Source organism: Nicotiana sylvestris, chromosome 3 (genome assembly GCF_000393655.2).
Source record: "Nicotiana sylvestris chromosome 3, ASM39365v2, whole genome shotgun sequence".
Taxonomy (NCBI): Eukaryota; Viridiplantae; Streptophyta; class Magnoliopsida; order Solanales; family Solanaceae; genus Nicotiana; species Nicotiana sylvestris.
The window spans coordinates 2,943,482-3,015,570 of record NC_091059.1 but is presented as its reverse complement, the minus strand read 5'-3'; the positions used below and the strand labels follow the sequence as shown (position 1 = coordinate 3,015,570).

Below are 72,089 nucleotides of genomic sequence, written 5' to 3'. Positions count from 1 at the left end.
GCAATTTTGTGATATTTTGAATAATTATTTGTATTTGTCTGTGCGTGTTTATTTGCTAAATTAATAAAAAAAATACAAAAATATGTCGCATTTGCATGTAGGATTTAATTCTATAATTGTTACTAATTAAATTTGTTTACAAAAAATTAAAAATTACAAAAATAGGCATCGTTTGCATTTTTAGCATTTAATGTCCAAATATACAATTTTATGCTTAATTATTACTTAATTGTGCGTTAATTGTTATTGGGAGTTAATTTGCGCTTTTATAACTTAATTTAGTTCTTAATAATAGTTTAAGTATTTTTTATAATTTAGTTTTAGAGAAATAAAAGAAGAAAAGAGAGCGAAAATATAAAGAAAGTCGGAATTGGGCCTCTTCTTCGATTTCAAGCCACCGGCCCAAAAAATGGCCCAATCTTCCCTACGACCCAGTCCATTTCGAACTGGGTCGACCCAGTCCATAATCCAAAAGACCCAAACCCCTTTGTCTTACATTTTACAACACAAAACAAAAGAAAAAAGAAGAAAAAACCCTAAAAAGACTAAGAAGTCATCCGCCCCCCTCCTATCTTCTTCTTCTTCCTCAAGTTTCTCCAAGGTCATCCATGGCTTCCCCCTCAAAGCTCAACCATGGCTGCCCAACGTCACACTCACACACACACACGCACGTCACCCTCACAACCCCGGCTCAACCAAACGACCTCCAAACGTGACCGAACCAACAACCAATCCGTCGAGCTCCACCATGAAAGCTCACGGTTGAGATTTCCGCGACTACTTCTGTCTCCGAGCTGCTGCATCGCGCTCATCATCTTCAACACCAAGCTCCCCGCGACTGCCCGTCACAGCTTCTGCCATCGTCATCCATGGTGGTTGCTTTCATCTTCTCCGTTCTTCGTCAAAGCTCGAGCTTCGACCTCCATCCATGGCTGCCGTAGATGCGTCTTCTTCGCTAATCGAGCTGCTGCTACCTTCTGCTTGTGACGGGCTGCCATTTTTCGTTTTTAAACGATGCCAAACAACCACTTTCTTTGGTCGTCCGTTCATGGTCGTCTTCGGCGTCAAGTTATCTTGGTGCGAGATTCGTTTCCGGACAGATTGTTTCCATCCAAGTTCATCGTCATTCGCTCGATGCTTGGGTCGTCAAAACAGTCCGTACGTATGTCGTTCGATCCGGTTAGTAGATTTTGAGTTTTATGTTTGTCCGTATTTTGTTTTGATATTTTTCGAATCTAAAATCGGCGAATGTTTGTTTTGTTCATGTCTATGCTTAGATATTTGATTTTTGGTTTTGTTCATGTTCATGTTGTTTGTTAAATTAATTTTCAGATTTCAAAATAGAAGTTTAATTAGTTGTTTTCATATTCATTTCATGTTTGTATTATTGTTTAAGTGAATATTTGTTAGTTTGATGTTTGTTAGATTCAAATTGAAATTTAATTAACTATTTCTTCAATTTGTTTCATGTGTTTATGTATTGTTAGAAATTGTTAATATTGTTAAGTTCAAGTTTAAGTTCATAATTGTTTCTTCGTCGATCTTGTTATTTGTCTAAAGAATTTAGTTGTAATAAGGGAAGTATGTTGGTTTTAATCATTTGAATCCATCGTTTTTATTTTTAGATTTAATTCATGTTCATATTATGTTTGTTTGTTCTTGAATCCGAAATTTGTATAGCTTGATTTCTTGTTTACCATTTGTGATTATTTCTTGAATTTATCTCATAAAGTTTAATATAGGAATTGTTGGTTGTAATGTTGTTAGAATTGATTTTAAGTTCAATATGATTGAAGTTAGAAATCTAAATATACTTGTTTGTTGTAGTTGTTGAATCCGAAAATAGGATTGTTTGTTGCTAAAATATTGTTCAATCAAATTTTAGTTGTTCTTTGTTGTTCAATTTGTGTTCATGTGATTTGTTGTTGAAATATTGTTAAAATCGTGTTCATGTGATATTGTTGTTATGATGTTCATCCGTGTTCATATTGTTGTTTGAACATTGTTAGAAATTGATCATATTGTCTATATTTTGGTTAAGTTTGATTAATTGATGTGTTATAGCTGATGGGTAGTTTGGTAAATTTGTAGTACGTTCAGGGGTAGTTTGGTAATTTCAGTAAGGTCGTGAGGGGTAGTTTAGGAATTGTACATTTTGAAATTGTTTATTTGAAGCATGGGGGACAAAATGAAATGGGGTGGGTTGTGATATAGTTGTTTAATATAAAGGGGGGACAAGATTTAATTTAAAGGGGGAATCTTGCATTATTTTAAATGAAGCATGAGGGACAAAATATAATGGGGTGGTGTGATATGTTTATTTAATGTAATGGGGATGAGTGGAAAGATAATGGGTTGGGTAGAGAAAAAGTATTGATTTAATTGATTAAAAGATTTATGGGATGGGATTATATATATATGAAGTCTTGAACACAAGACAAGAACAGAAATAGAAAAGATACGAGAAAAAATACACACACAGATAGAGAGAAAAAACGGACAGAGAATAGAAGAGAGAAAAATTCCGAAAAACATTTAAGCTTTCAAAATAAAAATAAAACTAGAAAAAATCTACTGCTTTCTTTCTTTGTTTGAAATTAGTATTGATGGTTGTTGTTTCATTTAAAGCTTAAGGCTTTTGTTTTTGGGATTACTACTCCACCGGTCTGTTACTGGGTTGTTACTGTTGCTGGGCTATTGTTGCTGTGTTGTACTGATTTTACTGCTGCTGCTGATTCTCATATTCATTTTCTTTTGCTTCCAATATCAGGTACACAACTGAAAAGCTGGTTATTGTAATCCGAAATATGAAGCGTGAATACATATGAAGAATGAAAATTTGAAGTTTTAATTTCGTTTTTTTTCTTTGTTCCTTTTGTTGATTGTATTTAAGCTATTTCATGAATTACTAAATAATGACTGGAATAAGAAAATAATATCATAAGTTAGTCTGTAATAAATCGGTTCGGCAAAATAGGTTAATTCACTAGTTATGAAGGCTTCAAGATTATAGGTTGATCATGAACAAGTAGCTAAATTTAGCTAAGACACGAATTTAAATTAAACATCGTAAATTAGGCATTAAGGCATGACTTGAGCTTAAGCAAGATTAGAAGAACGTTTAAGTCTAATAAACTTTCTAATAAGCTTTAGTAATTATGGTTAAATTTAGTTTCAAATGATTGTGAATAATTAATCTCAATAATATTTTTTTAAAAAAATAACAATGCTGAGTTTTAATCTAGCTATATTTGTTTATTTTGAATATTAGTTGTTGAATTTTTATTTAATTTATAATTTTCGAAATTAAGAATAAAATTCATTTTTCATCAATATTTGTATGAATCAAGCAATTAGCGTGTCATGTTTTCTTAAATAATAATAATAATAAAAAAACGTAATTAATTAGGATTTTCTTTATTCATTTTAGAGACTAATTTTAAATAGCAAAATGTAGTCGCTTTAAGATTTATCCATTTAGGAAAATAAATGAGATGAGCCTCGCTTAATAAAATGTATAGATTGCGGGGCCCTCAATAAATGTACATTTAATTGCTTAGAATTAAGGAGGAGTCGTTTTAGCAAATTTCACGGCCCTACCCCAAAGTAATAAATCGCTAATTGCTTTAGGCGCGATATAATAATAATACATTCTTAAACACGGGTATGCATTTATGCGACCCAAATCCAAATCCCAAAACATTGAATAAAAATACGTTCCGGATCGTGGATGCATTTTATGTGACCCAATCCAAAGACATGTTTTTAAACGATGTTCACATTCTTTAAAAATATAATAATGAAAGCGGTAAAAAGATAAAACTTGCACATGAGTCCATATTTGTATAAAATCAGATAATCAAGCCAAATATAACAGTTGAGCGACCGTGCTAGAACCACGGAACTCGGGAATGCCTAACACCTTCTCCCGGGTTAACAGAATTCCTTATCCGGATTTCTGGTGCGCAGACTGTAATACAGAGTCATTCTTTTCCTCGATTCGGGATTAAAATAGGTGACTTGGGACACCCTAAATCTCCCAAGTGGCGACTCTGAAATAAAGAAATAAATCCCGTTTCGACTGTCCTTTAATTGGAAAAACTCCCTTGCACCCTCGCGGGGGCAGAAAAAGGAGGTGCGACAATATATATATAGATACATAACAATTATGTGGGTAGAAGCATATAACTGGCTCAACAAAGAAACACCTATATCACTTTCAAGACTGAATAAAACTACTATTTTGCTTTACCAACACATGGGGAAAATTTTAGACATCAAATGCAATGCACATAATAGCAAACAACTCTCACACACACATGGCACATAACTCACTCATGGTTGGATTCATCAAGACACTCTAATCAAAATAGTTAAGCAAAGTTAAGATCATACGATTTAAGGTACTTATACAAGAGTCAAAAACTGAGCCTAAGTGTCACAACCAAATTAATCACTATTCTCAAGGCATAACAAAGTCAAGAGATATTGCTTCAATTCAAATCACAACACAATGGCTCATACTCCTAAAAAATAAAACTAGCTACACCCGGTTCAAAGAAAACACTTGGAAAAGAACCGCGACACAAAGAAAAATCGAGGGGGAATTATTACAGTACCTAACAAAAGAAAATCTTTTGTCTTTTTTTTTCTTTCAATTTAAATCCCTCAAGAAACCTGTCGAATGAGATCCATCATTGGGGAACGTCAAATGTTTTCTACTTTTTTTTTTATTTTCTTAGGAGATACTAAAATACTACAACTACAAAAACAAAAATAAGAAGTGTCCCCAGGAAATTCTCCCACCCCACACTTAAAAGAGTGCAGTGTCTCCAATGCACAAATAAATAAAAAATAATAACGAGGGTGGACAAGAAACTCTCTGAAAGGACAAAGGCCGAAGTAATAGCAGCTCACGGGGTACTCAGACTTCTCTCAAGGATGGTCCTTTGTGTGGGCACTTCACACTTAGTTCTTACCATCTGACTCGCTTTTTTACTCATCCAATATCTTTGGCCTTATGCTCAAAATCCTACAAAATAAAATAACACTACGCAAATAATATAATAAAAATAAAAATAAAATAAAATAGTAAAGTTGTGTTGCCTCCCAGCAAGCACCTGATTTAACGTTGCAGTACGACTTGAAAAACTTTTTTCTCCACCTCGAACTTATGAACTCTACCCCTAACATGGCATCCAGTCTGTGGCTATGCTCCAATGGCGGGGTTATAAGTATAACCAGGCTGGGTAATAAATTTTTCACTCTATACTTCTAGGCCTTTAGAAGAGGGATGTAATTTTGTCTCTCCGGCACGACGAATTCAAGAATTTAAGCACCCCATTACTCATCCATTGGTTCCTTCAAGGGCTAAGATGAATCGATTTCCATGTCATCGTCCAAACACAATGTTGAAAAATATATGGAATAAGGACTAGTACTCCCCAACTCTAGAATTGCGTCACTATTTACATCCTCATATGTACATACATTAGAGTCTTCAAATATACTATTATCTACTTCCTCACATGACTCTAGAACACTCTTCTCAACATTGGCATCCTAAAGAAAAACATCGTTTAATGCTTGGTATTCTCATTTTAGCTCCTTAATTTGGTCTAGAAGATTTTTTTCAGTTTCACACAACTCATCATCAAATTGTTGGGCGTTGAACACATCAACCTTTACACTTAAAGTTGCATCCAAGTTGTGCAAAGCCAAGCAAAACTTGTCAATTTCTTGTGCAAGATCAACTCTCTCCTTCGACCAATCATTCACCAACTTTGTTAGAAGATGACTTTGTTCCGCATATTACCTTAATCGTGAATATTTGTCCCAATGTCAACCCTTGCTCCCATATTCAAATTCAGACCTCCTAGAGTTCAGGACATTACAAACCCAAAAAGACGGGCCATAAAAGTCTTTCGTCAACCAAGCGTCTTCACCAATAACCTTACCTCTGGATATTTCATCCCCAGATATCATGTTGAGAGAACTATAAACACCCTAAGAGAGAAATCATATTGTTATAAAAATAAAATATTTACAAAAAGAAAAAATAAACAAAACCTATAAAGATAAGAGTAAAAGTCTAATATAGAAAATAAATAAATAGGAAATTAAAACGTGAATAGAAATCAGTTAAAAGCTTAACTTAGATAAACAATCAATAACTAAGTCCACGTTGGTTCCCCAAGTACACGCAAGCATACGTGGCCGTCAAGTAATAAAGTGGCTCGAAAGTTAGATGTCGAACCCACAGAGACTCAGATTAACCATTACTAAGCAAACTAAAATCAATTTAATATCCAAGATGATTAAAAGTTGATTTTTTTATTAAAACTACTATTGCAAAATTTAAACACATAACCAAGGGAGATATAGATTACAGGGTTGTAGTCGGTTTATCAATCCTATTGAGTTTGTAATTACACCTATTAATCCAAATTAATTATGATTTCTAGTGTCACTTCCCAAACCTAAAGATGCGTGGCCGGCACCCGGTTCCATACTTAGCCCGAGCGTACCACTCTGTAACTGTAAACTCTGGAGGGGTAACCCTCAACTTAGGCCGATGAGGCCATATACTGAATCGTCTAAAAAAACGCATCTCTCATCTATGGGGTAAACATACCCAAAAGCTGATATATATAACTGTACAGGTCGATGAAGTCTCCATGAACATCTACTAATATACAAAGTATACAGGACTCGTCTACAAGCCTCTAGAGATAACTGAACCGTACCATGGTTGGGACAGGGCCTCAACCTACCCATCAAACCTGTATATATATAATGGACTCCAAGGTCTAGACCTGGTAACTCCGAGAAAGTGGAGCTTACCAACCAAGTTGATGTTTGACTCTGTCTGCTGGGAGGGTCTGTCCAACTATCAATCAGGACCTACAAGCATGAAATGTAGCATCCCCGGCAAAAGGGACGTCAGTACGAAATAATGTACCGAGTATGTAAGGAAACATAATAACTGAAAGATGAAACTGAATAGATAATATAATAACTAAAAGTAACTTGGAGTCAAAGATAATCTGAAGATATGCTTACCTACCAAATACTTACTCAACTCTCTCAATATAGTAAGTAAAATAGTTGTACGGCCTTATAAGGCTCGGTATGTGTAACTGCTCTGCCATAGTAGGCTCGCTCATAGGTGTTCGGCCATACTAGGCTCTGTATCTCGGCCAACTAGGCTCGCTCGTAGGCGTTCGACCACAATAGGCTTGGTATATAACTTACCATCTGATCAGAGGTTGCCCAATAGGGGCCTACCCATCGATTATAGCTCGATAGTGGTGAAAATATTGTAATACTGATATATATAGACTCTCGGCTCTTTTGGATGAAACAAGACAAAACCAAATTGAATATGAAGTCCCGATAAGGGAGAATGCTATAACTTTTGAGACTAGGAAAATATACATAAATTCAGGAATATGAACTTCTCTTTATGTCTCGTTATCAAACACATGTAGTTATTGGATCATGCCAAAATGAAGAAAGGTTTAGCCTTAACATACCTGAGCGATTCTCTTGACAATCCTTCTAACACATGCCAATCGCGACGAAACATGTAACGACGAGATCGAAATAGGGAATAATCCGTATGATATTCTTGAGAGAGATTGCACTGTACTCCCTTAGAATCGCAAATCCCATGTTGTTATAGTATTAAATAGTCTTCGTATGAACGTTTGAAGCAATTACGTTGCTATTGCAAATCAATATCTTTGCTGAAGCTTTCTCTCTTAAATTAGTAGAGATGAGCAACTTATTTTGGTGAATTAGAGAAGTTAGTTTTTATCCTCTAGGGGTGGGCCCCACTAGGATAACTCATCTATGCCTAAAAGCCTCTAATTAGGCCACCTTACCAGAATAACTTAGGAGCCATTAGGTTGGGGTGGTTTGCTGCCACGTTTGGGGGAGTTTAGTCTTATTCAAATTAATTATTTAATTAATCTCCCACTAAAAATTCATAATTACCCAATTATTCACATAGTTAAGAATTACCTCAAATTACTTAAAATACTACTCATTTTTAATACATTTTATACACCTTACTATCATGGTCATGTGGTACCTTGTATGATACTAGTCCATAAATATTAGGTATTATAGCTCGGACCATATTTTATCCCAAATTGTCAAACTTTGACGAAACTCATTTTCTTGGATTTGCTTACCCTCACCTTCATGATTTACTTATCACTTGTTTGAAATAGCATAATACTTATAATCCCAAAATAATCTCATTCCTGAACTTACGTCGATTAACTTACGACGAAATTTTATGAAAATACGGAATGTAACATCTCATTTTTGAGCTTTCATCAATTTACTTATGGCATAATTTTACGTATGAAAATATAGGGTGTTACATCATTCCCCCCCTTTGGAACATTCGTCCTCGAATGTTAACTGATGCACTTATCATTTTCATAACCCATAGCTCTTGTGAATACTTTAATACTCTCCTTACCATTTTATGCAACTGTTCTATGAATAAATCCAAAGGCCAGGGCATTCCTCCCTTTAGGCCTCTTTCCCACACCATGACTTGTGGTCGGAATTCTTCCAATCTCGTAACTTTTATTACCTTCTATCATGCAGTCTATACGACTTTTTCCTTATATTTGCGCCTATGCGACTCTTCCCTCTAGCTTTTAGACAATCTCTAGGCCTCACTTTGTGAACATATACAAAATTATGACAAGATGTTCCTATGGGTATCTATAGCTTTACTTCATTTACGTATGTTATACTATACCATAACTCGTACTTTGGTTTATTGTTATTGAGGTCTGCTACCAAACTCCAGGTTACTCTCGTTGTTTATCCTGTATGTATAAATCTAAATCCTTTAATGTTTCTTCATTACTATTCATCTTAAGGATGATGGCCTAATCTCATCTCATACTTTGTAACTTTTATCCATCCATTGTTGATTCACCTCAATATTGATCTATAATCTACCACTGATAACTTGACCTCTTATGTAACACTACCTCCAAGTCTCACATCTCATCGGGGAATATCTGAAATGATTAGACTGATCCACCTAGGGGTGACACTATACTTGCATAACCGTATTTCACAGCATCCCAATGTGATTCAATTAAGTGGGTATTTTAATGTTGTACAATTCTTGAAATCCCTTTTTTCAAATTATTACTCAATCGAAGGCCCAAACACCATCCTTTATCTATCATCGTTACACCCATACTCTATTACCATGGCATCATTCCATCTCTTCTAAATGCTATTATCTTAGACTCATTTGAGTTCATTCAGGCTATACTGAACTTTCTATAACTTAGAGAAACCACCAGCTCTTTTATTTTCCTAGGCTTAATCTTGAGGACTTATCCATTCTCGTCACCTTCTCACTCGCCCTTCCTTATTCTTACTCTGGTCTTCCTAAAACCTTGTTGCTTTACTATACTTTAGCTTGCGACCTACACATCTCTATTTATATTATTCGCAACCTCCCTTCAACTAACTTGCACCAAAGATTTCCTTATATTATTCTGGAACATCAAGTGAGACATCACATGTCTCCAACTCTTCTTTTCTCTCTTGACTAGATCTCTCGATATCTAGAAACCATAGGCTGGAAGGTATGCCACTAGTGACACTGCTATTATTCCTAGATACTGAATCCCAATGCTTCTAGCCCTCTATCTGAAGTATGGATTATTCACAACCTTCTATACCTGAGTATCTCATACATTGTTCACATTTACCTTACTTACCTTAAAATCTGGCATCACGTCTTCTATATCTCTCATGACCTTCCTTCCACGTAGGTATAATTCACATCCACAACTTGAAGCTCTACTATAATACTTGCACCTCTTGTGGTTGTTGTACGATATCTCTTGTACCTCTGATATTAGAGTAATTCTGCAATGTTCTCAATCACGATTTCTATAATTTTTTTGGTCCAATAATCATACTCCTGATTTATTTAGTTGTATAACTCTTTAGTTTCATCTTCCTCCTGATCAGGTTTATGTAGGCTTAAGTTATCTTCCGATCTGTGACCTATGGTATTAGTTATTACTTTAGCCTTTTATGGACGCTATGGAATACCCGTGATACCATCATCTAACAATTCAATCCTTTGTCTATGTTCTGGACTCAATTATTTTCTTTTCTTTTATTGTCAACATATATGGTGCATGGATAATACTCCGAAATCTTAAGTGTATTCATAACGTAACTAATTCTGGATCATTGATTGAAGAATTCCTTTTGTTTCTTCTCAGCTTTCTTTAAACGTAAGCTATTACTTTTCCTGGTCTTTCTGCCCCCTTGTAGCGTGCATACTTAGTTTTACTTAGTTCCTACATATGCCAGAATTTTCGTGCAACTCACATGATCTCGAATCCTACTTTCTTATAGAGTGCATACAATGCTATAGTGAGACTGTTGTTACAAGACCATTTCTTCTTTAGATAATTGTGCTTAGGTTGAAGTCTTCTTCCTTATTTTCTTAGCTAGTTTTTTATTGTAGTACTTTAGGGAGGATCCTCTGACTCTTGTAAAGTTGCAAGCTTATTACATCGTATACTTGACGGTATTTTTTTTTGATGTCCTTCCTCGTTTATAATTATTCATAGTTACTTACCTCCATGCCCTTGTGCTTGTAGGGTTGCTTCTAAAATGATATTTTGACTGTCTTCCCAGTGGCACTCTCTTTTATTTCCGTAATACTCATACGGTATCTTTAACTACCCCAACTCCTATCTGAATATTTCTCAAGGATCACTATGTCATATCTGCGACTAAATTTCCCATGTTGGGGTTCACTATGTTTATCTTGCACGATCTATTGATTTGTCTATATCCTCTTGTCTATCCATAACTAGGCTCTTCCTGAATCAACTACTAACTACTTGTTGGCCCATTATCATATCAATATTCCGCGTAATCTTTCTTGGGTTATTTTCTTTATCTTAACTTACATCTCGCACTAGCTCTTTATCTATCAATAACATCTTGGGCAGGAAGCCTTATTTCCTCTCCTTGACATCGTGTTTGCATAATGTTCTGGAATCGTAACATATCTGTAAGCTTTAAATAAGTGCAATCTCATCCCTTTCTCATTTTTATCGCATTCTTCTTGTACCATTCCATAGTTACTAGAACCACTTAATTCTGACATCACTCCATATCCCCCCCCCCCTCATTTAGGGGAGTACTAAGAGTTGGAGCCACAAGGATTTACCTATAAATGTTTTACCTTTTTATCTTTAGCGTCTTTTCACATTACCGATGACCCTTACTTTCCTTGCGATAATTCTTCTGTACCAAGAATAACAAAATTCCTTACTCGCGAGGGTGACACTTAGTATAACTAGATCATACAATCCCTTAAGCTTAACTTTGCTCACGTTTCTTGCTTTAGGGAAGCGTCTTCCTGAACGGCCATTCTCTGAATTTCTCATGAATCTTCTTCTATTGTCCATTTTATTATCGCCGGACGCAATCTGAAATTCTCATGATGCCGACTATTATCAAATTAACTCAGTCTCTAATCCATATTTATTTTATCTTGTTCACCAGCCCGTACTGATTTTTATTACTCTGGAGGTTTAACTTTTCCTTCTGGTAATCACGTTAGAGTCGCGAACTTATTTCTCGAAATAAGGATATGACTGTATGGCCTATACTCTTTTGTTGTCTTAAGGCCTGTCATTTCTCGTCTATTCCCTCACTTGACTATAGATTCTGTAATACTCTATCGGTGTCATCCATGCATCACATCTTACTCATAATGTTTCACTATCTCTCTTCTTATTTTCCTGCTAATATTTTTGTTTATCACTTTATTCTGAAAACTTTAACAAGAAATTCTCTTGCTTTTAGCTCACCTTGCTATATCTACTGTCTTTTCGGGTTGCCTAACATTCTTTCTCTACTAGGGACGGGAGCCATACTAAGGTAATATTTATCCTTTCAAGGCTTCTAGCTCCTATCTTTGTAGTACTCATATCTAGTTGTACTATTTTAGAGTGCACCATGAGGGTGTGTCACAATAAGATCTATTAGCACATTTGCAATATCCTTTGGAAATGTCAACTAACGCAAACAATCCATCCATCATTTTGGGTTACTCTAACCCCAGTCGGGTCCTGATATCCTGTCCTTCTCTTAAACCATATTTGTTAGCTCTCATAAGGCATAACTGAGATGGGTGTGGCCAATTATACATACCTCTGTAACTATTGAAGGTAACTCACAATGCTTATATTTTTCTGCCTGAGTTGAAAATATCGATAATTTTCATTAACTAAGTACCTCATACCCTTCTCATCTTGCTCCTTTTACTTTTTGAAGCTTGTACCTACCTTCTGAATCTCTCATTGCCTTTAACCATAGGGTGGATAGATATTCTTGCCTTAAGGCTCCTTATCGAGAGGCTTACATGTCTTAGAACACACATGATCTATTGAAGACCTTATATTTACTCATCATAAGTATCATACAAAATCGAGTTCCTCTGACTCATCTCTTCCACAGCCACATGCAATCTCTTACCAATTGTCTTTTGGTTGTAGGTATCGTCTTATTAAGAGTAAAATAGAGTCTAAGAGTTTGAATTCTTACAACTGAGCTCTACCACACGATCTAGAGTAAGAAAAAAGAGTGACAGTCCTAAATGCCCTGTAGCCTTCTACTTATAAGTGTGGTGCACAACACACCCATAAACAAGACTCTACTAGACACGGCTTGTAGACTCCCTAGGACAAAACTGCTCTGATACCAAGTTTGTCATGCCCCAAACCTGAAGAGGAGTGGCTGGCACCCGATGCCATACTCGGACCGAGCGTACCACTCTGTAACTATGAACTCTGGAGTGGTAACCCTCAACTTAGGCCGATGAGGCCATATTCTAAATCGTCTAAAAATAATGCATCTCTCATCTATGGGGTAAACATACCCAAAAGCTGATATATATATATATATATACACTCCAAGGTCTAGACCTGGTAACTCAGAAGAAGTGGAGCTTACCAACCAAACTGATGTTTGACTCTGTCTGCTTGGAGGGTCTGTCCAACTATCAATCAGGACCTACAGGCATGAAATGCAGCGTCCCTAGTAAAAGGGATGTCAGTACGAAATAATGTAACGAGTATGTAAGACAACAGAATAACTGAAAGTAGAAACTAAATTGATAATATAATAATTGAAAGTAACTGGGAGTCAAAGATAATCTAAAGATATGCTTACCTACTGTTACTGACTCAACTCTCTCAATATAGTAAGTAAAATAGTTGTCTGGCCTAATAAGGCTCGGTATGTGTAAGTGCTCTACCGTAGTAGGCTCTCTCATAGGCGCTCGGTCATACTATGCTCTGTATCTCGGCCAACTAGGCTCGCTCATAGGCTCTCGACCATAGTAGGCTCGGTATATAACTTGCCATCTGATCAGAGGTCGCCTAATAGGGGCCTGTCCATTGACTATAGCTCGATGGTGGTGAAAATACTGTAATATTGTATATATAGAGACTCTCCGCTCTCTTAGCTGAAAGAAGACAAAATGATATTGAATATGAAGTCCCGATAAGGGAGAATGTTGTAACTTATGAGACTAGGAAGATGTACATAAATTCAGGAATATGAACTTCTCTTTATGTCTCGTTATCAAACACATGTAGTTATTGGATCATGCCAAAATGAAGAAAGGTTTAGCCTAAATGTAACGATCCAACCGGTCATTTTGAGCTCTAGCACGTCATTCAATAGTTTGAGGCCATGAGTAGCATCACTTCAGGTATTATGACTTGTGCGCATGGTCGGAATTGAATTCCGGTAAGTTCGGAGTTGATTTAGAAAGAGAATTCTTATTTCGGAAGCTTTAAGATGAAAGAATTGACTAAGTTTGAATTTTTGAGTAAACGACCTCGAAATTGGGATTCAAAGGTTCCAACAAGTTCGTATGATGATTTCGGACTTGGGCATATGTCTGGACTGGGTTTTGGAAGACCCGGGAATGTTTCGGCGCCTATTGTGGAAGTTAGCATTTTGGAAGAATCTCAAAAGTTTGGGTTGAAGTGCATTTCAGTGTTATCGATGTTTGCTTGGGATTCCGAGTCTAGGAATAGCTCTGTATGGTGATTCTGGTGTTGGGAGTGCGAACGGAAGTGAATTCAGAGGTCCGGGGGTCATTTTGGAGTCATTTTACTATAGATAGAAATTTGAAGGTTTTTAAGGAGTTTGACTGGAAATGGACTTTTTAATATCGGGGTCGGAATCCAATTCCGGAAGTTGGAGTAGGTCTGGAACGTCGAATGCGACTTGTATGCAAAATTTGAGGTCAATCGAACGTGATCTAATAGGTTTCGACATCGAATGTAGAAGTTTGAAATTCTAAAGTTCATTAAGCTTGAATTAGATTTGAGGCATCGACTAGTTCGTGTCATGTTACGGAACTTATTAGTATACTTGGTTGGGATCCCATGGGGCTCGGATGAGTTTTGGAGGAGTTTTTGGAAGAGTTTGGCGTTTTGAGCATAAGCCTGTAATGATCCAAAGGTCCATTTTTAGTTCTAGAGATCGAAGCTCGATTTCGAGACTTCCAAGATTTTGATAATGAATTATAGGAGTGATCTGGAAAGTTTGATCTAATTTCATCAAGTCGCGATTGAGTTTTTAGCGCAAAACATGAGTTAATTGTTTAAAGAGCGAAATTAGTATCTCATTGAGTAAATGAGCTCCGAATTGAGTTTCGATTGAAGGAATAGGTTTGTATTATTATTTTTGACTCATAGGAACAAGAATCGTAGAATTCCAAGTTCGTATGATGGAGTTAGAGCATCTTTAGTGAAATTAAAAGCTGCTGAAATTTCTGGGCAGCTGTTGTGTTTTTCGCAGGTACGTGAACAGTACCGCACATGCGCGAACAGTAACCGTAGGTGTGTGAACAGTAACTGCAGGTGCAAAAATGCTGGACAGTGCATAAATCAAGCAGTCCCAGATATTTACTCATTTTTGGAGCTATGGAGCCCGGATTAAAGCGATTTTTTAGGCGATTTTCACCATATGGATTGGGGTATGTGTTCTATATCCAAAAGTGATTATATTTAATAATCTCATGGTTATTTCATCAAGTATTAGTGAATCAAATGGAAGAAATTGGAGAAAATGTGTAATATTTTCAAGAATGAAATTCTAGATTTGGAGGTCGATTCGTTATCGGAATTTGATAAAATTGGTATGGTTGAACTCATATCGGAATGAGTTATCGGATTTTGTGAGTTTTTTGAAATTCGGGCACATGGGCCCGAGGGCGATTTTGTCAACTCTTCGAGCAGAGTTAGGAATTTATCTAAATTGAATTGTTGTGAGTATTAGAGCCTATATTTATGGATTTTCTCATTTCTTGGCTAGTTTTGGAGCATTGCGCATTGATTTAAGTCGTCGGAAGGGCTTGTAAGCTGGTTATGGAACCTCAGAGCGAGGTGAGTCTCCTTTCTAACCTTGTAGGAAGGAATTGTCCCCATAGGTGAAATAATTGGTTATGTGCTTCTATTTGTGGGGGCTACGTACGCACGAGGTGACGAGATTCCCTGTGTAGCTACTATTATATATAAGTCCGGGTAGTCTAGGACCCAAAAATATGCTATACTTGGAATATCTGTAATCTTATTGGCAGTTGAATTGCTTAAATCCTATCAAATCGGTAAATGAATTTCAAAAGGGATTAAACTTCATTTTCTTAAATCGCTAAAAGTGAATTGGCTTTTATTTGGATAAACGTTCCCCGATAAATTCTTAATTGGATGTTTGAGCATGTATTTCTATGTATACCTGTGTTGCCTGTATGATTCGCGAACAGGGTGATTGTTCATTTAAATTTGACAGCGTCGCATGTATGATTCGCGAGCGGGGTAATAGATACATCTATGGTTCGCGTTGTTCGACCCTCGACAGTGCACATTTTTCATTTATGTTGGATCAGGTCGTACGACCTCGGCATGATATGCGCATGCTTGTATTGCTTGCTTGAGAGTTTTAAATGTTGATGATTGCCCTTCCTGGCCAGAGATAAATTGATAGAGATAATGAAAAGTAAATCCTTGGAAATCCTTTATTATTTGCGAAGTTGTTTACCTGCTTTCCAGCTTTATGAGTTAAATTTTGCTTTATGAAATCCATGAGTTCCTCACACTTTTACTATATTATCATTGGACCATTAGAAAGTGTTGAAGTCGATCTCTCGTCTCTACTTCTTCGAAATTAGACGGGATACTCATTGGGTACACGTTATTTTCGTACTCATACTGCACTTGCTATGCATTTTTGTTGCACAGGTTCATACGTGGCTAGTGGCTTAGTGACATGGAGGCATGGTTGATACAGAGACTTAGGTGAGCTTCATTTATCGAGACGACCCGCAGCCATCAGAGTCCCTTTCAGAGTATTTTACTATGTTTTTCATTTCTGTCCACTTTGTATTCCGGACAGTTACTGTATTTTATTCCATTCCCTAGTAAATGCTCATGCACTTGTGACACCGGGTTCTGGGATGATTATGGGGTATCTTGTATTAACTTCTTAACATTCAAATTTGATTTGAAACGATTATCTTTTACTGGTAAAATTGAAGGAAAATCATAGTTTTCAAAATTATTAAAACGAGAATTTAATTAAGTATTTTGGTTGGATTGCCTGAAAGCGGTGTCCGGCACCATCATGACCCTTAGTGGAATTTGGGTCGTGACACTAAACATACCTGAGCCGATTCTCTTGACAATCCTTTTAACACACGCCAATCGCGACAAAACACGTAACAGCGAGATCAAAATAGAGAAAAATTGGTATGATATTCTTTAGAAAGATTGCACTATACTTCCTTAGAATCGCAAATCCCACTTTGCTATAGTATTAAATAGTCTTTGTATGAACGTATGAGCAATTACGTTGCTATTTCAAATCAATATCTTTGCTAAAACTTTTTCTCTTAAATTAGTAGAGATGAGGAAGTAGAGATGAGGAATTGTTTTAGTGAATTAGAGAAGTTATTGTTTTCCTTTAGGGGTGGGCCCCACTAGGATGACTCGTCCTTGCGTAAAAGCCCCTAATTAGGCCACCTTACCATAATAACTTAGGAGTCATTAGGTTGGGGTGGTTGGTTTCCACGTTTGGGGCGGGGGGTTTCAGCCTTATCCCAAATATTTTAATTAGCTTAATTACTTAATTAATCTCCTACTAAAAATTCATAATTACCCAACTATCCATATAATTAAAAATTATCTCAAATTACTAAAGATAATACTTATTTTTAATACACTTTATACATCTTACTATCATGATCATGTGGTATATTGTATGATACTAGTCCATAAATACCGGGTATTATAGCTTGGAGCGTATTTTATCCCAAATTGTCAAACTTCGATGAAACTTATTTTCTTCGATTCGCTTACCCTCTCACCTTTACGAATTTAGTTAACACTTATTTGAAATAGCATAATACTTATAATCCAAAAGTAATCTCACTCCCGAACTTACGTCGATTAAATTACAACAAAATTTTAACGTACAAAAATATGGAATGTAATATCTCATTTCCGAGCTTTCATCAATTTATTGATGGCGTACTTTCACGTATGAAAACATGGGGTGTAACAGCTAGTTGACCGGATGGTTTATATAAATAGCATGTTCCCACAATACTATCCATCTATCCATAATATATCAACCTTATATACCTATTCTATCATGAACGAATATAATACGGTATTCAACTATGCAAGATTGTTAGGTATATTCCTATCCTAATCGTGAAATCTTTTCCCAAGCCACAGGTTCAAAAACAGGCTCTCTCTAATTCTACTCTAATCTAAACACGTCTTTCCCAAGCATAGCATAGATAGTAAATAGAACTTAACGGCTGGCCAAACAATTAAGCAATTATGCACAGAATTAGAGAAACAACCAAAGATGATAACTCGAATTAATAGTAATATTATTAATAAACTTCAATATTCATGACAATCACAACCCTAGAACGTGAAGTTTAGCTCCATATAGACACGGTAGCAAAACAATAATTCATCCAAAGAAACGTAAAGATTACTAATTTTGATGGAAGAAAGATGGAATGTGATGAATTCCGGCCTCCACGACGGCTCCTTGCTCTCCCTAGGTCTAAATTATGTCAAAAGTCCTCAAAATAATATTTTTTCATGTATTTATACCAAGTAGGGTTGGGCCTAGACGAAATTTCCTTTTCCTAGCCAAAATAGGTAAACTTGCAAACTTAGTGCTTTCCATGAGTCGCACTGCACGTCGCACTAATGCTTTTTCCTGTCAGACCATAAAAAATCCAGTCTCTGAACTTTGGAAATTTCTGACATAAAATTACACTAATTCCTCGCACAGTGCCTCGCGCTAGTGCATTTCTTCAGCAGTTGCTTCTTACTTGAATTTTGACGTCCAGAATTGATCCTCGGCCCCCGAACACGTTCCCGGCTTAATCCTTTGGGCTTTTACTCAGACTTCAAAGCTCCAAATAGCTCGAATTCGTTCTATAACATCTACATAGCTCATAATCACTCTTACAAGGCTTAAAACACACAATTAGTGCAAAACACTAGCGATTAAAGCTCAAACTCAATTAAAGTGTGGCAAATTAGAGTATAATAAGCGACTAAAATACGTAATTTTATCCTACCATCACTCATAGTTTTATTTTTAATGTATTATTTCAAGCTTGGACTTTTTTGAATGCTACAATAAGTTTTATAGTCCATAAATGTTAGTAACTCAAATAAATCTCAAACCAATACTAATGCTAACAAAAACATTCAATTTAATTGTACTTGGAATGATAATAGTGTTAGATATCTATATTTTAGTTTTTTCATGGTTTAGATAAAATGCATAGCTTATATTTTTTAGTGTTTAGCCATGTACATAATAGTACTTATTAGCTGTACTTATTTAGCAACTTAGTAACTTTGGATTATGTTCATTTTCATTATGACTTATTAATAATATTTATTTTCTGCGATTTTTATTATCATTACTGTTGAATCTTTTAGTACAATACCATGACTCATCTCATATTTTATGTTATGTTCTTGAGAAATACCTTATATAGTTATATCTTAATAGTAGGATTAAAGGAATATTTGGAGCACAAATTTTATGTTTTTTGGTATGAAGATTTATGGGGGGCAGAACCCGAAGAAATCGAAAACCCCGAGAAAATTCCATATTAAAAAATCCTACTTTTATTAATTTGGTTTGGTCTTTAAATTTAATAACCCGACACAATTGGTTTGATTTGGTAATTGAAAAATCCAAACCAACCCGACCTACACCCCTACCTTAATATAAAGAGACTAGGAGTATTTATTGTATTTTCTATGAACAAACTAAGGTTAATATGGTCAATTTTATTATTAATTAATGCTAAAAGATGAATTCCTTAATATGTGTGAAAATAGCCAAAAAATAAATTAAAATGAACTCGGGGAGTACCATTTAGCATTACCATAACAGGAAATAATTTCATAAATAGTGTTGTGGCGTCATACATGCCAAAAATCACATATAAAGCTTTAGAAGTGTATACGGTTAAAATCGGGCCTACCCAATTTTACTCTTTTATCGAGACCAAGGAATTGCATCGAAAGTCAGTCTCGCAGTAGATCAGACTAGAGCACAAAGATAAGGTATCGAGTACGAGAATCGAGGTGCATGTCGAGATCGAGGCAAGCAGCAATAGAGACCAAATATAGCAGACTTCGAGCAAAACGCAATAATGAAAAAGCGAGATATCCGTGACCGGTCGAAGACCTCGCCCGAAATCCCGGAACATATTAAATCAAGGGTGATTGTTTAGGCTAATCAGGGGATTTACTTCTGTAATTAGAATTGTACCATAGATAGGATTCCTCTACTATATAAAGAGAGTTCTAATCATTTTGTAGACATCTTACATTAACGTATATCAAAGGAATATAATATTCTCTCTTTAGTTTACACTTTCTTGTTCATCAGCATGTCATATTTTTAACTATTCTTGCACCAACTAGTTCGAGGGCATCCAAGCTCGAGGGCTGAATTATGTTGTAACACTGGTTTGCTTTATTTTATTTCAATTTCTATTACTAATCCTTACATTTAGCAATTGGTATTAAGTGAAATCACGTGTTTTTAAAACCACATTATAAGTTTAATTGTTATCCAATTTTAAGGGTAAATAGTTTGGCGCCCACCGCGGGGCTAAGAATAATAGTGATTGCCTGGTATTAAATCTCGTAACACATACTACTTTATGCTTGTTTTTGTGAGTGTTTTTGATTTCAGGATCAACACGTCTAACTCGCAAGAAGTACCCACCCACACCAATAACAGCCTTAGTTTCCATGGAGGAAATGATAATGTAGCCGACCCAGGAATCGAAGTGCCTTAGGCTGGCCACGAGGGAGTACCGATCGCAAACCCATCAATGTCAGTTTGCATGTCGCCCTAAATGCAAATCTGCGTGTCGACCATAGAAACAGTGTCGGCAGAGATGCCCGAGCAACCGATCAATATGCACAAAATGGTAAAGAAGGCGGAATTAGCCTTCGAATAATATTCGAAATGTTGCAGATTCAACAAGCTGTGATAGCGCAACTCCAAAATCAGAATCGAGCACCAAGCATAATTGAGCTCGAAACATCACAAGAGGTTGTTCATAGAGTCGAGCCTGTACTAGAGAAATCGAATGCCAATCAATCGGGAATGACCCTGCCATTATGAAGATGCTTGAGGAGCTCACTAAACGGATCGAATTAGGTGAAAAGAAAATCGAGGCTAATGACAAAAAGGTAGAAACATACAACTCACGGGTTGACCAAATACCGAGGGCACCCCCGATCCTAAAGGGTTTGGATTAGAAGAAGTTCGTGCAGAAGCATTTCCCTCTAAGTGCAGCTTCAAAGCCCATTCCTAAGAAATTCCATGTGCCAGAAATTCCCAAATACAATGGGACCACCGATCCTAATGAGCACGTCACTTCTTACACATGCGCAATAAAGGGAAATGACTTAGAAGATGATGAGATTGAATTTGTTCTATTGAAGAAATTTGGAGAAACTTTATCGAAGGGTTCCATGATATGGTATCATAACTTACCACCTCACTCTATTGATTCATTTGGTATGCTCACGGATTCTTTTGTGAAAGCCCACGCTGAAGCCATTAAAGTTGCAACAAGGAAATCGCACCTCTTCAAGGTAAGACAGAAGGATAACGAGATGCTCAGGGAATTTGTACCTCGGTTCCAAACAGAGAGAATGAATTTGCCTCCAGTCACCGATGACTGGGTTGTTCAAGCTTTTACACAAGGTTTCAACACTCGGAGCTCCATAGCTTCACAATAGTTGAAACAAAATTTGATCGAATATCCAGCTATCACTTGGGCCGATGTACACAATCAGTATCAATCAAAGATTAGGGTCGAAGATGATCAACTGGGAACTCCAGTTCATTCAATTTATCCCAACATGTCCATGGACAGAGTTAAAAGAGACGACGATCGGGAACCTTGATCGAATAGAGATGGATGCCAGCCACATAGTGGAGATCGGAAAAATAACGGGCATGGACACAACCCCATACAGAATGATAAAAGGATTGATCGAGGATATAGTTCCTAGGGGATTATAAGCGTAAGTGGTTTCGATAGGGATGTCGGGTCCAAAAAGGCACCTCGATTGTCAGAATACAACTTCAATATCGATGCGTCAGGTATTGTATCAGCCATTGGTCGGATTAAGAATACTAGGTGGCCCAAATCCTTACAGACTGATCCAGCTCAAAGGAACCCTAATCAAATGTGTAAATACCATGGTACCCATGGTCATAGAACCGAAGACTCCAGACAGTTGAGGGATGAGGTAGCTCGTCTATTCAACGAGGGTCACCTTCGAGAAATCTTAAGTGATCAGGCTAAGAACCACTTCAAAAATAGAGATTCGAACAGGCAGAACGAGCAGGAAGAGCCATAGCACGTAATTCACATGATCGTTGGTAGGGTCGATATCCCTCAAGGACTGATATTCAAACGCACCAAAGTGACAATCACAAGGAAGAAGCGAACTCATGACTACTTACCAAAAGAAACCTTGTATTTCAACGACGAGGACGCAGAAGGGATCGAACAACCTCACAACGATGCACTAGTAATATCTATTCTTATGAATAAAATTTAAGTTAAACATGTGTTGATTGATCCAGGTAGCTCGACAAATATTAGTCGATCAAGGGTCGTAGATCAACTCGGCCTCCAAGATCAAATCGTGCCTGCAGCTTGGGTACTTAACGGCTTCAGCATCGCAAGTGAAACCACTAAAGGGGAAATCATTCTGCCAGTAAATATGATCAGGACCATCCAAGAAACAAAGTTCCACGTGATTGAGTGTGACATGAGTTATAACGCACTGCTCGGAAGACCTTGGATTCATAATATGATAGAAGTACCCTCGACGCTTCATCAAGTCTTGAAATTCCCAACATCGGAAGGAATCAAAATGGTGTATGGTGAACAACCTGCCGCCAAAGAAATTTTTGCAATTGATGAGGTAATACCAGTATTGGTGCTATCATCAACAAAGGGATCGGAGTTGAAGGGAAAGCAAGAGGTCATATAGCAACCACAGTCACCGGTCTCGGCCCAATCGGAGGAGCAGGAAACTTTTGAGGATGATGATTATATGATACCTCGAACCTTCATAATCCCTGATGATTGCGGTGCAAAAAATTCAACGGTCGAAGAGCTGGAACAAATCATATTGATCGAGCATCTGCCCGATCGAAATGTATACTTGGGCACGGGCTTAACTCCTAAGCTCAAGAAAAAACTCGTTCAACTCCTTTTAAATAACATGGATTGTTTTTCTTAGTCCCACCTAGATATGACAAGGATCCCATCGGAGATCACTATACATCGATTGAGCTTGGACCCGAAGTTACGGCAGGTGAAACAAAAGAGAAGACCTCAGTCCGAGGTAAAACATGGATTCATTAAGGACGAGGTAACAAAACTTCTCAATACAGGATCCATTCGAGAGGTAAAATATCACGAATGGTTAGAAAACGTAGTTGTAGTCCCTAAAAAGGGAAACAAACTTAGAATGTGCGTAGACTATAAAGATTTAAACAAGGCATGCCCTAAAGATTATTTTCCTTTGCCGAATATTGATCATATGTGTTGATACCTAATTTTTTCCTCATATATTTTTAAATGTGCATACACGCTTTCAAAATATTGTACCTGCATTTACAAACATACACAAGTGTTTTTACAATTTTTTATAATTTTTAAAGGCCCTAAATCAATTTATTTCTGCATTTTTAATTATATAAATATCCAATAATTATCCCTCATATTACTTTACAATGATTTAGTCATCTAAATTGATCATTTATGGTCATATGAGTGTTTAAATATTTTAATTATATTTTTTACAATTACATTTGCATTTTTAAGACTATAAGTGCATATTTTACAATAATAGCCCATACATATGCATAGATACATTATCTATACAAAAATAATTTTTAATATTTTTATAATATTAAGTAATTATTTTAAATCACTTTCATGCATAAAAATCATTTTTATCATTTAATTAGCTATTTTTACAAACAAAAAAAAGATTTAAGTAATAAAGTGGGTATTAAACAAATAGCCCTTTAGTTATATCTAAATTCCCCCCTCCCCCCCCCAGCCCAATTCAAATTAACCTAAGCCCAATCGGCCCCAGTCCAAATCGAAACACCCATACCCGACCTAAATCTCCTCTAATCGTGGTTTTTGATCTCTGAGATCAACGGTCCACAATTTCCCTTTCCATTTTTAATCCAAACGACCCCCTAACCCTAGTCATTTGTCACAAACTACCACCATTGAATCCATATCTTCTCTCTTCTCTCTGAAACCGCCCAAACCCGTTGTCACCCCTAAACTTCCCAAACCCCTTTGATCCCTGACCAAATATGGGGCTATTTGGGGTTTTGCTACCCTATATAACCTATTACTTTTGTTGGTTGTTCTATTCTCGTTGTTTTCTAAAGGAACCTCGAAGAGGTTCAACCTAGAGTCGACCTAGGCTTTTGTTTCCTTATGAACACTGCCTTGTGCCCATCAACATTTGTGAGTATCGTTAGTTTTGTGGCTATGGTTAAATTTTTCCTTTACCCCGCCCTTTTTCTCAAAACCCTCATCTTTTCAATGTGAATCTATTCAGATCTTTGTAGATCTGGAGTGATTTTGAGTTTATCTAGTAGTTTTCTTTTAAATCTCTTGTTCTCTTTACTGTTAATCGATTTGAGTATCCCTCTAGATTAGGGTTTTGCTTCCTTGTTATTTGTTGTTTAGATCTCTTTGGATCAGAAATGATTTCGAGTTCCTATAGATTTTTCTTAAAGATCTTATGTTTTCCTTGTTGTTAATCGATTCTAATGTTCTCTAAGAACTAGGGTTTCACTTCGTCTGTTTCTGTGAAACTTTTCAACAAATTCATATGTGTTTGATTATCTTTTTCCATTGATTCTTTCATGACTGTTTTCCAGTTTTTAGTTTGTTTGATTATTTCATTGCTCGCTTTAATATTTGCCTATTACTCTTGAGTAATTGATTGATTACCTAAACTGTCTAGGGTTTGAAATTTGCTTTGTTTACTGAGGTGATTACCTCCTATAATTTTGTCTACTTTCCTTATTTTGGGACTCCTAATCGGTACTACTTGCCTTAATTGATCCTATTAAGCTTAATTTACGGGTTGACTACCTTACCATCCCTAAATTGGTCTCTATTTACTTGTGTTACCTTATTTGTGACTTATTGCCCCGTTACTTGCCGGATTTTCAGTGTTCTGACTCTAATTGGCTATCAGACTTACCACTTACCTTGTTTAGACCTCAATTCCGATTTATTTTTGGATATAATTCCATGATTTTTGCCTATTGATTGGCTCTGCCATGCTTAATTGATTGACTGATTGTTTTCTTTGCCTTATTTGCAAACCTTTAAACTGCTTTACCTTATTTACTTTACTCTACTCAATGTTATATAAGCTTCACTCTTTTTCTTTAACACACACGCACACAGACATAGAAAGACACACAAAAGTTCTTGCTCTTATCCCCGATCACAATCTTCCTACTCTTTGTTTGTTGCACTGTCTGGCCGGCTGGAAGCCAAGGCTAGACCTTTGGACTCTGTTTGCTTCACTCTTCTATTGCTATCTCTTAACTGGTATGCCTCCACTTCTGCTATCAAAATCAAACTTCTATGTGATCAAATCTGTGTGTTTCTTGTAATCAACATGTCTTTTTCTGTTTAATTAAACTTATGTGTTCCCTGTTATCATCATGTCTACTTTTACCTCATTAGATCATTGTACTTTATGTTTATTGTTCCTAATCAGCATATTTACTGCTATTCAATTAAACCTATGTGTTTCCTTGTAATCAGCATGTCTACTTCTGTTTAACCTATGTGTTTCCTTGTAATCAGCCTGTCTACTTATGTTTAATTAAACCTATGTGTTTCCTGCTTTCAGCATGTTTACATGTGTCCTTATATGTAAATTAGACCTATGTCTACTTGTTTCTCAACTGGCATGTTTCATGCCCTATTTTAAGTGTTCACCCCCTCACAGACTAATAATTTCCATGCTCCCAATCCATGCTACCCCTTTGTATATGACTGTCTGATTGGTAATCTGACCCCAGCATGCAATTTCTTTATTTAATACATGTCTATATACCCACCTAGTAACAACTAGTAAACTAAGTTGAAACTTTGCTTCAAGTGATCCTGTTTCTGTCTACTGCTGGATTGCTGGAATTTTTCTAAGTATTGAATGACTCTTTTTACTCCATACCTCCTGAAAATCCCAAAACTATTTTATTAAAATTGTCTCCTGTTTTCAACTCCTACTCTTAGAACATCTAGGGTCATGCCCCTTCAGTGTGAGCATTGCCTAGGAGTCCATGAGACTCCTCTGAACTTTGACACACTGGGGCTGGATCTCCAAAACTTTCTCACAAAAAGGTTTCTTTAAAGGGCTTTCTAGTGTGAGCATTGACCGGGGTCCTTGAGGCCCTTGGGAACTTTGACACACCAGGATACCATTGGGTGCACTATGAGAATATTGGCATGTTCATACTTGGTTGAAGGCCTGGTTTTTCTAGGTTTACTGTTTTGGGCCTATCCAGGCTCCCTATAGTTTAGCAGTCTCATTTCTGTAATTCATTCATTTTTGGTATGTAATAATAATTCTTGTAAAACGGATATTGGGGATATTAGTAAAATGGGAGGGACTTTTATATATATATTGTAGGGAAATCGGGTAGAAATCATGCTCTTAAGACTGTTATGATTATCTACCTGCATTAAAAACCATGCTTATAGGTTGTTGTGTGCATTAGAAAACATGCTTATATGTTCATCATGTTATTTGCTCTAAATTTCTATTTATGCATGTTCACATCCGCGCTAGAAATCATGTTCTAGGTTGTTGTTAATTCAGCCTTAACAATCGTGTTCATAAATTCTCCTATGTGCATTAGAAACCATGTTCTAGGGCTTTTATTGCATTCACCTTGATATCATGCTTACAGTCAAATCGTATAAAAATCAGTTTCTTCAGCATCAATCATGCCTATAGGAAATAAGTACAAAAGCAATCCTAAAATCCAGATATCAGGCTTATAAATAAAACTAGTTCTGTAACATTTGTGATTATTTTTTTTTAACACCTAGACAGCATACATATAGGACCTAATGAACCAGACTGGCTGCTTAAAATCGTTTACTGGTTTATTGTGGTTCTAATTAACGATTAGATATCATGTTTATAGGACATCTCTGATCCACGCCTAGGCAAGCCTGTAGGATGACTAAAACCTTGAATTATAAAACTGTGCTTTGTTTAACTGTTTGTGAACTGCCCAGATTCAGCTAGTCCTAAAATCAGTAGGCAAACTGATTAAGTAGCTTCTGCCTCGCTTTAATAAAAAAAACACTGCATATATTCTGCTTTGTGCTCACCTAGATATCCTGCTATAGGATTTTTAAAGTGTCTGAGATATTGTTGTTTGAGACGTGCAATTGTCTGCTTATTTGTGGAGGTAAAATGTGAGCCTTTAACTGTTCCTTTTATCTGACAGTCTTATTTGTATTGCTTGTCGCTTAGATTTTCTCCTTTTAAGCACTATAGGAGAGTCTAGATCCACCTTAACTAGAAGTCCTAAATACCTTCATGACCATAAGTAAGGGACAGGTAATGCACACATAGAGTACGTTTAATTAGAATCTCTTAAATAACCACTAAGGGGAGGGTAATTGGGTAGTAAAGGATATGATGACCTGTGCGCTAATTCTATATGTAGCACCCCAACTTGGGGACGATTACCAAGTGTTACACAGAAGTGATCCTATAGGCTAAAAAACCTAGGACCCCCTTTACCCCTTGTTTTAAACATAATATCTATTTGTATAAATTGCTTTGTTTGCTTATAAGACTAATTCACCTAATTCAAGTTTGGTCGGGACCCACTGTTGTGGACCTCGAGGGGTGCCTAACACCTTCCCCTTATTTCGATCCCTTACCCAATCTCTAGTAACGCAAATTGGTTTATGAGCTATTTGCTTTAGGTGCCCTAATGCACCTTAAATCCGTTAGGTGGCGGCTCTTCAAATTCCATACCCAATTCCCAAAAGGAAATGAGTTGTCCCAAAGAAATGTCAAAACCTGGACTCCGCGAGGAAGAAGGGGGCGTGACAACATGATCGATGCCACGGCCGACCACGAGATCCTTAGTTTTCTCGATGCCTACTCCGGGTACAATCAAGTACAGATGAACTCGGAGGATCAGGAAAAGACTTCGTTCATCACCAAGTATGTCACATATTGCTATAATGTAGTACCATCTGGACTAAAAAATAATGATGCTACTTATCAACGCAAAACAAACGAATGTTTGAAGAGCAAATAGGTAAATCAATGGAGGTTTATATTAATGATATGCTAGTTAAGTCCCTGCGAGCAGAGAACCATTTGAAACATTTGCAGGAGACCTTCAACATACTGAGAAAGTATAACATGAAGCTTATCTCAGAGAAATGTGCATTCGGGGTAGGCGCGGGTATGTTCCTCGGCTTTATAGTATCAAAATCGGCAGATCAAAATCAACCCCGATAAAATCAACGTAATTGAATACATCACAGTTGTTGACAATGTCAAGGTGGTACAAAGGTTAATAGGACGCATAGCCGCCCTAGGTCGATTTATTTTGAGGTCCTCAGATAGGAGCCACCAGTTGTTCTCACTGCTTAAGAAAAAGAGCAATTGCGCATGGACCATGGAATATCAACAGACTTAAGAGGAACTCAAATATACATGTCGTGCCTGCCATTGCTTCACACCGTGAAGGCAGACGAGCAACTTTGCTTGTACTTAACGGTCTCAAATATAGCGGTAAGTGGGGTCTTAATTCGAGAAGAACAAGGTACGCAATTTCTTGTTTATTATGTTAGTCGGACCCTAGGTGAAGCAGAGACCCGGTACCCACACTTGAAAAATTAGCTCTTGCTTTGATAAGCGCCTCTAGGAAATTAAAGCCATGTTTTCAATGTCACCCAATTTATGTTGTAACCACCTACCCCCTTCGCAACATTTTGCACAAGCCCGAACTCTAGGGACGATTGGCCAAATGGGACATCGAGATCAGCGGGTACGATATTGAGTATCAACCCCAAACAACCATCAAGTCTCAAATCTTGGCAGACTTCGTGTCCAACTTCATGCCAGCCCTCATACCCGATGTCAAAAAGGAACTATTACCAAAATCGGGTACATCATCGAGGGTGTGGACCTTTTCACAGACGGCGCTTCGAACGTGAAGGGGTCTGGTCTAGGCATCGTTTTGAAGCCACCCACAGGTAATACAATTAAACAGTCTGTCAAAACTTCAAAATTAACTAACAATGAGGCCGAGTATGAGACCATGATTGCAGGTCTCGAGCTAGCTAAGAGCTTGGGAGAGGAGGTCATCGAGGCCAAATGGACTCCCAACTTGTAGTAAACCAAGTCAACAGAACTTTTGAGGTTCGAGAAGATCGAATGCAGAGGTACTTGGACAAACTACAAGTGTCTCTAAATCGATTTAAAGAATGGACCCTGCAGCATGTACCTCGAAAGCAAAATAGTCAGGCCGATGCCCTTGAAAATTTGGGTCATCGATCGAAGATGATGAACTTAGCTCGGGGACTGTCATACAAATTTTGAGGTTGGTAATTGAAGAAGGACATACCAAAATAAACTCCACAAGATTAACCTAGGATTGGAGGAATAAGTACATCAAATACCTAAAGAACGAGAAGCTTCCACCAATCCTAAAGAATTGAGGGCCTACGCACGAAGGCTGCACGGTTCACATTGGCCGAGGATGGAACACCGTATAGGAGAACGTTCGATTGACCGTTAGCAAAATGTTTGGGACCAGGAGACACCGACTATGTTCTATGGAAAATTCACGAGGGAACATGCAGAAATCATTCCGGTGCCGAGTCATTGGTTCACAAAGTCATCACAAAGTCACCAGCCTGGAGAACAACTCCACTCAGTCCTATCCCCATGGCCGTTCATGAAATGGGGAATGGATATCGTCGGCTCTTTACCATCGGCCCCAAGTAAAGCTAAATTCATTTTGTTTATGACTAACTATTTTTCTAAGTGGGTTGAAGCACAGGCCTTCGAGAAAATCAGAGAAAAAGAAGTCATATATTTATGGGACCATATTATGTGCCGATTCGGGATGCCTGTAGAGATCGAATGCGACAATGGAAAACAATTCGTCGGCAGCAAAGTGACAAAGTTTTTCGAAGACCACAAAATAAAAAGGATTCTATTAACGTCATATCATCCTAGTGGGAATGGACAGGTCGAATCAACAAACAAGACCGTAATCCAAAATCTGAAGAAAGGATTGAACAAAGATAAAGGAAAATGGAGAGAAATATTGCCCGAAATCATTTGGGTGTACCAAATAACGTTAAAATCCAGTATGGGGGAAACACCATTCTCTTTAGTCTACAGTGTTGAAGTTTTGGTCCCGGTCGAAGTCGGGGAACCTAGCTTCAGGTTTCGGTATGAAATGGAAGAGTCAAACCACGAGGCTATGAATACGAGTCTTGAATTACTAGATAAAATACGGGAAATCTCCCTCGTTCGAATGGCCGCGTAAAACAGTGGATCGAGAGTATTACAACCGAAGAACCAATCTTCAACACTTTAAAACTGGGGACTTGGTTCTGAGAAAGGTCACCATCAATACTCGAGACCCAAATGAAGGAAAACTTGGCCTGAACTAGGAGGGACCGTATCATGTCCTCGATATCGTCGGAAAAGGATCCTACAAACTTGGCACGATGGACGGCGAGCGGTTACCAAACAAATGGAACATATCACTCCTCAAACGATATTACTGTTAAGGTATAATCTTCTCCATTTTCATTTATATTTTATACTAACCAATTGCAGGTGTTCGATCGAAGGCATCAAGGAATTCTTCAACACAAAGTCCTTAGGTTCGAAAGCAAGCGTTGCACTCTTTTTCCCTTTGATCGGATTTTATCCCAAATGGGTTTCTCCGGCGAGGTTTTTAACGAGGCAACCATCGTTTGTGCTACCTTGGGGTAATTCAACAGTATTTGAGTCTTCTTTGCAATCAACCTCGAATATTGGGGGGAATTACACTCGGATGTCAACTTTGTTACAAGGAAGATGCTTCATGTCAACAGGGTCTCGATAGGTAAAACTTTGTAAGTACCAAACGGTCAAACGAAACGTGCCCATGTAGATTACTCGAGCCCTAAAGATAAACATGTACGCTTATGTTAATCTATTGAAAGAAGTATTTTTTCCTTACCAAATATTTCATGACTTAGAGAAAATTTAACTTTACAATTTCATACTTTTGGTCTGTTGTGGTAACAGGCTTAAGGGTCGATCATAATTGAAGTTCGAACAACTTACCTCGTACTCGGGGACTGCCGTCCGAAAAATCAATGTAATCGAACTACTAAAGTCTCGAGATCATAAGACGTTAAAAAGGCAACCCTCGTTCTTATAGGTCAAGGCCACCCCACTCGGAGACTAACACTTCGAATAAGTTCGAAGTATAATCGGGAAACACAGGGCCGGCTCTATAGGTGTATGGGGTAAGGCAAGTGCCTTAGACCCCAGTTTTGGGAGGCCAGGAATACTATATATTTTATAGGTTTATAGGTTTTTCTTTTTTTAAAAATAAATAATATATAGTACTTTTTTACTTTTCATATATAAAAAAATGAAAAACTTTTAATATATTAATAAAGTAAAGCTTAAAATAGTACTAAAAATAGTTGTCACTTGGATTTGATTTGACAACTCTACTTTTTGCTCTTCTCAAATAATTCCAAAACGCTATCCAACATTTCAATTTCATTTCATTCTTTATATTCTATATAGGAAAATGAGACACAGTGACATACCTTCTTCCTTCCTTTTTATTCATGATCATCTTCTTTCTAGTAGATTTCTTTCTTTCTCCAAGACTTCAACAAGCCAACTACTAGATATTTTGGAATCAAAGTCTTCAAACTTCTTGAATCAGTTAGTCGGGTAATATCATTCTAACTTTCTAGTAATATTTTTATGTGTTATTTATTATTTTATTAATTTTACTATGTACATATTGTTTAATTTCTTTTAGAACATATACATGTCTACAAGAAAATATGCATCCGGATATTCAAAAACCCATGAAGAAAAGAAAAGTTGAAAATTTAATAAAATCTCAAAAATGAGCTCTTGAGAATTTTTTGGCAAATAATGAAAAAACTAAATCGCAAAATGTAGGAGAATATTTTGTAGATGAAAAAGTCACTAACTTTGAGTCAGATGATAAAAAAATTCAAATTGAAGAAGAGGTTTATGAGAAATCTGACGAAGATACAAACTTTAGCCTTAGGCCCCATATGAGCTTGAGCCGCCCTTGGGGAAACAACCCCAAGAGGCAAATCCCAAGTCAAAGGCTACGACCAAACAAACACGGCTCGTAGGCATCCGAATTCTGTAATAAAATAGGACTTCAAATATTTCCATAAAACCGATTTTAAAGGCTACCCTCGGCAAATTAATAAAGGGTTTCGATCACATCAACCCTCGAAAACTCTAAGGGGTACTGAATTGTTCGAACTATCAAACAAGCTTATTTCACGCTAAGGCGTAACGAAGCAAAGGGTTTCGATAACACTAACCCTCGAAAACCCTAATGGGTACAAATTTATCTCGTGCTAAGACATAACAATTTTTATATGATTAACTTTTTAAGCCGAAAAGGGAAAAAAGCCATTCTTTTTAAGGCCATATCAGCCTAATTCAAGAGCCTAAGGGCCATTTTATTTTTTGAGTTCGAGCAGTCATCCTCACTCAACTAAAAACTAAGGGTGACCATACTTTAAGTCAAGCAAGTACTCACTCGATTACAAAGACTACACTAGTCCGACTTCGATCAAATTGCCTAAGCCTTGTTCTCATGAACAAAATTTTCACAAGGCATGGACAAAGTAGAATTTTCACAAGATAGAAATTGAAATAAAGACAAGTCAGAAAACAAAGAGTTCTTTTATATATACGAAAATATTTATAAGGACGGATCAGGGTCCTACACAAAAAATTTTGAAAAAAAAGAAGAAAAATCCTAAATGCCTAATTTTCCTCGGGAGCTGCATCCTCGCCATCAGGATCTCCTCCGCTCTCAGATCTACTCATACTCCCGTAATCATCATCATCAGAAGAGAGCAACGCTTTGGCTTCGGCCTCAAGCTCTTTCATATTCTCGATCTCGACAGCAAGGTTAAAACACGAGCATGAATCTCTTCAAGAGTCTCTCTTCGAGACTAGCATTTGGCATGCTCAGTAACCCAGCATGCTCGAGCCTGAGCAGCATCTGAAACTTCTTTTGCTCGAGCTTGAGCGGCCTCGGTGTCAGATCGGTAGACACCCGCAATCACCTCAGCATCGTCCTTAACCATCTTAGCCTTAGATTTCATCGCTGCAATCTCCGTGTCCAACCGAGCCTGTAGCTCCTCAATTTTCTTGCTTGTTCCAAGCTCTTCTCTTTCATGCCTTGGATTTGGTTTTCGGTTGAGGATAACTGAGCTTGAGCTGCCTCTTTCTTTGAGGCAAGGCGATCCATCTTTTGTTTCTACATTGAAGTCCATGCCTTCACCTCGTCTACCTCTCCTTAGAGTTGCACGATCGTTTCATGCAGCCGTTGGACCTGTGAGATCGAATCATTAGCCATCACTCCCAAAACGAGGCCATAAGCGTCTAAGACTTTATTTACTTGCTCGGTTAGTTCACTTTGTTCTTTCTGGGCCACGACCAACTCAGCTCGAAAACCTTTGATTTCTTTTTCTGTTTGCTCACCAACAAGCTTGAGAGCATTTTTCTCCTCGGTAAGCCCTCGAATTTCAGCTTCATATCGGCTCAACTCTCTAATAGACTTGAAGAAAGCCTCGTGATAAAGTACTGAGGCCTACACAGATAGAAGGTAAAGAATTAGGCAAAGAGAGAAAAATAAAAACATGAAGACCGGCATCGACAGAAAAGGTTAGGGCTTACCCGATTCAAAGCTTGCTGGGGTTCGTTGAAGAGGCACAGTGCTCCCACCTCATCTATCAGATCTTGATCCTCCTCAGTGAATAGACCTTGAAGGTAACGGTCCATCCCTACGGGGGCGGCAAAAACTCGTGCATCCTCCGGGGCTGTAATAATGATGGTTTGTTTACACTCAAGATCGACACTGGAGGCTGAGAACTGGCTGGTCAATCTGAAACTCGAGGAAGTTTTGCCCAATCTACTCCTCAATACATCCAAGTAATTCAAGTCGGTGGCATCATCAATCCCGGAAAAACAACTTCGAAAAAGGTCCTCCCCTCTGACGGCACCTTCTACCTGAGGGGCTTTCATAGTTTGAGCCTCCCGAACTTCCCCTTACGAGAATGAGGGAAGTGGCAGGGAGTCACCAATTTCTATTGCCCCAAGTGAATCACTTGGGGCGTTCTCTTCATTTCGAAGGGCCTCGGAGCCAACCCCTTCGGACATACCTACCGACTACTCATCTCGATGGGAATTAGTCTTCAACAACTCGGGGACTTTTCCCGGATCCTCTTCTGAGACCCCCTCGATTTGAGGCTGGATTTCTCCAACCCTCGCCGATTCGGAGGCCTTGGGGTCCTCGGTGCTCCTCTTCACTCGAGCTACCAGCTCGAAGCCGTCGTCCTCATTTTCTTCTTCTTCATCTCTTAGCCGATGAACTACCTCCGCAGGCAGGATTGAGGTGTCTTTCTTCAGCTTGCGAGCCTTACTTTTTTTGGGTTTTGGGTCCTCAAAGGTCGAGACCCTTTTTTATCTTTTTATCCTTTGCCTGTTTTGAGGCGGGGAGGCGACACCTCTTTCTCCCCGTATGGGGGTCTCATGACTGCATTTTCTTCAAGGCCTATATGAAAGGAAATCAAGTGAGTATGAAAAGAAGTATTTTAGAAAAGATCATCTAATACTTGAAAATGGCTTACATGATTTTTGGCCTCCCATTGGCCCCTTACCAAATCACGCCATGAGTGCTCAGTATACGAAGTGGTCAGAGCCAATTTCCGAACCCAGCTCTCGAGGTTAGGAATTGCACCGGGCATCCAAGAGACCGCTACATCATAGGAAAGGATGTCGATGAGAAAGAACAAAGGAAACAAGGCGATAAATGGAAATTGTAGATAGGATTGTACTAACGTTTCATATTCCATTCCTCGGGAAATGGCATCTTCTCGGATAGGATTAGGTCAAAATTCTTCACTAGAACAAACCAGTCCATCCATCCTCGATCCTTGTCCTCGTCTATGCTCGAGAATATCACCTTGGTAGCCCGACGTTGAAGCCTTACTAAACAGCCTCGATAGAGACGGGGGTTGTACATCCTAATAAGATGGTCGAGAGTGAAAGACATCCCTTCGACTTTGCTTGCAAAGAATCAGAGCATAATAACAATCCACCAAAAGGAGGGATGGATCTGACCTAGGGTTATTTGGTATTGACGGCAAAAATCAATGATGACGGGATTGACAGGTCCCAGCATAAAAGGGTAAGTGTAAACACTTAGAAACCCTTTCACATGGGTAGTGATGTCTTCTTCGGGAGCCGGAATCACCACCTATTTATCTTCCCAATGGCATTCTTTCTTCACCTGCTCAAGGTCACCCTCAGCTATCGAGCATATATATATCGACATTGGCTCACATCGACCAGGGACCGACGAGGTTTTCTCGACTTTGAAGTCGGAAGTAAGTTCACACACCCCGGGAACACACTCTTCAGGGCGTGGCTCCACCGGTGTTTTATTGTCGGCCAGTCGCGATGAAGAAGTTTTTTCCTTTTGAGGAATAGTTTTTGACCTTTTTGCCATTTTTGTATAAGTTTAAAGAACGAAGAAGAGAATAAGGCTTGGTGTTTTGAGTTGAGGGAAGGTTGGTAACAAAACTTAGAGATTATGCAGAACGAAAAGCTTAAGGGAGTAGAAAGAAGTGAAAGTATAGAATGAATCAATAAGGGAAGGGGCCTATTTAAGGGATTCACGATGACGGTTCAAAGGCACTGGTGGCCGACCACCAACTGACGCTCATTAATGACTTTGGGAACTTTACCAACGGGATGCTTCGGTCGCTTTCGTCACTTAATTCACGAGGATAATGTCATGGCAGGTCGAGGTACAAAATCGAAGGCTCAATTCGTTACTTCTCATCACACTCTAAGAAACGAGGGGACTCTTTGTATACGGTTAAAATCGGGCCTACCCGATTTTACTATTTGATCGAGACCAGGGAATTGCATCGAAGATCAGTTTCGTAGTAGATCTCTAGAGCACGAAGACAAGGTATCGAGTACGAGAATCGAGGTGCCTGTCGAGATCGAGGCCAGTAGCAATCGAGACCAAATATGGCAGACTTCGAGCAAAGCACAGTAACGAAAAGGCGAGATATATGTGACCGGTCAAAGACCACGGCGAAAATCCCATAACAGATCGAATCAAGGGTGATTGTTTAGGCTAATCATGGGGTTTACTTCCGTAATTAGAATTGTGCCATAGATAGGATTCCTCTACTATATAAGGAGGGTTCTAATCATTTAGACACCTTACATTCACGCATATCAAAGCAATATAATATTCTCTCTTTAGTTTACACACTCTTGTTCATCAGCTTGTCAAATTTTTTAACTATTCTTGCACCAACTAGTTTGAGAGCATCTGAGCTCGAGGGCTGAATTACGTTGTAACACTAGTTTGATTTATCTTATTGTCAATTTTTATTACTAATCCTTACATTTATCAATTGGTATTAGGTGAAATCACGTGTTCTTAAAACTACATTATAAATTTAATTGTTATCCAATTTTAAGGGTAAACAAGAAGATCACTTAATGCAATTTGAAATCATTTTGCACGCATGCTCAAAGGAAAAACACATTTAAAGGTAGAGTCCCCACTTACCTTGGAGCTAGCTTAACAATATTCACGCCTGGGGTGGGGGATTGCCTCAAGGTGCAAGAATTTATATATATATATATATATATATATATATTCGTAGTATAATTTTCGAACAAAAAGGATTCAATTAAACCCCTTCCAATTATGTACGACGTACATGTAGGCGCTTTTTTGTGATATTATTTGACTACTATTTTATGACTTGTTCGTGTCATAAAATCATCTACACATTTTCTTGGATACGACTCAAAATTAAGAATAAACATAAAAAGAAGAAAGTGACAATTTATAATTGCAAATAAAAATAGCTGAAATTTTTTCAACGTGGTAGGATCCCTTTTCCTTTGGTTTACGTAAAGTGCGCTCTTTCTCTCGTTTTACCTCTTGAGTTTCAAGAACAACACAGACTGTTTAGAACAATGAAAAGCAAATGCAAATATAGGATTGAGGACCAAAGCGTGGGGTCTCTCAACTTCACCTATTTGCTGAGACCCCCCACGTTTGGGGCTACGTTCCTCTCTTTAATTAGTCTATGCATCCCTCTTTTGGTAATTCTAATAGTTTTCCTTCTTTGTTTTGTGATGTAGTGAATTATATCAAAAGCATATCATATGAAGAATTGATGTGAAATTTCCTTCGTTATGATCACTTGATTTGTAAATGATTGCTCTTAATTTTATCAAATACTTTGCTATTTCATTAATCATTTGTTTCGTTATGTCATGCACGATGGCAAATTCAGAAGTTAGACGTTGTGGGCTAATTTTGAAATAGAGTATATTAATTAATTCAATATATACTTGTTATACACATACATATAATGTCCGACCCTAGAGCTCTAAATGACGCGAAAATGTTTAAATTCCATTTATGACAATTTTTTTATTTTCCATGAAAGATAAATAATATGGCCAAGGTGTTGTTTGATTAAATTTCCCAATTTTAAACTTAGGATTAAGGTCAGCATTAGAATGTAATATAGGTGATCTTAACCTATATTCTGGTTTTTAGTGTTTGTTAATCTTATTTTGCCTTCAAATTTGGACTTTTTAAATTTTTCCTTACTGGGAACCTCAAATTGCTTTTGGTGAAAGCTTAAAGCATATCATGATTTGCCTAGAGCACAATTAATGTGCATATTAAAAAGAAAGGGAAATTTTCAGGCTACTATTTGTGTTCATCCTTTAGGATTTCTGATGGGTAGCCTTGGAGCAATGGTAAAATTGTCTTCGTGTGACGTACAGGCCATGGGTTCGAGCCGTTGAAGTACGCACTAATGCTTGCATTAGAGCAGGATGTCTTCATCACTCCCTAGAGGTGCGGCCCTTCCCCGAATCTTGCGTGAATGCGGAATGTTTTGTGCATCGGGTTGTCTTTATTTCCTTTAAGATTTCTGGTCCAAAAAGGGAAAACCAAAGATTATTCTAAAAAAATGGCAGTCTCATGCACTAAGCTCCTGCTATGCACAAGGTGTGGGAAAGGGCCAGACAACCAAATGTCTATTGTGCGCAGACATGTATTTCTGCAAGAGGCTGTTTCCACGGCTCGAACCCCTGACCTTCTGGTCACATTGCAACAACTTTACCAGTTACGCCAAGACTCCCCTCAGAGGTTGCTCTATTTATGCCATTTAAAAGGTATTCATAGTAAAGCTCTATGTTAGTTATTAATTAATCACTTAGAACATTTATCACCTGCAGAAATTTCTTTAGAAATGGAAAGTTCAAATGGATCATCACGCTTGAAAAACTTCTCCTTTTCAAACAAGCAATTGATCATGGACTCCACTTCAGAGGGATCAGGATCGGGATCGAGTCACCATCATCGGTGTAACTCGGAGAGCTTTCTTATAGAGGAGCAACCTTCTTGGCTTGATGACCTTTTGAATGAACCTGCAGAAACACTAGTTGTACACAAAGGTCATCGTCGTTCAGCTAGCGACACTTTTGCGTACCTAGGAGCAGCTGCAGAGAGGTTAAACACAAGGGAAATTAACAACAATGTAAATGTAGGAGGATCTTCAATCAACTACGTCAGTTACAAAGATCATTTAACTTCATCAGTTTCCTATGACACAAAGCCAACTTCTGCTAAGGTGTGCATGCCCTATTAAGATAAAATTTAGCTTGTACAGAATTGTTTTAATATCTAAATACGCGACCGAGACATGACTTCTGAAGCTAATGAGGATCCTTCTTCATATATAGGCTGCTCTGGAATTGAATGAGAAGCATAACAGAGAGGTCATAAGTACACAAAACAAAGAGGGATCTAGTGAAAGATCGAACAATACACAAGCCAAACATTCCATGTCCAAGGCTGATGCAAAACGTGCTAAACAGTAAGGTTTCATTACAATGTCAACTACTAGTTGAATCTGAATTACACAAGCCAAACATTCCAGTAAGGTTTTAAAGAGCACACTGCTGTATATAAATCTGAATTATGCAGGCAATCTGCTCACCGATCACGTGTCAGAAAACTTCAGCACATAGCTGAACTTGAAAGAACAGTTCAAGCTTTGCAGGTACATACTGCAAAATTGCCCTATTTCTTGGATTGGCCTAATAACCCTATTTCTTGGATTGGCCTAATAACTGACTTAGTTGAACAACCAAAATTCTTATTTTCTTAAGCCGAGGGTCTATTGGAAACAAGCTCTCTGCCTTCAAAAGGTAGGGGTAAAGTCTGCGTATATACTACCCTCCTCAGACCCCACTTATGGAATTTCACCGAATATGTTGTTGTTGTTTATTTTACTTGGTAAAAGTAAGTGTCTGATAGATTTTATCTTAGTTCAATATCTGCCCTTTATATCCTGAGTTTAGAAAGTTATATATATTTGTAATGTGAAACATTGATGTGTCTTTTTGTTTAGCTATCAAAAAATAGTAATACTATAAGACATTGACTTTGTATAAGCACTTGCCCTCAAAAAATTTACTTTCAAAGAAGGGAAAAAAAGGGAGAAACAAGAATTGTAACACATTTTTATGTGCTGAGATTTCAGGCAGAAGGATCTGAGCTCTCTGCTGAGCTAGAATTTCTTGACCAACAAAATATTATACTGAGCATGGAGAATAGAGCCCTGAGGCAGCGTTTGGATAGCTTATCGCAAGAGCAGCTCATAAAACATTGTATGTATCTTTCATGTTACCTTATTATTACTCAGCATTGAGTTATATATGTTGCATGCATGCTTTTTAATGCCAACATAATTGTTCCATAGAAAAACTTAAAGAGCATGTTTTAATGATGCAGTGGAGCAAGAGATGTTGGAGAGGGAACTTACAAGGTTACAAACTCTGTATCAGATGCAGAGGCAACAAATGCAACAACAACAGCATCAGCAGCCACAACAGCAGAATCACTCTAAACATCGTCGAAACAAAAGCAGAGATCTTGAAGCCCAAATTGCCAACCTCTCAATCAAGAACAATGAAGCCAGTTCCAGCAGAGTTCAGGTTACTGGTTCAGTCCGGATGTAAATGAGACTCGACCTTTTTACAGCCGCCAAGTGGAATGTCTCTATCTTTCCTTTTTCCACTTAAAAATCGCGATTCAGTATTACTAAATGTTAGAAACCAAAGAAGTTCTATATTTCATATCTAGAAGAGAAGATTACAAGGCCTATTTATAATACTAATTCACCTAATCTATTAGTTGTCATACACCTAATTACACCTACTATACAACTCATATACATGTGCTAGCTATGATGTAGTACATGTGTATACATGTGCTACACAACTTGTATTACACCTACTATACAACTCATATACATGTGCTAGCTATGATGTAGTACATGTGTATACATGTGCTAGACAACTTGTATGTCAACACTCCCCCTCAAGTTGGAGCATATATATTGATCATGCCCAACTTGTTACAGATATATTCAACTCGAGCTCCATTCAAAGCTTTTGTGAAAATGTCTCCCAATTGATCTCCAGTTCTAACATGACCTGTAGAGATGAGCTTTTGTTGAATCTTTTCACGAACAAAGTGACAATCTATTTCAATGTGCTTAGTCCTTTCGTGAAATACAGGATTAGAGGAGATATGAAGAGCAGCTTGATTATCACACCACAACTTTGCTGGCAATGTAGTTTGGAAGCCAACTTCACTTAATAGTTGATGTACCCATACAACCTCACACACAGATTGTGCCATAGCTCTGTATTCTGCTTCCGCACTAGATCGAGATACGACATTTTGTTTCTTACTCTTCCACGAAATCAAGTTTCCACCAACAAAAACGCAATATCCTGTCGTGGATCTCCTATCGGCTTTTGACCCTGCCCAATCTGCATCTGTGAAACACTCAATGTTAGTGTGTTCATTATTCTTATATACTAGACCCCGTCCTGGAGATCCCTTTAGATAACAAAGAATCTGCTCCAGAGCCGCCCAATGAAGAGTATATTTCCTTTGGGACAAGAAGATGCCTTTCTTGCTCCGTGTAACTTCAACTCCCAAAAAATACTTTAGTTGCCCTAAATCTTTCGTCTGAAATTGAGTGTGAAGGAAAGACTTTAGAGTTGAAATTCCTGTAATATCACTTCCAGTAATAACGATGTCATCAACATATACTACCAATAAAAGAATACCATCATCAGACTTTTTATAAAACACCGTATGATCGCAATTGCTTTTCTTCATCCCATATTCTAGAACAGCCTCACTAAATCTGCCAAACCAAGCACGGGGACTCTGTTTCAGCCCATAAAGAGATTTTCGAAGATGACATACCTTTCCACACTCCCCCTGAGCAACAAACGCAGGTGGTTGCTCCATATATACTTCTTTCTGAAGATCTCCATGTAGAAAAGCATTCTTTATATCAAGCTGATGCAGAGGTCAATCATAACTAGCTGCCATGGAAATGAATAATCGAACAGAAGCTAACTTGGCGACCGGGGAAAAAGTATCCAAATAGTCGACTCCATAGGTTTGTACATACCCTTTTGCAACAAGGTGTGCCTTAAGGCGAGCTACTGTCCCATCGGAGTTAAACTTAACAGCAAATACCCACTTGCACCCAATAGCCTTTTTGTTATTGGGCAGATCGGCCAACTCCCAAGTACCATTCTCATCTAAAGTCATCATCTCTTCTATCATTGCATCATGCCAACCTGGGTGGGACAATGCTTCACGAACAGTTTTAGTCATCCTAGCATAATCTAATGATATAATAAACGAGCTAGAAGAAGTAGACAGATGGTCATAAGACACAAAAGAAGAAATAGAATAAGTACATTGTCGTGTACCTTTGCGAATGGAAATAGGAAGATCCAAACTAGGATCTGAAACACAGGAGGTTGGATCTACCGACGAAGCAGAAGTAGGTAAAGGATCGGGTTCTGAGGTTTGTTGTCGCCTGGTATACACACGAAGAACAGGTGGCTGCTCGGATGGTCGATCGAGGGAAACGGGTGACTGAGGAAGAGGTGTTGGAGAACTAACTGGATGTGTGACAGTGTAGACCAAAGTATCATCTTCTTCCTCAGGACTGTTATAAACATATGAAGAAAAGAACGGATAATTTTCATGGAATGTGACATCGGCAGACACTAAGTACCTTTTGAGATCTGGAGAATAACACCGATAACCTTTCTGAAGACGTGAGTACCCTAAGAACACACACTTAAGGGCCTTTGGATCTAATTTAGTTACCTGTGGACGAACATCACGAACAAAACAAGTACAACCAAATATTTTGGGTTCAATAGGAAATAATGGCTTAGAGGAAAAAGAATGTTGTAAGGAATATTACCATGAAGTACAGAAGATGGCATACGATTTATTAAAAAACAAGCTATAGAGACGACATCAGCCCAAAAACATTTTGGCACTTTCATTTGAAAGAGGAGTGTTCGGCCTACTTCAAGAAGATGTCTATTTTTTCGTTCCTCAACCCCATTTTGAGAAGGGGTGTCAACACAAGAAGATTGATGTAGAGTACCATTTGTAGCCATATAATCTTTAAACAAATTCGAAAAATATTCTTTTGCATTGTCACTCCTTAAATTACGAACGGAAACATTAAAATGAGTTTTTATTTCAGCACAAAAAGCACAAAAAACTGAAAACAACTCCGAACGATTTTTCATTAAATATAACCAAGTAACACGAGAATAATCATCCACAAAGGTAACAAAATATCTAAAACCAGTTTTAGAGATAATAGGACATGGACCCCAAACATCGGTGTGAACTAACTCAAAAGGTAAGTCGACCCGTTTATTGATTCTAGAAACTTTAGGAAGGCGATGGTGTTTAGCAAACTGACATGACTCACAATCTAAAGAGGAAATACTCTGAAACTGAGGATATAACTTCTTCAAACTAGACAAGGATGGATGTCCCAATCGACAGTGTACATCAAAGGGAGACAACACAGTTGAACAAGAAATGGATTTCGGCACTTGTGATTCAAGAACATAGAGACCCCCAGACTCAGAACCTTTACCAATAATCTGCTTCGTCGTAAGATCCTGAAAAAGACAATAATTGGGAAAAAATGAGACACAACAACTTAGAGTACGAGTAAGTTTACTGACAGATATTAGATTGAAAGAAAAATCAGGCAAATTTAAGACGGAACTAAGGGAAAGAGAAGATGTTGGGTTAACAGTGCCAGACCCTAAAACATATGAGGTAGACCCATCAGCTAAAGTAACTGTGGAACATTGGGTATGTAACTGAAAAGTGGAAAAGAGTTTAGAGTTACCTGTCATATGATCTGTGGCACCAGAAATGACCTATTTGGATGACGAAGAGAGGAGACACTTAGTGATTTTACCTGACTCGGGGATAGTATTGATAGGAGGAGATGATGACTGAGATGGTGAAATAGTCTCAGAAGTGGTGATGTTGGCATACTGAAATCTTTTGTTCTTATTCTGAAGCTTCACACAATAACGTATGGTATGACCGAGCTCATGACAATAAAAACATTCAACTTCCCCTTGCTTTAGGTCTCGACTATCGCTACTCCGATTGCGATTACTATGACTCCTATTCTTTTGGACGCGGCTAAGCAGAGCACCACTATCGATCGTGGCTGTCGGACCTGGATGAGACTTTTCAGTACGCAACACTCTTGTAAAGGCCTCTTTCAAGGAAGAAGCAGTCCCAGATAAAATCTGCGATTTGGCCCCTTCAAATTCGGGAGAAAGACCAGAAAGGAAACTCATGACCGCCAGTTGTTCACGCTGAGCCTGTTGTACCTTCACATCTGGACTAAACGGCAATATAACATTAAGCTCATCATACACCTTCTTAAACTCTGAGAAGTAAGTGGTGAGAGAGCGATCTTGCATGGATGGATGGTAAAATGCCTGGCACACATCATACATGCGAGACAAGTTTCCTTTGCCAGAGTACAAAAAATCTAAATAATCCATTAGATCCTTCACATAATCACAATGAGAAACTAGATCATTTACCTCACTGTGCATCGAATTCTTGATTTGGAGAAACAATTTTGCATCCTCCTTTAACCAGACTGATTTAGTCTCATCCTTGGGTGGATCATCAACCAAGTGGTTCTCTTTGTCGATGCTCCGCAAATAGAGACGGATCGTCTTACTCCAATCCATGTAATTGAAACCCATGAACTTATTCTCCGTAATTTTGGACATAACCGGAATGACATCAACGATAGGTTTCGTTTCAGTCATCTTGCACCCGAATAATAGCAGAATCAAATAGTCAAGAACAGTGCAGTGAATAGTGAACAGTGAACAGTGCAGTGAATAGTGAACAGTGATATTTGAACAATACAGTGAACAGTGCCGGAACAATGATCTTGGAAAATGAAAGTTGTCGGGAAAAAAAAATTCTGACAGTACCACTTTGGTCGGAATAGTGAGTACAAAAATCTGTAAAGAAGCGGTCGGGGCAAAAAATGGCCGGAAATAGTGAAATAGAATCAAAGCAGCGAAAGACTGTTCTGAACAAAAATAATTCGAACGGGGAAAAAAAAATTCCCAACAACAAACTGATGAAAAAACTTCAATGCTCTGATACCATGTTAGAAACCAAAGAAGTTCTATATTTCATATCTAGAAGAGAAGATTACAAGGCCTATTTATAATACTAATTCACCTAATCTATTAGTTGTCATACACCTAATTACACCTACTATACAACTCATATACATGCGCTAGCTATGATGTAGTACATGTGTATACATGTGCTACACAACTTGTATTACACCTACTATACAACTCATATACATGTGCTAGCTATGATGTAGTACATGCGTATACATGTACTAGACAACTTGTATGTCAACACTAAAGAAAACTTTTAGAGTAAAAGATGATTGAAAATTCTGCCCTGCAATGTATATTCTTAGGCTTCTACTACAGCCTAGTCCTGACTGAACCAGTAAATTGTGCAGATGTGGAAGTGAGGTTTGCTGTAAATTGTGACTAAGGTGACCATCCATTCAGCTTTCAATTATCACACATGTAAACATGTTCTGCATAGTAGAGATGGTTTTTGTATTAATGCAGATTCCAATAAATTTCTTGCTTATTGTTCAAAGTTGATGCTAATGTTGTCAATGTGGTACTTCTAAACAAACACCATATTTGATAGAAAATTCATCTCCCAAATCACCTTCCTCCTTTCTTTTATTAAAACAAACAAGGAAATTGAAACTCCTTCATTTTTTCCTTACCTAATCGCCAAAAAGGGGTCAAATCACAACAACAACAAAAAAAAGTAGCACGGTGCACAAAGTATCTCACATTCCTACAGGGGTCCTGGGAAGAGCCGCACCCCAAGGGGTATGATGTAACCAGTCCACCCTAATGCAAGTATTAGTGATTGCTTCCACAGCTCGAGCGTGTAACCTATAGATCACACAAAGATAACTTTACCGATGCTCCAAGGCTCCCCTTCGGTCAAATCACAGTTGACACAAAATATTTCCCATGAGATACACTGTATAGACCAGCATAAAGTTGAAAGTATAATCAGCAAAATGAGCAAATGGGTATCAAGAGTTTTGGCAAATTAGCCTGCAATTGCAACACATTTTACTCATTTTATTGGGTCCAGCTGAAAGACAGGGTTACAATCTTTTGTCATCTCTTTAACTTAACATGACAGAATCAGTAGGAGAAGAAAAGGGAAAATTACTCTAAACACTCATAACTGAATCTCACATTCCAAAGCATTTGATAGAAACTTTACAGGAATGTACACAACAAAAGCACTAAGGATGGTGGGATATTAGACAAGCTTTGCACCTTTTAAGCATGAAATCCTATAATAGAAGTTTCTTATGGTCAACCTCGACGAACCATACGACTCATAATTTCCTTGGTTCTCCCTCTGACGGAGTGTATTTCTGATTAGCAAATGAAGCTGTCAGCTTAAAAACCTTTTTCGCGATGTTTGTTGTGCATCAAAAGGCGAGAGCAGATCAGGTTGAAGATCCTGTAGTAGACACCTTCAAGCTCCTTTATAAAAACTTCAGGGTGCTCTAGAGAAAATGAAATGAAAAAGATGAGATTAATAAAAAAGAGAAGCATGAAACAAGAATGAATGCATCAGTAAAAGCATCTCGTACCTCGATCCAAGTTAAGTTCAGCAAGCCAGTTGACCATTATACTCTAATATACCTCAATCAAGATGTAATATCAGCTTAATCATGTTGAAGAGGCAAGTTTCGTGGATTTTATGGCCATCGCCGCCTTAATAAGGAAAACAGAAAGCTCCACTAACTTGTTAGGATCTGACTTCCACGCATATCAGTCTTAAGATTTTACCCTAATTAAATGAGGTTGCAGACATTAAATAAGAACCTTATTTAACAATTTCCTTACATGCACTGAGGAAGCGTCGTCGAAAGTTCATTGTACAGCAATTGTCCAGCAGGCCATCTCCAAACATATGTCCAGTGTCAATTCAATGAAGCTCAACTCGCCAGTTCTCTTTCCAAGGAGAAGTCTTTAAGTTAATTAAATTTTAGTTCCTTTTCATGACTTTCCAAGATTTCCTCTTCCTTTTCCACCTTAACAATGCCATCTTGTCACATTTCAACATACGATATTGTTGCCGATGCTTTAGCCAGGAAGAGTAGTCCTTTCCTTGCTTGCACTCAATAAAATCAGCTAAGTCATCAAAATCAGGGACTCGTTCAGAACGCCCTAGTCTGCACTTAAGAAATATCTTCCCGTTGGTTGTTTCCTCCGTTTCCTCTTCCATTTCCTCCGTTTCCTCTTCCATTGCTTCAAAATTTTCTTTGCTGTAAAGCAAAGAGGTGCTTATCTTTGAGCTATCTTCCTTTCTTCTATGGTTATCAGTTAGTAGAATAAGGTAAATGGGTGGATTAAAGGAGGGAGGTAAGAGGTAAGCATGAATAAGATAACTACCAACTACAAAATCATGTATGCAACAGCCAAAACTTCATTTAAAAATGGAAAAAACATAAAATTTAAGAAGCAACTACTTTGTCCAGAGTTTTCCTAGTCCTCCAAATGGTTATATGTTATATATTTTTAAAAAAAAGATCAGATATTTAAGCTTGCAAATTTGAAACTGAACATGCGTAATTTAAAAGAACAAACATTGCACTAATCATAATATTATGAAGTAATACAGACACCATGCCCACTTACAACGAAGCATACTACAGCGAAAACTATCAACAAGAAAAGACAGAAGTATATGATCATAAAAGGAACGAAACCAGCTTGAAGTCTTGAACACATAACTACACTATCATTGTGTTCTTTCTAATGATGTAAATAATTATATTGATATGGTAGGAATAATTCCACATAAAATTTTACAAAATAGTACAGAATCTCAAACCTTAAATTATAATTCTCAACAAACAGAATCCATTCATGTATACTGCACCGGAAGTGTCAAAAATAATTTGTACAACGTATTTTCTACTCGTTTTGAGAAGGAAGGTATTTTCAACTCTTCCAAACGATCTTCTATCCCTTCCTTTCTATATTTACCACATGGACACTACCATGCTTTTCTTCTCAGCCTTTTCCTCCTTATTTTCCATCATAACATGATATCTGACATCACCACTTCAATAATTTCCACATAACACGCCATAGCTTCTATGTTATCAGACAGTAAAATAACAAACAATAGACTTCTTTTTCTTGCTCTCTAGCACATTTACCAACTTATGTAAACAGTTTTTTTTTTCATTTCAAGTATCATGCATTTAGAATGGATCTCAAGTTGTTGTCCCCTCAAAAAAGCAAATCTTGTCAGCACCCTAAGTATCCAGAGTGGAGTGTCCAAAATCCATTTCCTTCAGTTTTAAGAATCTTGAAGATACATCCCTCTGCCCTTTTCATCTCCAACTATCACTATCCATATGTTAGATTCTCTGCTGATGAGCAACCAAGCAACTTTCTTGATCTTAACAGATTCCTCTGAATTTTAGGTCCATAGGATTCACCCTTCCAATTTATTTGCAGAACTGCTGATGTCTGCTAGCAAGAAATATCGAATACAATCCGAAGTACTTCACAGAAGGCAACATCTCAGCCACTATATATGTTTTCATAAACCGATTCCTAGCTCTTTTGCCTGGTTTCAAGCATTTCCGTAGAAACTATCCCACATTTTCCTAATATTCCTTCATAAAGCTACTCTACACCGCAATCTGATATGAAATGGGCCAAAATGGACCAAAATGATCTTAATGATTTTTGGATGAAGAAAATGATCTTAATGATTCATATAGCCGACTTTCACTAGTCTAGGATTGTGGAATATTAGTAGTCATAGTATGTTTAATTATTTCTCTGCAGTAAGGAGAATATGACTATGTTGCCGTCACTTCTGCTGCGGCAGTTCCCCTTTAGAGTTGGTGTCGACTTTCTGTATGAATTACTCAATTTTTTGGATACTTGAGTTTGCAAACCTCAGTTTTTGAGTTTTTTTTTAAATAACAAAAGGAGTGTTTATTGAATTATTGCAACCCCCCCCCCCCCAAAAAAAAAAAAAAAGCAACTTCTTTTGAAGATTTTCCACACTCGGGCTTCCAAATTTTTCAAAAACTTGAAAACTTGTTCTTTTCCCGAAAACAGGTCAAATACACACTTTCTCCAAAAAAACTCAAAAGTTGAGCTTTTGAAAAGCTTCAAACAAATGCCAGCTTGAGCGAGGAATCTCTAGGAAACAATGTGAAGTGGTTTCACCCATGAGCCTTTCATTAACAATCTCAATAGAATATTAGAGTACTACATTTCAAATTTTCAAATGAAAAAAAATACATCCAGTATAATACCAGCTTGGTACTACAATACCAGACAAAAATTACAGCTAGATAGATGTACAGAAAGATAAAAATTCATCCTAAATTACATATCGTCAGTTCAGTATTTCTGTAGAGTTGCGGCTAATTTTTATCTTGGGAGTCTTGGAGGCCCACTATTTCTACTTTTATGGGCCAAATATAAGCTCACTCCTGTGGGATTAAGTTGTTTCTCAGTAGAATGATTTTGGAGAAAGCTAATCCTATACTATATGATCACAATATCACTTTTAATAATTCAACTCTTCTCCAAATTTGTTTTTCCTTTATTAATTTTCATTCTTTGATGGTTCTAGCTCTCACACAAAGATAACTCATAAGAAAGTTAATTTGAAATAAATGATATATAGCGCATGACAGGAAAAACTATAATCCTCATAAACAAAAGTTCAAAAAATTAAAAGAAAATCTGAGCACATGTTTGATGCCAGAAAAGAACATCTGCTCAGGAAAATAGATCAAAACCCCAGTAAAGCGAACACATCAAAACTTTTAAAATGGTATTAGTTTTCCACAGAGAAGAACAGAAAATAAGGAATTGCATTTTTTATAGGCATCTGAGAAAATAAGGAATATGAACAACATAATAGATTTTTCTTTTTCTTTTTTTTTTTAACATACAAGTAAGACATCAAAAGGCAGGACTGAATTGAGTTCTCTACATCGGAATATCTACTTATGAATAAATCTAACGGCAATATAGAGGTAAGGCAGATTGGACAGAAAGTGTGTATAATATCTACATAAAACAGGCCATACAATAAACCTCTGATGGTTCAAAAGGCTGGTCAGTCAGCATGGAAGCGTGAGAGTAAATTAGAAGTTATACGACGGAAGGTACATACATGAGCCTTTATGCCAACAGAGTAAGCCACATTTCATGCAAATGCAGATATAGTACAAGAAAACAAGAAAAGTGGAAGTAAAACGTGAATGGGGCTTCAAGCTCGTGAATGATACAGAGTGATGGCACTATATTGATACCTTGAACGCAGGGCCCTTGCCTTCTGGAACTTTGATGCAACCACAAGGCTAGATCTCTTGTCCACTACAGCCTGTATTATGAACTAACAGCTTAAAATACAGTAACTGTAAGCAATATATTCTTTCAAGAGCAAAAGGAATTAAACCTGACCTCCTGGATTCTAATAGCAGATAATCCAGATGATGAAACGGAGTCTGGAGTTGGACCAACTAGTGACTGGAGTATATCCAAATTACCTTCTTCAAAGATGAATAAATTCAGCAGAGCTATAATAGTAAACAAGCAGCCTTTTGCTAAACAATCAAGCCTCTTAAAGAAACTGACTGAGAGCAATCCTGCAAAATGCAAAAACATCATCTTGGAAACTCTGTGCTTCTCAGAGTCTATCTCCGTCATTTGGCATAACAAATTTTGGACTGAACTGTCTATGTTGACATTTCTGAAACAGTCAATTATTCCCAAGATAGAATTGTATTCCCCACAGGATGAAAAATCTTGTAAGGTTTTTGAACGATCAGAATTCACATTGCATCTCAGGCACCAGACAACTTGTAACAAAGAGGAGCTCATTAGCTTCAGTATACAAACCAAAAGACAAATATCTTGCAGACTTGTATCCACAATTGTATTCTCCTCGAAACTGTCTGAAGCTCTTAAAATTAGGCAACTTAAGGCTGAGAAAATCTCATCTTGGCAGCATTTGTCTAGAATATACCGACTCTCGTTCACATAAGTTATACAGGAACTTGTCAGGTCGGATTTCATTTCAGAAGAAAGTTTAAGAAAGTGAGATTGTGATGAATCCTCAAACTTTAAAATCAAATTATTGATCTCCTTTCTTGTGCTTGCTAATATACACAAATCAAAAAGGGACTGGATTTCCTTCCCTTCTGCACCTTTGACAGACATATGACTTACAAATGAAGATCGACGGTTGATTTGCAACAGGGGCATATGCTTCATGTACAAAGCTACTGACTTTTCAAACAGAGCGAGAAAGTAATTGATAGGTCTATCATTTGTGTTAAGGTTCTGCATATCCACCAGCAAAAAGGAGGCCTCGTAAACCATTGAAATCAAATGTGCTTGCATTAGTTTGGGTGCAGAAAGACTGATGGGGTTGAGGAGCAATGCTACGGCCGCGGTCGGACTCAATTCTAGAGCTTTCAATGAGAATTTTAAATATTCATTGTTTACCAATAATATTCTGTTAAGATGATTTCCAGACCTATGCTCATCAGACCATGATATTAAGAAGTACCTAGAGAAAACTTCCATTACTATTCCTATTTCTCCCTGACTTGGCTGAGGTGTAAATATTATTTCCGCAGAAGAAGCTAGAGAATCAATAAGCTTAAAGAAATGTCTCAACTGTCCATGCACCAGAAGCTCATCCACAAAAACCTGCATACATGTAATTTCCTCCGTATTAAGGGGGTAAATTATACGTCCTAAGTGAAGTACACAACATGAGGCAAGTTACAACAATAAATTACAGGATGTACGAATGAAAGAAAAATAAAGAGAGAAATGGAAAACCTAAGAAAGACTGGTGGATGTCACTGGTAATGAAACAAGATAGTTTATAGATCAACAAAAGGCCAAGGTGGTGGTAATACTTGTAACCTCATAGACTCCAAAAAAGAAACAGATATCTTGCAGTGAAAGAACTTCTCTTAGGAAACGCTGAGAAAGTCCATGGCCATTTAAAAAGAAGTCGCATATCATATGCATGCTGACTTCTGTACTCGTGCCTAGCATCCAACCTAAAGACAGTGACCAAACCTTTTTCCCCTTTCCATTCCCTTTCTGTCATGGCTGAATGAATACGACAAGAAACATATCAAACATGGAAGTGTTAAGTAATTTCCTCGCTGTACAGCAACAATTTTAAATAAAATTTGCGCACTTCTCTCCTATATCCAGACACTCATTTTGTTTTCAACCAGCTTTGTGAGAAAACCGTGCTTGTGAGACTTCTTTTTTTGAGATGTCATATAGTATATCCAGAGTCCAGTATTTTAAACTGCAGCTCGCGTCATCAAGCTTTTAGCTTAGACATGCAGCTGAATTAACCCCTACATGCTTCACTCATTAGAGTTTTAATCAATATTTATTCCTTACCTCCCTATTGTACTGCTAGTGATCCAGTAAGTGAAGATAGACTGACTTACTCAAACCTTATAAATGGTGAATCATATTCTACGTTGGCAGACAAGGAAGTACTAAATTTATTTCATGACAAACGAGAAGCACAAATCATGAGCTTTCTATTAACCAACAGGAGATTAATAAGGAAATTACCTCAAACGTTGCACGCAAGAAAGAAGTGTGAAGATCAGATGGCTCAAAGAAATGGAGGGACGCAACAAAGTCCTCTGTGGAGGTCGTTCTGCAATCATTATCCTCGGATGTGCATGCTTGAGAAACTGAATTTTCAAAAGTAATTTCCGTCCTATTTTCAGCCCCAAATGTGTTTATTGAAGATAACTTTCGAAGTAACACCAAAAGGACCTTCCCTTTTTCTAAAAGAAGATTGTGTCTGGACACAAGCAAGGGCAAGGTGACCATACAACACCTCAGCAGCAAATAAAAAATTTCAGCATCTTCGGAGATATTCCGCTGCAAATCACCTTGTCTAAGATCATTCGCAGAGATATCACGGGAAGCAGAGGATAAATAGTCAAACCTATCATACACTTCTTCAAATAATACACCAGAGAGGGTTTCTATATCTTCTGATGACGCCTTAAACCCATTGTGATCAATTTCCATACCCAATTCATCAAAACCAAGATTGTATGTTGGACTTTGTAGTGGGTTCAAGGAGAAATGGACAAGCAGAGAATACAAACTCTTAAAGACATGTAATCTCACACCCTGCAAGATGGTAGAATGGGGCTCAGTAAGTTAGAGGCAAAAGAGAAAAATGAAATAATATATCAACTGTAGATTAGTTTAGCCAAAACATCTTAGTACAAACAAGCAATTTAGAGAAGATGTTGGAAAAAAAAAGTACTTAATGAGGCATTAGTGTACATTTAAAATCAGTAAATTTGTAGACTCCCAGTATCAAATGCCAGTAGTATTGGAAGTCAACTGAAGACTTGACTCTCACATTGTTTCACCTTTAATTCCAATTTTACCAGTTTGTCTTATCGCACAATTTTATCTGATTTTCTTTTTGATAGGCTTTCCGCACAATATATTTTTTCCTCTATTCTTTTTTTCCATATATTGTATGTCATGTTTGGTGTACATTCACACTCATTCCATATTTCTAAGAGTTCTGCACTTTCTTCTCCAATTTCTCTAGGGAGTAGAGCATTGCAACTGAATCTTACAAGAGTTGTAATTTGCAATTAAAAATCGTTAAGATGGCCGACAATGCTGACCGACCTTCAAACAATTAAGCCACAGAAAGGGGTTCAACATTCGTTCATAAAATGAGCTTGTGTCCGCTTTCCATCTTATGCCAAAAAAGTAAATAAACTTAAGCGAGAAAAGATAAACATACTTTTCATAAACCATGAAAGAATCCAAAAACTTCAATTATCAACTTCAAACAGAAAATTCAACACTATTTTCCTACAAAATCCAAATTTAAAGTGTTCCCTAATGCTTCTACCAACAAGCAAATAAATCTACAAAAAAGCTAAACCGAACTGGTCTGCGACAAAAACTTCGAATGAGTCCACTACCTTGTTAAACTTATTCCATCTAAAACCCACAATATTTGATTACTATTTTCTCAACAACTCTAATCAACACGGAACGAAAACAAAGAACACAAATATGCTGCAAACAATCTAAATACACAAGTATATTTAACCTCATTAAACGAGAAATTAAAAAAAGCAGACCAAGAAATAAAACAGAAACAAAACAAAAAATAGGAAAAAAAATAAAAATAACAGTTTCATCAAACAAGAAAATACCAACATGGGCAAGCTTCAAATTAGCTAAATAAATAATTCGCAAGTACAAAAAATACCCAAAATCTCTCAAAGTAACAACCCTTGATTCATCCCCCCCCCCCTTCCACACACACACTCTCTTCCAGATACTCCCCCCTCCCCCCATAAGTAAAAGTGAAATATAACGAAAAACAAACAAACAACCCCTCCAAGCAGAAATTAGTGGCAAATCAAGAAATAAAACAGAAACAAAAACCAAAAATAGGAAAAAACCAAAAATAAACAGGTTCATCAAACAACAAAGTACCAACATGGGCAAGCTTCAAATTAGCTAAATAAATAATTCGCAAGTACAAAATACCCAAAATCTTCTCAAAGTAACAACCTTTGATCACCCCACCCCCCCTCCCCACACCCCCACACCCCACACCTCTCTATAGCTACCCCCTCCCCCCCACAAGAAGTAAAAGGGAAATTTAAAAAAATAAACAACCCTTCTAAGAAAAAATTAAGAAAACAAAGAGAAAAAAATTAAGAAAGTAAAAGCACCTGTGGCTGTTGAAGGAGTGAGATAAGATGGTGGAAAACGCCAGAAGCACATAGGGTTTCTTCTTGAAAATGGTTACAGCTCTTCGATCTTCTAGTTGAAACCATGGTTGATAGACGAAATCAAGGGAATCTATTTCACCCTAAAGATGAATTTACCCTTTAGGACGATTTTGGCGCGAAAAACGATGTATATGCTACTATATGAATTGCCTGAATTGTTTCTTGTTTTTGTCCTATAAATATTTTTAAAATGTGTGTTCTGAAATAAGCTGAAAAAAATTGTGTGATTATAAATTGTTTTATTAAAAGTAAAATAAAAGGTTTTAAATTAAATAATTTTTAAATAAAAAGTTATAATTTTTTTGGGATAAATTAAAAAAGAAAGTATGACAAATAAATTGGAATCGGTAGAGAACAAAATTTCAAATGACGTATGTGATTGGTCATACATCGTGGTTATATAGATATTTTTTATAGATAATTCTTCGCTGGTGAGATATGAAGATTAGTTGAATTTATTCTTTCTTTTTTATCGACGAGTAATTAATTGATCACTGACAGGGTTAGGGTCGTTAGTTTCATTTGGAAAGAAGAAAGAAAAAGGAAAAACATTACAAAGACCTATTAAGTTAAATAGTTAACGAGTATGCCATTCAAATAATTGCATAAACAATATTGATGAATCTTGTAGGTTGATGAATTCTTTTATACATATTAGATACAAACACATTGAAATAAGAATACATTGTGGAATCATATAGTTGAAATGTTGTCCCTTCGGGGACATCCGATAAAACTGGAACGATACAGAGAAGATTAGCATGGCCCCTGCGCAAGGATGGCATACACAAATCGAGAAATAGTCCAAATTTTTTATACATTGATTAGTTTCCTCTTTATCACATAAAAAGTTAGAGAGAGAAATCTTATATCTACAAAAAATCCCTAGATTACCTCAACTAATTTCTCTAGCCATATCCAATCCAAATATGGATACTGATATGGAGATGGTTTTAATTCCTCCTAAACCATCTGACATTACCATAGATTATACCCCAAAACTTCTGGAAATCAACAAACCTCCTTTAAAGACAAATTAATTGGGGGAGAGGAGGGACGGACATCATAATTGAAAACACCGTCCCTCTATCCAACGACATTCACACTTCCTTCTCGCCAAGACATACAAATGATAATACATTGGGAAAAGAAAAAATTTCCTCTCTCAAGAGGATAGAAACCATATGCATATGCCTTGGAAATACTCCATAATCATAAAATTACAAGGTTAACGAACTCTTCACCAAATCCTTAAAAAAAAGTTCAGGAACTGTGGAAAGTAAATGAAAACTTTCCTCGAATAGACCTAGGCTCAGATCTGCCTACTGAATTTTATGACGGGATTATTCTTCAAAAGATTGGTAACTCTATTGGGAGACACCTAAAAATTGATGTGTTTACCTTGAAAAAGGTAATAACAATTAGATTTGATTTTGTGGTTCTAAAAATACATGATTTATTTTAATGCTAGTTATTAGGCAGTAAATGCTAGGTGTGAGATTAGAAAATAAGATAAGAGCTTGAAGATAGTATGTTATGCAAACCGAGTGGCCAAAAATCGGGGCCTCGAGCCAGACTATACGGGGCTTCGGGGTCGAGCTAAGCGTTAGGCTGTGGGTAGTCATTGAAGGACTAACGGTTCTAAGAGCTTTACTGAGGGCTCTTTATGATCTATGATGAGTAATAAATGAAGAATAATTAATGAAACACAATAAATGTAAGTAATACATCTACCTACCCTTTTTACTAAGTACCCCAAGCATTTGTTTACAAATTATTACAGGCCAATGAAGGAATTACATAAATGAAATAGAAAACTAAGAAGCTATTCAATAGGGAGCCTGCAATCAGGTCCAAGTTTCCCAAAGCCTCCAATGGTCTTTCAAACCTCATTTCCATAGACAAATCAGGGTCTAGGTGCATCAAAATTCCCTAAGAGTCTCAAGGACCCCGAGCAATGCTTACACCTAGACTTAGTAGCCAACATTGAACCAGTGCAGTGTGGAAAGTCAGTCTCAGTATGCAGAGTTCCAAGAGTCTCAAGAGGATCCCAAGGCAGTACACATACTAGAGGGGGCAAAATTTATTAACCAAGAGTAGAGTGAAAGTGTAGGATACATGTTTATTAAAGACTGAACTAAAAAAAATTGTTTTGAAGGCAATTAGTAACAGAGATTGTTGAAAAGAAGTTGGAATAGTAAACAGAGTTCAAACACTTAAGGATAAGACCACACACAACAAGTTCATAGAATCTAGATGTATTCAGTAATCACACAGAGGTTAAGGGGTTTGGGGATACACAAACATTGCCTGCAGACACATGACCACGGCAGGAGTATTAGGATTGGTATGGACATGCTCAGAGATAGTTTGACACTGGCATAATCACAAACCAGTCATAAGCACATAGAGGGGAATAGGGATTTGGGATTCACAAAGTGGTAAGTGCACAGTAGGTAAAGAAAACAATTGTCCAAACATGCTTGAATCACACAAGGGAATACATGAGCTTAAAGGGATGGGAGTCATACTAGCATGCTTAATTACAAACTCCACAACAAAATCATAAATAAAAGCAGGCTAAAAATAAAAGAAACTGAAACAAGAAAATAAACATGTTGTTGTAATGGCTGCAAATTAAACTAGGACATACCAGTGAAGATAGAAGTAAGCAGAATGAAAGAACCAAAGAGCACTGATGATTAGCCTTGGCTTGCAGCCGGCTAATAGTAATACAATAACACAGAGATTTTAAATAAGAGAGGGTTTTTTGGAAGCCAAGTGTGTGTCTTGTTTGTGAAAGACTTAGGGTATTTATAGTGGAATAAGGTAAAAATCTTAGTAGTATACTAATTTAAGAGCATAATCAATCACTTAGAGAATCAAGGAAGTACTTCATTGAGTTAAGGGAATCAAGGTCAAATGGAAAGATCCAGTACCATATAAGGGGGAAAGGAGGAATCAGTGCATAATTAGACAAGGAAAGGAGCCAGAGTCCATTAGGCATAAAGTAATCGATTAGGACCAAATTCAGAAAAACCCAATTAAGGAAATACTAAGTAAAACCAAGTATCATAGTAAATAAGGTAATAAAATCAGTGAATTCAAATAGACGATTAGAATTTTAGGGCCTTAAAGGAAAATATTTCAATTACCAACAGTTAAGGAAAATCAGAATCAATCATGAGGGGTCATGATTGTCACACCTCCTTTTTGCGCGCCCCGCCCCGAAGGGTTAAATGCGCGAGGGGAGTTTTTTCAATTTAAGTGACAATATTCAAAATGGGATTATTTATTTAATTCAGAGTCGCAACTTGGGAAAGGTTTGGTTTTTGGTGTCCCAAGTCACCGATTTATCTTGAATCCCAAATCGAGGAAATTTTCGACTTTTCCAAATGAAGTCTGCGAACCAGAAATTCTAAGTAAGGAATTCTGTTGACCCGAGGGAAGGTATTAGGCACCCTCGAATCCCGTGGTTCTAGCACGGTCGCTTAAATTGTTATAATGGCTAAATATCTGATTTAAATACATGTTATGACTTACGTGCTTTTATTAAGTTTAAACCGCTTTTATTATTATCATTTATTTTTATAGAATTGCAACGTCGTGAAAATGCATCTCGAACCACGTCACAATCAATGCACCCGTAGTTGTAAACACATTTCGACTCCGTTGAGATTTGAATTTGGGTCACATCAATGTGCACCCGTATTTAAGAATGTGATTTAATTAAATCGCGCCTAAAAAGTCTAACGCGTTATTATCTTTGGGGAAGGCAGTGGAATTCACTAAACAATCCATCCCAAATTCTAAGTATTTATTATGGTTAATCATTGAGGGCCCCGCAATTTGCATTTTTTATTTAGTGAGGCTCGTCTCATTATTTTAGAAGGGGATATCCTAAAGTGACTACATTTCTATTGTGTTTGTCTCTAATAAAAATGAAAGAAAGAGGATTACATACTTGACCAACTTCGGATCCTTGTTTGACTATCTGATTTTATGAGGCGTGAATTATTTTGTGCTTTATTCATGGATGAATATGTTGTTAATTGGTCAGGGGGAATTAATATGCAAGATCAATATAACTACTAAAAGCTTATAATAAATGTTCTTCGGATCCGAGTTGAAACCTGCTTATTTAAACCAAGTCAATAGAATTATCCTATCGAAAACTATTGCTAATAGAGTTTGAACAGGATCATGTGAACTACCTACAAAGATTCAATAACATCTAAAATCATATCTGGCAAGATTAAAGGCATTCTATTCTATACATACAGAATATTAGTTGAAAGGTTACCTAATTATCTGTGTGCCAAAACACTCATACATGCCTTATCAGACAATCCATTAAGCAAACAAAATCACAATTTAGGGTGAACTGAGCTGCGATCAAGTACAAGGCTACCTAATATGCTTCTTTTGTTGAATCACAAACTAAACGAATTACATAAATCTAATAGTATTCATAAAAAAACTGTAATTGCAGCAAGCGGATGATTAAACTCCTGCATATCTTTGATTTCATGCTTTCATTGTTACACCAGATGCAAGTCTTAGTATGTACCTGGATATTGGATACAACAGAAGAAGCAAGGGGTCAGTAGAGCAATAGGAGCAATACCAAACAGCAGCAGTAACAGCAGGCAGCAATAGAACAAAAATCCCAGTGCAAGAAACCACTAAAGCCAATGGAGGAATGGCAGAATGAAAGCAGATTCCCAGCAGTATAGAATCAGAGATCCAGGCAATCCAATTCCAGGAGAAATAAACAATACAAACCCAAACAATAGACTTAGTCGATACTTGAAAGAAGACAGAACTGATTTGGACAGTTTGAACAAACTAAGAATCGAACAAACAGTAGGAAGAAAGCAGCTTCTGATTTTTGTGATGTCCCTCTCCCTATCTCCTCTCTTTTCAAAATCTAATGTCAATCTTCAGTTTTGAAATTATACTGAAGTTATCAAAAGAAATCTTTTCCAGTTCTCTTTGTCTGTCTGTGTGTGTTAATATGTATGTATTTCAGCTCTCTCCTCTCCAATCTCTATCTGATGTCTTCTATCTTTTCTTCACAATTCCCTTTGTCTCTCTGTCTATTCCTAATCCCCTCTCCCTCTGTGTTCACCTCTTTAATATCAGGTGGTATCCCTTTTCTTTTCCTCCTCTATCTGTCCTCTCCCTTAAAACTGATGGCAGTCTCCTTTTATAAGCCTAAAATCAAACCTTTAACAGCCTGTTTAGAATATCACAACACCCCTCCCATGTGCCTTCACATTTTCAGATTCCACTTGGCTAATTAAGTATGAACAAAAAAAAACCATGATATTCCCTGGCAGACTCACTTTAAGTAATGTTTATTATTTCTAAGGTTAAAGTAGAGTATGGGCAGCAGAATGTAGTCTGACAGCATATGCTGTCAAACTATTTTAATTTAAACAGGACCTTTATGCACATGTTGTGCACAAATGCACATGACATCAATTCAGATTACAATTACAGACCAAGCCTTAGGTTTCTGAAATCACATTAACAACTATAAGTAACTGAACTTAGTTCTTAATTGATTTAGGCAATGTTCAACAGAAGCAAATCGATTTATTCTTGTTCAGACAGTTGAAACTAATTGACGACATATGTCGACTCGACTATATTAGCATTAACACATACAATCGTAGCCAAAAATCAGACATTTAACAGTATCACATAAGGGGTTCATATTGCGATGTTAACACAGAAAGGCCCTAGGAACTAAATGAATGACCAATTACGAATTCAATTGAACATACATTTTATACACACGCATTATGAAGAAAGACTTGACTGAATATAGAGGTCTGGCCAAGGTGGGCAATAGCAGTTCAAAAACACAAAACAAAAAGTTTGGCCATACGGACAGACCTTTAACAACACACAAACATACGAATTGAAATAAAGAAAAGAAAATTAACTCACCTTAAAGCTTTTAAGGAACAAATCAGAAAATCCACTGGTGTTTGAACAGACCTTCTTTAAGGTTGGATGGACTTTTAAACGAAGTGTTTCTCGGATGAGAAACACTTCGATTAAGGTCCATTAGACCTTAATCTCTTCGTTTGAACGGATATGGACCAGTGACGAAGAACCACAAAGTTCCAAAAATCAGATCTGGGATTCATGCTTCCCTGATCAGATTCGGACCAAACCAAGCATGGTTTGGTCACGAGGGGGTCTGGGGAGTGTCCGGTGTGAAACTGGGGTTAAACTGTGTAGATCGAGTTTTGACTCGAATCTTCAAATGAAGATTCGAGAAGGTGGGATGGTATTCGAGTTAAGTAGTTAACAGATCTATGTTTAGGATGGCAAGGGGATTCTAGGGTGTTAAGGTGAAGGTCACCGGCGTTCATGCCGCCGGTTTTCATGGTGAAGGATACAGGGGCGACTCTAGGGTTTGGGGTTCTGGTGAAGACGACGAAGGCTGGGGTTTGGATAGGGGGGCAGGGTAAGGTTACAGGCTTATATAGTTAGTGGGTAGGTGGATCCTGGCCGTTGGATGAGATGCGATGAAGGGCCAGGATCCTTCAGCTCGAAGGAAACGGTGTCGTTTCATCTTTTAGAGGGTTTGGGTCGATCCGGGTGGAAACGGGTCGGGGTCATTAGTGGGTTATGGGGAGGTGATCTTGGCCGTTGATCATTCAGAGATCAACGGTTCAGATCAGACTCAACCATTACGACGTCGTTTGGACGTCTTTGTTGTCAACTGGACACGGACCGGGCAAGCCTGGTTTTGGGCTGAATTTGTTTGGGCCAATTTGTTAAAATTGGCCCAAATCCGAAAAAGGAAGGGCTCTTTTTTATTATTTCCTTTTCTTCTTTATTTTTTTTTAAAACAAAACTAAGTAAAATCAAATTAAAATTAAATAAACACTTACAATTATTTTCACACACATTAAAATAATTCAAAACAGGTAAAAATCAAACAAAACAAAATCACGGACAAAGATGCATGTTTATGATTTTCTATTTAACAAACCGTGTTGCGGTTCAGATTACGCATGACACGTACATTTTTTGTATTTTGTTTTAATAAAGTAAAAATGGGCAAAAATCACAAATAATTAACAAAGTGTCATGTAAAAATCCAAAAATTGTACAGCAGGACCAATTATTATCATTTTTATTCCTTTTGGAGCGATTGTCGCGCGAAACAAAAATCACGTGCTCACAACTGCCCCTCTTTGTTCGGAAACACGAAGAGTTTTCGTGCAAAGATAAAGTGAGCGTGTATGAGCGATTTTTGCCTATGGACTACTCCGTATGAAGCATGTTTTTTTGAAAGATCTGACCGAATCTTGCTTCAAAGATTTCCTACATATCCTGGGCTAAACAGGAATCAAGTCAATGTAGTTCGAGAAGTTTCGGTAGCTGGGACTACCATGGTATTGCAATGCTTGCTGTTACTGCTGTTGCGGTTGTCACTGCTGCGTCACTGACCGCCTTATTACATCCAAAGGAAAATTGGAAACTGAACTAACTACTTATATGCATGTCAACTGCTAGTTACAAGATTCCTATCTATGATTCTTTTGTGACTTGATCTTGGGTCTTAGCTGATTCTGCTTGTAGACTCCGAATTGAATCTTGATGCTTGCGAGTTGCTGCGACTTGTTTAATCTCTGGGATGCTGAGTGAGACGCGATCGACAGGGTTCAAGACCTTAATCAAATGTTGGAGTCAATCTGCCTTCCATTTACTCTGATATCTCGGGACATCTTTTTTTTCTCTTTTTCTTCTTTGATTCCGAGCTGGGACTCATCTCGTGGGTCATTTCGAATCGTGTGGCTCGAGGTTAGACCTGCGGGAGAAAACAAACGAATGAAATTTTCTGCCTTAGTTTCACTAGGAAAATTTCGTTAATTATTCGCCAGGAAGTTCATAAAATTGATGAAGGAAGATAAAAATGCTTAGTTCAGGATTGGAGCCCTAATATCGACTAGCTGGGGAGAAGTTCAGTTTTAGAGTTGAAACTTTAGTACTGACCAACTGGGGAAAAGTTCAGCTTAAGGTTTAAAACCCTACTGCTGACTGAAGGAAAAGTTCAGTTTTAGGGTTTAAAACCCTAATGCTGACTAAAGGAAAAATTCAGTTTAGGGTTTAAAACCCTAATGCTGATTGCATGGAAAAGCTCAGTTTAGGGTTTAAAACCCTAATGCTGGCTGAATGGGAAAAAGTTCAGTTTAGGGTTTAAAACCCTAATGCTGACTAAAGGAAAAATTCAGTTTAGGGTTTAAAACCCTAATGCTGATTGCATGGAAAAGCTCAGTTTAGGGTTTAAAACCCTAATGCTGGCTGAATGGAAAAAAGTTCAGTTTAGGGTTTAAAACCCTAATGCTGACTAAAGGAAAAAAGTTCAGTTTAGGGTTTAAAACCCTAATGCTGACTGCATGGAAAAGCTCAGTTTAGGGTTTAAAACCCTAATGCTAGCTGAATGGGAAAAAGTTCAGTTTAGGGTTTAAAACCCTAATGCTGACTAAAGGAAAAATTCAGTTTAGGGTTTAAAACCCTAATGCTGATTGCATGAAAAAGCTCAGTTTAGGGTTTAAAACCCTAATGCTGGCTGAATGGAAAAGCTCAGTTTAGGGTTTAAAACCCTAATGCTGGCTGAAATGGAAAAAGTTCAGTTTAGGGTTTAAAACCTTAATGCTGACTGCATGAAAAAGCTCAGTTTAGGGTTTAAAACCCTAATGCTGGCTGAATGGGAAAAAGTTCAGTTTAGGGTTTTAAAACCCTAATGCTGACTGAAATGAAAAAATTCAGTTTAGGGTTTAAAACCCTAATGCTGATTGCATGGAAGAGCTCAGTTTAGGGTTTAAAACCCTAATGCTGGCTGAAAGGAAAAAAGTTCAGTTTAGGGTTTAAAACCCTAATGCTGACTAAAATGGAAAAATTCAGTTTAGGGTTTAAAACCCTAATGCTGATTGCATGGAAAAGCTCAGTTTAGGGTTTAAAACCCTAATGCTGGCTGAAATGAAAAAGTTCAGTTTAGGGTTAAAAACCCTAATGCTGACTAAATGGAAAAAGTTCAGTTTAGGGTTTAAAACCCTAATGCTGACTAAAGGGAAAATTCAGTTTAGGGTTTAAAACCCTAATGCTGATTGCATGGAAAAGCTCAGTTTAGGGTTTAAAACCCTAATGCTGGCTGAATGGAAAAAGTTCAGTTTAGGGTTTAAAACCCTAATGCTGACTAAAAGGAAAATTCAGTTTAGGGTTTAAAACCCTAATGCTGATTGCATGGAAAAGCTCAGTTTAGGGTTTAAAACCCTAATGCTGGCTGAATGGAAAAAGTTCAGTTTAGGGTTTAAAACCCTAATGCTGATTGCATGGAAAAGCTCAGTTTAGGGTTTAAAACCCTAATGCTGGCTGAATGGAAAAAGTTCAGTTTAGGGTTTAAAACCCTAATGCTGGCTGAAATGGAAAAAGTTCAGTTTAGGGTTTAAAACCCTAATGCTGACTAAAGGGAAAATTCAGTTTAGGGTTTAAAACCCTAATGCTGATTGCATGGAAAAGCTCAGTTTAGGGTTTAAAACCCTAATGCTGATTGCATGGAAAAGCTCAGTTTAGGGTTTAAAACCCTAATGCTGGCTGAATGGAAAAGCTCAGTTTAGGGTTTAAAACCCTAATGCTGGCTGAAATGGAAAAAGTTCAGTTTAGGGTTTAAAACCCTAATGCTGATTAAAGGAAAATGGTCAGTTTAGGGTTTTAAAACCCTAATGCTGACTGGCTGGGGACAAAGTTCGAGAATACTAAGCGACCTCTTTTTTTGAATTTTCTTGTTTTAGTAGAAGATAAAAGGGAGTTTCGTGGAAACTTACCTTTCGAGTGAATTCCTTATTACCAAAATATTTCTTGTACTCATGCACCTTCTTCTTTGGGAGACCCCTGCTTCTTGCACGGTTGTCTTGGATTACACCTGTCTCAACTTTTCAGACAAAGAACAATTGTTAGTTCGAAAATGACGGTCGGTTTGGTGACCTTGATCGTTCCCGGTTGCTTTGTTGCGTATTCATTTCTGTTGTGAAGTCCCGCCATTGATTTGATTCATATGCTGAAACCCTTTAGACCGCTCAGGCTTGTATTTCCAGATTCTGTGATGATTTGCCTCGTAAGGCTCTTTTTTCTTTTCTCTTTTTTTTTGTGTGTCCCTTTTTGCTTGGAGGTTCTCAACGGGGATTTTATTGGAGGTATTTTGTGGGGATTTGTACAAAGGAAACCCTATGGGGGAATATTTACAAAGTGGATTCTTTGTGTGGATTTTTGTACAATGGGGCATGCTGGGGATTTTGTTTTTTTGAAGCGGGCTTTCTAGGCTTGGTTGGGGTAAGCTTGTTGGGGAATTTTTATAAAGGGACCCGCTGGGGATGTGCTGGGGAAATTCCAACGGGGATTTATTTATTTTTTTTTATTTTTTTATATTGGGGAGACTTTGTGGGGGATTGTACAAAGGGAGACTCTGTGGGGATTCGTTCGAAGGCGGACTTGCTGGGGGAAATTTCTCTTTTTCCTCTTTACTTTGAATGTCATCAAACATCATGATTCATCAGGCTTGGACAAACGTACCAACGAAACGAGGCGTTTTCCTTCATGAAACGGAATTCCGTGCAACCAAACCTGCCACCTGTCCTTTCTGGTACATCTAGAACTTGGGCTTAAACATAAAAGAGATTCGAAGAAAAGAAAAGATAAAATAAATTTCAGAAAAGGAGTGCCCCCTTCGGGACGAGAAAGACTTATCTGAGGAAGATAATGCTGGCTTTAAATGACATGACATGCTCTTTGGACTGGACGCCTGACTTTCCATGAGCTTGCGTTTCCCTCAACCAGAACGGATCTGTGATTCCAAACCTGGTGGAACTTTGCCGAAACCTCCTTGGGTGGAGTCATTCTTTTCGGCCAACAGCGCCCTTTGCGGGTTTTCGCCGGCTGACCTCTCTCATTTCTCTTCCTGTCATCGCTTGATAGCACTCTTTGTGAGTTTTTACTAAACAAGCTCTCTCATTTTGGTTTCTCTACTCCCGTCGCCTCGTGGTGCCCGAAGGTTTTCACCGACGAGACTCTCTCATTTTATCTCTCTCAATTCAGAGTGTGCCGGTCTCCATTTGTGACGCTTATTGGTTTCCCACTATCTTTGGTAATTGATCTGAAGGCTTGTGCTTGGTAAAGAGAGGTAGATGATACTAACTTCTAAACTGCTCGACGTGCCCCGGTTTCAATTTCAGGGTGAATGGGATTTTATTGTTGGTGTGACTGAACCTCAGGGAGAGGCTGCCTACGTATCCTTTCGGAATCAAGTCAAACGTAGTTCAGGCCTCAATCAATGTTTTTTTTTAAGTGGCTCAAAGGTTTGTAGAGAGAATTGGGTAGTGTTTGGGGAGTAGCGGGGAATAAAACCTTCGTCATTTCAAATGTGTCAAGACTACTGGAGTATAATTCAGACGTAGTATCTCTTGACTGCATCCGCATTTACTGCTGTGTCGGGGTCATTTCCTTCGATATCACCTAAATACAATGCTCCTCTCGGCAATATCTTCCTTATGATGTATGGGCCTTTCCAATTTGGAGCAAACTTCCCTTTTGCTTCCTCATGATGCGGCAGAATACGCCTCAGTACCAGCTGACCTACTTCGAAATTCCTGGGTCGGACTTTCTTGTTGTAAGCACGGGCCATCCTTCGTTGGTACAACTGTCCGTGACAAACAACGGCCATTCGCTTTTCATCAATCAAAGTCAATTGCTCTAACCGAGTCTTGACCCACTCGCTGTCTTCGATTTCCGCTTCGACAATGATTCGAAGTGAAGGAATTTCTACCTCTGCTGGTATTACAGCCTCGGTCCCATAAACCAAAAGATAAGGGGTCGCTCCTACTGATGTGCATACCGTAGTGCGATACCCCAATAATGCAAAAGGTAACTGCTCATGCCACTGCCGGGAACTTTGGATCGTTTTCCTCAAAATCTTCTTGATGTTTTTGTTTGCCGCTTCCACAGCGCCATTGGCTTTCGGCCGATAAGGAGTAGAATTCCTATGCGTTATCTTGAACTGCTCGCATACATCTCCCATCAAGTGACTGTTCAAGTTTGCTGCATTATCTGTAATGATAGTCGCAGGAATACCGAAACGGCAGATAAGATTTTAGTGTACAAAATCCACTACAGCTTTTTTAGTGACCGACTTGAGAGTGACAGTTTCTACCCATTTTGTGAAGTAATCGATGGCAACCAGTATAAACCTGTGTCCATTCGAAGCCTTCGGTTCGATTGGTCCAATGACGTCCATGCCCCAGGCGACAAATGGCCAAGGTGCAGACATGGGATGCAGCTCCGTGGGAGGTGCATGAATCAAATCACCGTGCACCTGACACTGATGACACTTCCGAACGAAGCTAAAGCAATCCTTTTCCATGGTCATCCAGTAATAACCTGCTCGAAGGATTTTCTTTGCTAAGACATAACCGTTCATGTGAGGTCCGCACACACCTGCGTGTACTTCGTGCATGATCTTTCTTGCCTCCTCGATATCGACACATCTTAGAAGATTGAGGTCCGGGGTCCTCTTATACAACAATTCACCGCTCAGAAAGAAACCACTTGCGTGTCGCCTAATGGTCCTCTTTTGATCTCCAGTAGCATGCTCGGGGTATTCTTGTATCTTCAGGAACCTCTTGATGTCATAGTACCAAGGCTGCGTATTTGATCCCGCCTCGATTACATTGCAGTAACCGTGTCTTTCCTTGATTTGGATTTCCAAAGTATCGACGTGGGCATTGCCCGGGTAGGGTAGCATTGAAGCCAAAGTAGCGAGTGCATCTGCCAGTTCATTGTGACACCTCGGGATATACCTGAACTCTATTGAGGTAAAGCGCTTGCTGAGGTCCTCCACATGCTGTCGGTAAGGGATAAGTTTGACATCCCGAGTTTCCCATTCGCCTTGAGCTTGCCGGATAATCAAGTCAGAATCTCCCATAATCAGTAAGTCTTCGACATCCTGATCGATTGCCATATGCATGCCCATGATGCAGGCTTCATACTCAGCTGTATTATTTGTGCAAAAGAAACGAAGTCTAGCTGTGGCGGGATAATGCTGACCAGAAGGCGAGATCAAAATTGCCCCAATCCCTACACCCTTGGCGTTCACGGCTCCATCAAAGAACATCTTCCAAACATGAGCTTCCTCCGAGACCACTTCTACGGTGTTTACTTCTTCATCTGGAAAGTAGGTATCCAATGGCTGGTATTCCTCATCGACCGGATTTTCGGCCAAATGATCTGCTAACGCCTGGGCTTTCATTGCCGTGCGAGTGACATAGACTATGTCGAATTCCGTAAGCAAGATTTGCCATTTAGCCAGTCTCCCAGTAGGCATTGGTTTCTGAAATATATACTTCAAAGGATCCAACCTGCTTATGAGGAGCGTAGTGTGGGCTTGGAGATAATGTCTCAACTTTTGAGCAACCCATGTGAGAGCGCAACATGTCCTTTCCAACAGTGTGTATTTGGCCTCGTAGCCGGTGAATTTCTTGCTCAAGTAGTAGATTGCTTGCTCCTTCTTTCCGGTTACGTCGTGTTGCCCGAGGACGCAGCCGAAAGAGTTCTCCAAGACTGTTAGATACAAGAAAAGTGGCCTTCCCGGTTCTGGAGGGACCAAGACCGGGGGATTCGAAAGGTATTCTTTGACTTTATCAAAGGCTTCTTGACACTCAGTTGTCCATTTAATCGCCGCATCTTTCCTTAACAGCTTGAATATGGGCTCACACGTGCTTGTCAGCTGGGCAATAAACCGACTGATGTAGTTCAACCTGCCCAAAAGACTCATCACGTCTTTCTTTGTTCTTGGGGGAGGCAGATCTCTGATGGATTTTATCTTAGTTGGATCTAGCTCGATACCTCTCCTGCTTACGATGAAGCCCAAAAGTTTGCCCGACGGAACTCCGAAAGCACATTTGGCTGGGTTTAGCTTCAAGTCATACTTCCTTAGCCTCTCGAAGAATTTCCTCAAGTCTTGGATGTGATTATCCTGCGTCCTGGACTTGACTATCACGTCATCCACGTACACCTCTATTTCCTGATGCATCATGTCATGAAAAATGGCAGTCATGGCCCTCATGTAAGTAGCCCCCGCATTCTTCAAACCGAATGGCATAACCCGATAACAGTAGGTGCCCCAAGGTGTGGTGAAGGCAGTTTTCTCGGCGTCCTCTTCATCCATCAATACCTGATGATACCCAGCATAACAATCTACAAAAGACTGTATCTCGTGTTTGGCGCAATTATCAACGAGGATGTGGATGTTGGGCAGCGGGAAATTATCTTTAGGACTTGCTCTGTTCAAATCTCGGTAATCTACACATACTCGAGTTTTCCCGTCCTTTTTTGGTACTGGAACCACATTCGCCAACCATGTTGTATATTGGACTACCCGAATCACTCCCGTTTTCAGTTGTTTGGTGATCTCCTCTTTAATCTTGTCACTGACCTCAGTTTTGAACTTTCGTTGCTTTTGTTGAACTGGAGGACAATCAGGATGAATCGGCAATTTATGAACCACTAGATCAACACCTAGCCCCGGCATGTCATCATATGACCAAGCAAACACGTCTTTAAATTCAAAAAGAAGTTGAATTATCGCCTCTCGCGTTTTCTTGTCCGTGTGAATGCTTATCTTGGTCTCCCGGATTTCTTCCGGGGTTCCTAAATTTACCGGTTCAGTGTCATTCAGATTTGGCTTAGGTTTATTCTCGAAATATTCCAACTCTCGGTTTATCTCCCTAAAAGCTTCTTCCGCATCATATTCTGGTTCTGGGTTCATTAATTCGCAGTTAAATAGCTCATTGTGATCTGGGCGTGAAGTCCGCAAGCATGTCATATTTAAAGCCGCATTATTATAACTGAAAAGAAAGATAAAAGGAAAAATAACAAAAATCAGAACAAAAGAAAGAATGGGAAAGCAATGATGATTTTTTTTTATTTTCTTTGGAAAGTTGGAAGACAACAATGTTTACAACTTAGGAATTCAAAACAACAATTGAAAAGAAGAAAACGTTCAAGTTATGTCCTGGAGATAACTTGTGACACAGGAAAGGTGGCAGGACAGGTCTACCTGGACTTCCGTCTAGTCGGGAATGGCGTAGCCTCCCAGTTTTGAAGTTTGGCGTTCGGCCCCATGTACATCATCTCAGCAATGCTTGTTCCTTCACCTGGTTGAACCATGTGGACCTCGTAGAGCATCTTTCTCATCGCCCCACATATCTCCTTGATTTCCTCAACTGTGAAGACCTCATCATCTTCTTCTTCAGCGTACCTTGGCCTGATGAAAGTTGCATATAAACCCGGCAGTGGTCGAGGTAACTTCCAAACCTCATTTTTCCTTTTCTTTGCCCACTCTTTGTCTGCTGGAGTAGGTTTGAAACCTAGTCCAAAAGGTTTCTTGGTGACTGGCAAAGTAATGGGTTCTGTTATTCCCTGAAGGGTTCGTCCAAGCCCCTTCCCTGGCCTAAATCCATGCCGGATCATCTCTTTGGCCACCATAACCGAGGCGTTAGACAAGAAAGGCTGGGGGCAGGGTATTCCCTCTTCGTGCTGCTCTGCCAGTACAATCTCAAAAGCTTGATAGACCGTATGTTCGCTCCCTTCTCTCGGTTCCAGATATGGGATGGATGGGTCCCGATAAATGGCATGCTCATCTTCCCCATGGACCACGATCTCTCGGTCTTCGTACTCGAACTTCACCATCTGGTGAAGAGTGGAAGGCACGGCTCCTGCCGCATGGATCCAAGGTCTGCCAAGGAGAAAATTGTAGGATGTATCCATGTCGAGCACTTGGAAGGTTACTTGAAATTCGACTGGTCCTATGACCAACAACAGGTCTATTTCTCCCATGGTATCCCTCTTGATGCCGTCGAAAGCCCTTACGCAGACATTGTTGGGTCGGATTCTTCCGGTCCCAATTTCCATTCTTTGTAGCGTGGAGAGCGGGCAAATGTCAACGCCTGAGCCCCCATCCAACATTACCCGCTTGACATAATAGTCTTCGCATTTAACTGTTAGATGCAAAGCCTTGTTGTGTGCCGCTCCTTCCGAGGGTAGATCGTTCTTGCTGAAAGAGATTTGGTTGACGGCGAAGAATCTTTGTGTCATCCGCTCTAATTGCTCAACCGAGGTTTCAACTGGCACATATGCTTCATTCAGGGTCTTCAGTAAGATCTTTTGATGCTCGGCCGACCTCATCAATAATGATAGCATGGACACTTGCTCGGGGTACTTGCGCAGTTGATCTATTACTTCGTAATCCGGCATTTTCATTTGTTGGAAGAACACTTCCGCTTTTTCAACACTTACGGGCTTCTTTGGCGGGAAGCTCCTTTGTGTGGCGTTGTTCAGTTCTTGGGTGTTTGAATACCTTCCAATGAAAGTATTTTCTGGAAGTTCTCCCATGACCTCTTTACCTTTGTACATTACCAAAGTCTTTTGATAATTCCACGGCACTGTGGACGGGTTGGTCATTGGCTTTTGTGGCACGCGTCCGATAACCACTGGCTCATTCGGCCGAGGTGGTTGAATCGTCCCCCGGACCACATAGGCCCCTTTTGGCACGTACATAGGTTTTGTCTTTTTGATTCCGAAGTTCTGCGTCTTCTCAGCTTGACCTCGTGGTATGTAAAGAACTCCATCCTTTACCGGTACCACTTTCTTCTCCCCCTTCTTTTCAGGCACTTTCTTTATAGCTTTGGCCTCTTCCCCCTTTTCTGATTTTTGGTCCGTTTCGGGCCTCTTTCCCGTGTCGACAATGGCAATTATGGCTTTCAGAGCAGGGTCGAACTCTTTGTCTTCACAAATCATCCCGATCAGCGGCCCATTATTGTGAGCAGGTAATGGATTGTTAGTTACATTCGGGATCTCCTCGTCCCTTAGCACTATTTTCCCTTGCTCTATCAAGTTTTCGACCACTCTTTTCAACGACCAACAGTCATTTGTGTCATGTCCCTCGGCTCCTGAATGATAGGCGCATCTGACTCCAGCTTTGTAAGAAGGTGACGTTGGGTTTTGCCTTGTTTGAGGGATTGGTTGCAAGAAACCCAACTGGACCAGCTTTGGGAACAAAGTTGAGTATGGATCACCGAGGCGTGAAAGTCCGCCTTCTAGGTGGCTCCTGAGGGCGGAAGTTATTCTGCGGGGGTTGTGGGTTATAGTGGTTGCGGTAAGGAGGCTGATTTCTGGGAGGTGGAGCTGGGCCTCGGTTGGCTTGTTGTGGCGGATGGGTATAAGGTTGGGCATTCATGACCATATAAGGTTGATGAGCATATGCCAAATTTGAGTGGGGGTAGTAGTGTTGTGGGGCTCTTTCCGGAAAATGGGGCCTGGGATGACGATACTCCCTTGCTTCCGAGGCTGCCATAGTCGTTTCTTCCTTCTTCTTCCCCCTTGTCGTTCCTCCGGACCCGCTTTGGACGGCCTGGGAGGTCGCCCTTATGGCTGCTTGACTCAGAATCCTACCTGTTTTCAGGCCATTTTCCACCATCTCTCCAATCTTGATCGCTTCCGCGAATGGCTTACCCATGGCTGACATCATGTTTTGGAAATAGTCAGACTCTTGAGCCTGGAGAAAGGT

General features: G+C 38.3%; 2 protein-coding genes and 1 non-coding gene across 7 annotated transcripts; 2 read left to right on the top strand and 1 right to left on the bottom strand.

Moving 5' to 3' along the window:
- The first annotated feature begins 36,959 nt into the window (after window positions 1–36,959).
- LOC104217179 (uncharacterized protein At4g06598-like) lies at window positions 36,960–40,226 on the top strand. Its single transcript, XM_009767345.2, has 6 exons — window positions 36,960–37,169; window positions 38,322–38,716; window positions 38,829–38,962; window positions 39,073–39,148; window positions 39,632–39,758; window positions 39,883–40,226. The coding sequence occupies exons 1-6, from the start codon at window positions 37,154–37,156 to the stop codon at window positions 40,107–40,109; spliced, it is 975 nt and encodes a 324-aa protein (XP_009765647.1). The 5' UTR covers window positions 36,960–37,153; the 3' UTR covers window positions 40,110–40,226.
- Window positions 40,227–45,514: 5,288 nt separating this feature from the next.
- On the bottom strand, window positions 45,515–54,597 carry LOC104217180 (uncharacterized). 5 transcript variants are annotated; one of them, XM_009767348.2, is made up of 7 exons: window positions 54,386–54,597; window positions 52,224–52,799; window positions 50,070–51,323; window positions 49,919–49,989; window positions 46,211–46,933; window positions 45,888–46,123; window positions 45,515–45,579 (listed from the first exon to the last, which is right to left on the bottom strand). In XM_009767348.2, exons 1-5 carry the CDS (start codon window positions 54,488–54,490, stop codon window positions 46,609–46,611), a joined length of 2,331 nt encoding a protein of 776 aa, XP_009765650.1. In that variant the 5' UTR covers window positions 54,491–54,597; the 3' UTR covers window positions 45,515–45,579; window positions 45,888–46,123; window positions 46,211–46,608. The 5 variants fall into 5 exon arrangements, with proteins under 5 accessions (XP_009765650.1, XP_009765651.1, XP_009765652.1 ...); XM_009767349.2 differs by lacking the exon at window positions 45,515–45,579 and having other exon boundaries at window positions 45,652–46,123; window positions 46,211–46,375; window positions 46,467–46,933; XM_009767350.2 differs by lacking the exon at window positions 45,515–45,579 and having other exon boundaries at window positions 45,652–46,123; window positions 46,211–46,334; window positions 46,467–46,933.
- A 559-nt stretch (window positions 54,598–55,156) lies between these two features.
- LOC138888881 (U6 spliceosomal RNA) lies at window positions 55,157–55,259 on the top strand. Its single transcript, XR_011406450.1, has one exon. It is a non-coding gene; the product is annotated as a U6 spliceosomal RNA (small nuclear RNA).
- The last annotated feature ends 16,830 nt before the right edge of the window (window positions 55,260–72,089 follow it).

What these genes read in the sequence shown, in the direction of transcription:
- LOC104217180 (XM_009767348.2), bottom strand. Translation starts at nt 54,490, where the DNA reads ATGGTTTCAACTAGAAGATCGAAGAGCTGTAACCATTTTCAAGAAGAA. An exon ending in CACTCCTTCAACAGCCACAG is followed by an intron (nt 52,800 to 54,385) that starts GTGCTTTTACTT and finishes ACCATCTTGCAG; the next exon opens with GGTGTGAGATTACATGTCTT. An exon ending in GCAAGGGCCCTGCGTTCAAG is followed by an intron (nt 46,934 to 49,918) that starts GTATCAATATAG and finishes TGATAACCATAG; the next exon opens with AAGAAAGGAAGATAGCTCAA.
- LOC104217179 (XM_009767345.2), top strand. An exon ending in CAAAGCCAACTTCTGCTAAG is followed by an intron (nt 38,717 to 38,828) that starts GTGTGCATGCCC and finishes CTTCATATATAG; the next exon opens with GCTGCTCTGGAATTGAATGA. An exon ending in AGAGCAGCTCATAAAACATT is followed by an intron (nt 39,759 to 39,882) that starts GTATGTATCTTT and finishes TTAATGATGCAG; the next exon opens with TGGAGCAAGAGATGTTGGAG.